At 44.4% G+C, this 60203-nt stretch overlaps 1 protein-coding gene across 2 annotated transcripts; it reads right to left on the reverse strand.

Moving 5' to 3' along the window:
* Nucleotides 1–8856: 8856 nt before the first annotated feature.
* On the reverse strand, nt 8857–39750 carry PDCD4 (programmed cell death 4). 2 transcript variants are annotated; one of them, XM_044298091.1, is made up of 12 exons: nt 39729–39750; nt 29050–29128; nt 24536–24814; nt 21893–21987; nt 20765–20878; nt 15843–16064; nt 13533–13630; nt 12821–12935; nt 11746–11853; nt 11560–11670; nt 11301–11440; nt 8857–9531 (listed from the first exon to the last, which is right to left on the reverse strand). In XM_044298091.1, the coding sequence occupies exons 2-12, from the start codon at nt 29090–29092 to the stop codon at nt 9471–9473; spliced, it is 1386 nt and encodes a 461-aa protein (XP_044154026.1). In that variant the 5' UTR covers nt 29093–29128; nt 39729–39750; the 3' UTR covers nt 8857–9470. The 2 variants fall into 2 exon arrangements, with proteins under 2 accessions (XP_044154026.1, XP_044154025.1); XM_044298090.1 differs by having other exon boundaries at nt 39667–39744.
* Between the last annotated feature and the right edge of the window lie 20453 nt (nt 39751–60203).

The raw sequence follows: 60203 nt of genomic DNA on the forward strand, positions 1-60203 counted from the left end.
ACTATTTTGTGCGTTTTTCACGCAACGCAGGACCCATCAAAGTGAATGGGGCTGCGTGAAAATCGCAAGCATCCGCAAGCGTGGATGCGGTGCGATTTTCACGCACGGTTGCTAGGAGACGATCGAGATGGGGACCCGATCATTATTTTTTTCCCTTATAACATGGTTATAAGGGAAAATAATAGCATTCTTAAAACAGAATGCATAGTACAATAGGGCTTCAGGGGTTAAAAAAATAATTTAACTCACCTTAATCCACTTGTTCGCGCAGCCCGGCTTCTCTTCTGTCTTCATGGTGCTGGATCATGTGATGGACCATGTGATGAGCGCAGTGACCATGTGATGAGCGCAGTGACGTCACCACAGGTCCTTTTCCTCACAGATGAAAAGCTGGGCTGCGCGAACAAATGGATTATTGTGAGTTAAAAATTTTTTTTAACCCCTCCAGCCCTATTGTACTATGCATTCTGTTTTAAGAATGCTATTATTTTCTTATAAGGGAAAATAATACAATCTACACAACACCTAACCTAAACATGCAGATTTTTCTCACGCGCGTGCAAAACGTATTAAAATGTTTTGCACTCGCACGGAAAAATCGCACATTTTCCCACGACGCACCCGCATCTTATCCGGGCCAAAAACATGACGCCCTTGTGAAAGAGGCCTTCCAGTCTCTCTGTATCTCTGATACAACCTGCTGACACTCTAAGCTCAATGGCCACTTCTGTCTGAGAACAGTCTGTTTGAAGCCTCACAATGTCAAGGTACTGTTGATCAATTGTTAGGTGTCGTCTTGGTCTCATGATGTCAAAATGTGAACAGCATGATGAGGAGAACTGTTTAATACCAATTCTAAATAAACCAGGCAACTTATTGGGCGATGAGTCAAACACCTGTTGTGAATTTTGCAGTTAAGCTCCTGGTTAGAGTACAGCAAGTTGTGCAAAAGTACTAAAAACACCGAACTGTTGTACATGTGCATTCAAACGTTTAAAGAAGGTCACATTAAATGCACCTGTAAAGGTCAGAGGGCATTTTAGGTTCATGATGAAATTTTACCCACATGCCAAATATCCCTAACTTTTGGTTAGTAGTGTACATTCCGCGTTTGAAAGTTCGAATAACAAAGCACTTTTTGATATTCAGTTAAATTAATGTGTTGATTTTTTTTAAATGTTGAGGGTAATAGAGGTAGTAGTGCATAGGTATATAAATTATTATTATTTTGTGTCCAAAAGGCTTGAATACACAAGGTCTCTGATTTATATAAGGAAAGTGGGGGATATGATCTCTAATTATTTAAGTAGTGTATGTAATCATGTTTTGGTCCAATTTAAAGTTATTCACAGATTGGGGTCACAATTTCACAATCTTAATTGAAAAATGGGATTCAGACATTTGTCAGTATGCCATAGGTGTAGGTGAATATGGCGGATTTTGTCCATCTTTTTTGGTCCCGTCTAAAAGTGAGCCAATTTTGGCATTTATTGTATAAAAAAGATAGAAGATAATCTAAAAATGCAAGTCCCCTTTACTATTCATTTAAATAGTTTGAAAATCTTAAGAGCTAAAAAAGGAGTTTCTCACAAAAGTGTTGTTCTTAGCGAGACTGGTTATTGCCAGAATTTGGATGTCGACTGAACTGCCATTTATATCAAAGTGGGAAAACTTAACATACAAAGTCAAAAGGATATGAGAAATGTATTATACGCCAATTTGAAACACCACAATAAATGGAGCAAATGTCTGGTCTGATTGGGATCCTGTCACAGACGTTCCCGCGACAGTTGGCAGGAGATCGGTGAGTATGGCAACACATGGTTTGATCTGACATGTTTTCCGTTGGGATCATATGCATATGACGTCTGTGTTGTTTCTGGAGCTCGCCGCACCTTCTTTCCCCAGGTGTGGCTATTATGGTCATTTAACCTCCTCTATTTATTGTCGTTTCTCCCACTATGCTATGCAGTTTATAGCTTCAGTTGGAGTTGTGGATAGCTGGTGTGTGGATCTCGGCTGAGTTCCTGGTGCTGCAATAGCCACTTGAAGTACGTCTTTTCTTTCCCTTTTGTATTTTGTTTGGGTTATTTTGTGTGTTGCTTTTCCCTGTAATTTGTATTAAGGCGGGAGACTCCTGTTCGTCCTTCCTTTTAGAGGAACAGGTTGTCTCAGTTCTGACATTAGTACCAGGGTCCTATAGGGCGAGTTAGGACACTAGGTATTCCTGTGTATGAACTCACCTACCTCTGGGGTCTGTTCATACTGGTAGTTAGTCGGGACTTTGATTAGGGTTTAAGGCTCCATTCACACGTTCTTGGTGTATTGCGGATCCGCAATACACCCGGCTGGCACCCCCCATAGAACTGCCTATTCTTGTCCGCAATTGTGGACAAGAATAAGACATGTTCTATTTTTTGGCGGAGCCACGGCATGGAAATTCGGGGCCGAAGCCTGGAAGTGCAGGGCCGCGCTCCGGAAATGCGGATGCGGAGAGCACAGTGTGCTCTCCACATTCATTCCTGCCCCATTGACAATGAATGGGTCCGCACCCGTTACTAATATTGCGGAACGGATGCGGATCCACTTGCGGACGCGTGAATTGACCCTTACTAGGAGGTGTCCATCTCCTTTCCCTAGTTTCCAGGCCTCATTGCCTCACCCCCTTTCCCTCCTATTTTGGTGTGGTGTTTCCCTCCCACACCCGAACATGACAGATCCTAACTAATGCCTTCTTATTACATTTTTATTTATTTTTTCTCTCCAGTGGGGCAGTCCTTGGGTAAGGGAGGTAGGAGGCCATTCAAAGGGAATAATGGAAAATAAATATATAAAACATTTTTTTGGGTGTAAATTTAATCCATTGGTATTATTTTTTTGTATGAGCACCTGACCCTTCGACAGCATAGGGAATATGGCCTCCTGCTCTCATGTGCATAGCTGGGGGTGAACTTGGTGCCCATGGTGGTACCTTTTATTTGTAACTAGTCTAGACTGTATACCTTCCAAAAGAAACTGGAACTGAGCCTCTTCCAGATCTCCTTTTTGACTTACTATCTTTTCAATTATTTGTACTCCATGATCATGCTCTATAATTGGATAGAGCGAGCCAACATTCAAAGTAGCCATAATCCAATTGGGTTGACCTTCCAGCTGTATTATTTCTGTGGTGTCTTATGACGGGATGTTTCTGACAGAAAGATGAAGAAATTTGTATTGAAGTATTGAAATAGATTAGATGTTAAGTATCACGATCGTGCCACTCATCAGCGGGGCAAACAGCGATTCCTAGGTTCCATTGCAGTTCTTTTATAGCTAAAATCTCAATATTAGAAAGGTTATTAGTTCTATTTTTAGCAATTTTTGAACTATCACCTGCCACTAAATACTATTTTTATTATTACCATTTTTAAAATAGCTGTTATGCGACATTTTGCATATATTGTGGGTATTAAAGAGTACCCGTCATCACAAAATGAAATGCAATATTAAAGCACCATATTTTAGAGCAGGAGAAGCTGAGCTGATCGATATATAGTATTGTGGGAAAAGATTCAGCAAAACTGTAATTTATACATTTATATCTTAGCTTTTTCCACTTCCTATGAAGAGCTATTGGTACAGGGAGGATGGGTTATCAGTGACTGACAGCTCTCTCTGTATGCACACTTATATACACAATGCTATCAGTTGATACCTCCCCCTGTACCAACAGCTCTTCACGGGAAGTGGAAATAGCAGAGATATACCGTAAATGTATAAATATTACAGGCTTTATTGAATCTTTTACCACAAAACTATATATCGGCTCAGCTCCTTCTGCTCTATACAAAGAGGCTTTCAGCGATCATAAAGAATGGGAAGCACATCATCGTCAGAACCCCACAAGTTCTAGCAGCAGCATAGGTGCAATTGGGAATAGCACCCATAAAGATTCTATCATGGATGCCGGCTGACCAAGGGGCGCCTATCCCCACACCACCGCATCTGAATTCCTGGCAGCTGATGCGACTGATGCCGCTTTTCCCATGCGAACAGAGTTTGCACTGGTTTTCACTTTAATGTTCCCTGTTAATTATGGGGCTTGGTCAGCTCCCTTGTTGGTATTAATACCTTTATTATATTTCCCGATGGTCTCCATTAGACCCTCGGAGGCTCCACGAGGCCCAACTCCAGTGAGTTCATCTGCAAATGTTTTCTCTACTGAACTCAGCTAGAGCTCGTTGGAGCTTTCCTCTTATCTATTGCGATTGTTTGTTCTCTGTTTATGGTGTTTCCCCATGTTCCCATCCAGATCTATCGCAAGCAAAGGAACATACGCTACTATTGTCTTTGTTAATTTTGCATCATGTCTGATATCATAGTGTCATCCTTCAATGTCCGTGGTCTAAATGAGCCTAGGAAACGCTCCCAAATAATCTCACTTTTATACAAGGAGAAGGTATCTATTGCCTTTCTCCAAGAAACCCACCTCAAAACAGGCAAGATCCCGAATTTTCCACCACGCAGATTTTCACAGTGGATCCATGCCACTCACTCTGTGGCCAGCAGGGGCGTCAGCATTGCCATCAGAAAGCATACACCGTTTTGCTGCGCTGATGTCATTGCTGACCCGGAAGGCAGATTCTTATTTGTGAAGGGCACAATTGCCGGCTCGCAAGTAACTCTTGCAAACCTATACGCCCCTAACAAGCAACCTGTTCAATGGCTCGTTCGGACCTTAAAGACATTGGCTGATGTGAAACAAGGGATTGTTATCATTGGCAGTGATTTTAATCTCCCCTTAGAACCTGTTCTAGACTCCTCCTCTAGAAGGTTGCATATTTCCCAGAAGCTTCTAGGTCGTCTACGACTTCAACTCCGGGAGCTTGGTGTCTCAGATGCATGGAGGACCCTGAATCCTACGTGTAGAGGTGGTTCTTCCCCACCACACACTTATCTTTAGTGACAGAGGCCACTATAGGCAACATTTAACTTTATCCGACAATGCCCTATTTATTTAAATTTTTTCATCCATGACCTGCCAAAGAGGGAGTGGAACTGGAGACTGAATGAGACCCTGATAGCCAACCCTGACGCCATAGCGCGTATCTCCTCTAGCCTTCAAGAATATTTTCAGATCAATAAACCTGATCAAACCTCACCAGCTATAACCTGGGAAGCTCATAAATCCCGAATCCGGGGCGAGCTCATAGCACTAGGCTCTGCGATAAAAAAGAAGCGTTTAATGGAGATCACCAGCTTACTATCTAAGATTTCTTCATTGGAAGTAGTTCATAAGCAGTCTCTTGCTAAAAACAATGCACTAGACTTAGCCACCCTACGGACTGAACTTAGGAACCTTTTAAACGTTAAGTCAGCAAAGCTTCTCTTTAGAGCCAAATTTAAAACTTATGCGCACGGGGATAAGGGCAATAAGCGGATGTCTGCTCTGATTAAGAAACAATATGCAGATGCCTATATTCATGGGATAAAAGATTCCAAAGGTAGCCTTCTTAAGTTTACGTCGGACATTGCTAGGGAATTCTGAAACTTTTATGATAATCTATATAATATACCCCCCGCCTATTTTCCCCACCCACAGACACTCCAGTCGGCCACGACTCGATTCCTTAGTTCTCTGAAGCTGCCTGCACTGTCTGTGGAGCATTCATCACACTTATTATCACCAGTAACGGAAGAGGAATTGGCTAAAGTGCTTGGCTCTATCCCCTCTGGGAAAAGTCCAGGCCCAGATGGATTCACGATCCAATACTATAAGACCTTCCGAGACATCCTAATATCGCACTTCAGGGGACTATGTGAATACCTAATGAGGGGGTGGCCTTTTGCTACCACAATCCTTAGAGGCCCACGTCACCATTATACATAAGGAGGGCAAGGATCCCCTATCATGTAGTAGTTATCGGCCGATATCCTTGCTCAACACTGATGTTAAGTGGTGGGCGAAGGTGTTGGCCCAGAGACTGCAGAACGTTGTACCTGACTTAATTAATCGTGAGCAGGTGGGGTTCGTCGCGGGGAGGCAGGGCAAGGAAAACACGATCCGACTTCTTCGTTTGATATCCTGGGCCCGTGCCTCTCGTACTCCCCTGGCTCTGCTGAGCACCGACGCAGAGAAGGCCTTTGACAGGGTGAGGTGGCATTTTATGTCGGCCGCCCTGTCGGGCTTTGGCTTCCCATCACAGTTCGTTCAGGCAATCTTTGCTCTTTATTCTTCCTCTTCAGCAAGAATAAAAATTAACGGTACCCTGTCAGCCCCGTTCCAAATAGGTAATGGGACCCGACAGGGTTGCCCCCTTTCACCGGCTCTCTTCGTTATTGTGATGGAGACCCTTCTAGGTATAACACCCAACCAGCAAACCCACACCACGGCTGCCTTTGCAGACGACCTGCTAATCCTCACGACAAATCCCACTGACTCCTTCCCAAAGCTGCTCACCATTTTCTCAGAATTTGGTGACATTTCAAACTTTGAAATAAATTACACCAAATCGGTGGCCATGAATATCACATGCCCCCCTAACCTAGTAACTAAGTTAAAGGCCCTCACCCCATTCTCCTGGGCATCCGAAAGCCTCACATACTTGGGAGTCCGTATCCCTCCAAACCCTAAAAACCTATACTCTCTTAATTACGCCACTCTCCTCCACAAAATCCGCTCAACTTACTTTGCTCAAACTTCCTTTTATATCCTGGTTAGGAAAGAAAAACTTCCTTAAAACGTATGTAGTATCCAAACTCTTATACCTCCTACAGGTCCTCCCAATTTGGTTACCACAGAGGTTCTTCACTGAAACGCGTAGGCTCTTCTCGTCCTTTTTATGGGGAGGTAAACCAGCTAGAATAGCATATCTTACCTTGACTAGAGAAAGACGTTTTGGTGGCTTCGGCCTACCAGACATTCGCCTTTATTACAAAGCGACGCAAATAGATGCCTGTCCCTTGTATGTGCTACCCCCCAAAACCTATGTGCAGAGCTTGAAACCTCTCTCCTTTCAGGTGAAGAAGCCTTAGCACTGTGGGGTATCAGACCTTACGCAAGCTCTCCCTCAAACCTGGTGACCCTGAAAGGGGCTCTGTGTGTTTGGTCTGAGATGTTTAAATCGCGAGCTCTGAAATTCCCCCTTCCAAACACTCCCTTAACTCTAATTCAATCTCATATTCACTCTCCAGTTTCAACTCCCTCTGGTATTTGGGCATGGCTTAAAGGCTTGTCCTTGAAAGATGTTTTGTGTATTGATGGCAGTCTTGACTGGAACAATATACTGTCCCTTCCAAAGCTCAAAAAAGCTCCCTTTTTACATATTTTAGATTTTAAGCGAGACATCAAGAACCTCACTCTTCCTGATCCCCCGAAGGGACCTGCGACCTGGCTAGAGACCTTACTTGAAAAGCTCAACCCCCCCTCCCGCATGGGTTATCACTGATTTATAAATCACTCCTTTCTTGTGTACCTCACAAATTATGCTTTTCTGGGAGAACAAGCTTAATGTCTCTCTCTCAGACCCTGAGAAAGCATTTATACTGGCCCATTCCCATGGTTTCACTAGGTGCATTAATATCCAGGAGAACTCATACAAGCTCTTGACCAGATGGTATAGAACACCCCAGTTCCTAAACAAAATCCACCCTGAGATTCCAGCACAATGTTGGAGATGTAACTCAGATATTGTCTCTCTCTCTCTCCCATCTTTGGTGGTTTTGTCCACTGATCCGCCCTTTCTGGTAAGAAGTGGGTAAACGCCTTAACCAAATTTGCTCTACTAACTTGGTGTTAGATCCCAAGCTAGTTATGCTATGGTGTCCTATTGGAACCTTTGTCCCTGCCAAAAATCACCTGCCAACAATGCTTATTACATTTACTCGCCTATTGATTCCATATTTTTGGAAAAACACCAAACCCCCATCGGTAGATGATTGAGTGGAGAGAGTGGACCAACTATATCGATTTGAACAGTTGGCCCACTGCGAAACTCATACTCGCAAACGCTTCTTAATAACCTGGGGCCCTGGAAGGACTACAGGAAGTTCCCTCCATAAACAAGTAGGTCGTACCCAGCCACTACCTTAGTGGGGCATATTAGTCACCTCCCCTGAGGCCTAATGTCCTATAGCTCCTGATTATAGCCTCAAAGCGTATTTCACTTAATCCCTTGCTACACGTATTCTATCTGGCAAATGGTAACAAACTTTAGGAGCTTCTGCTGTAGACTTAAACGGATCTATAGGTTTTGTAGTCGACTGATGATTTATACGATCCCTGCTACTTGGGCTTAGACATGGATTGCTTATTTACATACAGTAGATGTTGATTGCTCTAGCTTTGTACCTTACAAGGCAAGTTCCTTAACTTTAGTATGTTATAACTAGGTAAGTCAAACTATGACCAAGCAGATCCCCTGGTTATTAGAACACACAATTTTAAGCACAATGCGGTACAACGGGGGTCAATCATCGAGCAGGAAGCAGCAGATCCAGGTTGGCACTAAGGCCACCTGCACACGTTGCGGAATATGTGTGGATTCCTGTTCAGAAAAACTAAAGTATGTTTCAGTGCCAGCAAAGCGAGATCTCATAAATTGACCTGCCAAATTAAATAACATTTCAATTATGTTTGCAGTTTTAGCTGCGGATTTCTCCCTTTTCAATAGAAGGGCGAGATCTGCGGCAAAACCGCATCAAATCTGCAATTAGACATGTAGATTTTGATGCAGAAACACTTTCTTATGTGCGCTCACCTGCACTTGTGTGCAGATGGCCTAATGCTCCGTTTTGTTTTTTCAGTCATCAGAACCAGTCAACCACTACCAGGCACTAAAGTGATCCTTTCACAGACCACAGCTCAGCATTTTGTTGCGTCACTAAACATATTTATTTAGTTTTGCACACATTTGTATATACACAGGTTCTAGCAGAACTTAGCTTGTATGTCCAGTTATTAATTTTTGTAGAAAAATAGATGTTCCAGCCACCATTTACTGTACGTTTTCATGTCAAAATGTTAGTTTTTCTCTGGAAAGGTGAATAAAAATATCCCCCCATTAACCAACCTATTTGCTTAAAAAAAAAAAATAAAGCAAACTATCCCCCCTGGCACAAGTGGATAAATTATTCAGAACAAGTCATTTCTCCCTTTCAACTACCAAAGCAAAATGTGTATGAAGAGCAGCAGTAGCAGCAGCAAACAAAGGGTCACAGGGCGCCGCCCCCTGCGATAACAAGTCTTCAGATTTACCATGAGCGGCTGTTACATGTGATTACAGAACACAAGAGGAAACTGAAAACAAATGGCACTTCCAGACATAGATGACGTTTCACCACTCGTCTCTGTACATCTATCTCCCCCAATTTATGAACTTCTGAAACAGTTTTATTTAGAAAACTATCATAGAAAGGCTTTGTACCCAGAACAATGTATAGAGAGATTATAAACATTAACTGTGCCCGGCCATTGCGCCCCTTGTCCCCTAATAGCTCTCGAATTTCAGACGACCGCCATCTCCTTCACTCACAAATCGTTTTCTTCCTCTGTGATGGGAAGAAAAAGAGAAAGCAGTTACATTTCAATGCTATGCTTTTTTTTGTCCATCCTCTTAAAAAGGGGTTGTCCAGGATTTTGAAATTGATGGCCTATCCTCAGGCAGGGGTTAGCTATTTGGCAGTAGAGACAGAGCTACACAGCTCCATCCACTGTCTAGTAACTGCAAAGCTACTCCCAATTAATTCAGTGCTGCAGTTACCTGCTCCGTCCCCTACACAATGGATGGAACTGTGTAATTCGGGAGCCTGCTTCTGGAGTTACAACAAAATCACTGACCAGTAAAAAAGTGCCGGGTGTCATGAGGATAGATCAAACATTAATAATCTGGACAACACCTTCAATGCTCACCTCTAGTGACAAACAAAAACCATTATAGTTCAGGGGTGTGCACATTGATAGTTTTTGAAAATAGCTAAATTCTGATTCTAAATGGCAGCCCAGAGCCGCCATGGTCCGTGCTGCTCTGTCTCAGACTCCCATGCCCAGCGCCACAGGATATAATACGGTTGTACTGCATACTGGAGGCAGAGCAGGACGCTGTCTCTTACTGCAGACACCCCCATAGCATTATCCCTCCTCCACCAAACTGTACAACTGGCACAATGCAGTCAGGCAGGTAACGTTCTCCTGGCATTCACCAGACAGAGAAGTGCGATTGGTCACTGCACAGAAGACGTCTCCAGTGCTCCAGAGTCTAGTGGTGCTGTACTTTACACCACTCGGACGCTTCATGGCTACAGCGATTACTTTTACTTTTTAATACCACTCACAGGTGATGATGGAATATCTTGAAGGAAAGACATTTAGACATGGACCATGGCGGTCATGGGCTATCATTTAGAGTCAGAATCTACAGTACAAGTTTCTTAGATTTTTTTTTATTATTTCACACTTTACTAAAAAACATTTTTTCTGTAGAACCAAAAAGGTATGTTCAGGTTTTGCCTGGCTACTGCCATCTCCCCCATGCAGGGCAGTAGCGCCCCTCAGTCATTATATAGATTAACAAGCTAGAAGCCCCATAAATGTATGCTCTACATCTGCACTGTTTGCCTTAATTCCTCTTGCATGCCCCTACATGAAGAGATTAACGTTTAACCAAATCTTTACAAGCAGAAGACAAACTAACAGTGCGCGAGGACGCCTGAAAACACTTAAACCGGCAAATAATTATTCATTCACTTCAAAGACACAGATTTAAGGACAGTTTCTGGAACAAGCGTTCATGGGAATAATTGTGCTGCTGATCAGCTAATAAACGAGTACGCGCTTGTTTGTCGACTGATTTGCATCTTTCATTCAAAATGAAAGACACAACATTATCAGCAGCACATCTCCCCATGTAACCAGGCATGTGCTGCCGATAATCGCTAGAACTGAATGGCCAATGCAAAGTGAATGGTGGAGGATCCATTGCTACCGTAAATGTTGTGGTCGTTCTCCCCCCTCAGGGCGACCACAACAATTATGGTAGCAATGGATCTTCCACCATTCACTTTGCATTGCCCTGTGTAATAATAAGCACAATCTAATAGGGCCCTTGCTCATTGTTCCCAATCCAAGTGTCATGGTTCCCACGGCTGCCTCTTCCTCCATTTGGCCATGTTGCTCCTCAATGCTGCAACTATCAGATTGGGCTTTAAAACCACACTTCCTAATGGCACTAGTTGGCCCTGCTAGATTGCCTTCTACTATTTGGCAAGTAGTTCAGATAATGCATTTATTTGGAAATAAGTCATTAAAGAGACATAGTCACCTTGATGGACATTGGTCCCGTATTTGTTTAGAAATTATCCCAGCTTTGAAGCAGTCTTCCACAAAACGCTCCAGAACAGAGTATGCATGGGGTACATCCAAATTAATATCTGGAATTTCTTGGTAAATTCTATCGTAGCCCTATAAAAACAAGCAGAACAATAAAGGCAAACTACTGTTCGCATTTGAATATACACTTTCATGCAAATTCCCAGCACTCACTGCAGACTCCGCCTCCCACCAGCAGAGGGCAGTCTTACCCTTTTCATTTGGTCCAAGGTGATGACTGCTGATTTCCACAGGGATTCCAATAAATTCAGCATCATCCTGTAAGTGTTCTCCCCGCTTGCTTCCAGAACCATCAGTATTGCCTGTGTATGGGTAGATATAAATAAATGGTGCATGCTGTAAAGTGGATTAGTACACACTGTAGAGAAGTGGCTTACCTCATACACAAGCTCGTGGTGAAAATGAGGTACTTCCAGCTCCTGAAGACAGCGTTCAGCTTCTAACACATCCTCAGATAGCAAATACTCCTTTAGCAGCATATCAATCTGATAGGGAGAAAACAGAATGATACAGACAACTCAATATATTGAGCTATGTTACACAGATATCACTCCACTGTGATGCCGCCTGCTCTTTCGCAGCATGATGTTCTCTGTCTTGTCCATAATCTACACCATAAACCACTGACCATAGGGATCCAACTGCTGGAACCTACACTGTTCTTCAGGAACGGGCTTGGATTTTCCCCCAGATAAATAGATAGAAGTGACATAGACCGATGAGCACTTTACAAGGTTTGAGCCACTTCAATTTATTTCAATGCGCAGATAAAGTGGGATTACATACAGCTTCTGCCATTGCCCCCCTCATTTTGTTCAGCTGCAGGCAGGGCTATGCTGCTCTCTTTGACAGTGTGTCGCAGCCAAAGACAGGTTATCCGTTTTATTGGAACTGGGACCCCCATGGACTACACCGAATATGTCAGAGGATTTTGAAATTACAGGAAGCATTGACCATAGGGATCCAACTGCTGGAACCTACATTGTTCTTCAGGAACGGACTTGGATTTAGCCCCAGCTAAATAAATGGGAGTGACAGACAGATGAGTGCTTGAAGAGGTTTAAGCCACTTCCATTCATTTCAATGCACAGATAAAGCACATGCTCGCTCTCCTCAGGAAGTGAGGTAAGAAACACTTGGTTTTTAAGAATGATGGGAGTCTGGTTAGACCCGCGCGATATTTTACGAACCACTGACTGACTGCACTTGTCCATGATTAATCAAATTTACCTCTTAGGCTACTTTCACATCTGCAGCACAGAGATCCGGCCGCCTGATCTGGCAAAAATTTGCCAGATCTCCGTCCGTGCCCTATTATACTTAATGGGGCGGGCAGGCATTGCAGTTGAATCCGGCCGGAACAGCCTGCCGGCATAGCGGCCGTAGATCTGAAAGTAGCCTTACTTTATGATCAACTATTAATACCTGAAGTAAAAAAAGCAAAATATTTACCTCTTTCACCAATTTTTTAACTGGCTGCTGGCCGCCTCCTGTGCCCCAGACACTGTCAATTCTTTTTCCAACTCTAGTCATGCTTAGGAGAACCGCTGCCCGCTTCAATGCTTCTCTATAGAGAAAGGAAAAAAAAATATTATACTCCAGTGTGTACATACATTACATTACTTATCCTGTACTGATCCTAAGTTACATCCTATATTATACTCCAGAGCTGCACTCACTATTCTGCTGGTGCAGTCACTGTGTACATACATTACATTACTTATCCTGTACTGATCCGGAGTTACATCCTGTATTATACTCCAGAGCTGCACTCACTATTCTTCTGGTGCAGTCACTGTGTACATACATTACTTATTCTGTACTGATCCTGAGTTACATCCTATATTACACTCCAGAGCTGCACTCACTATTCTGCTGGTGGAGTCACCTTGTACAGACATCATTTATCCTGTACAGACCTTAAGACACGGCCTATATTTGACGCAAATAAATCTATATACAAGCTGTTAAAGGGGTTGTCAAGGTTCAGAGTTGAACCCGGACATATCCCCCTCTTCACCCAGGCAGAGGGGTGAAGGAGGGGTTATGTCCAGACAACCCCTTTAAATACAAACACACTTTTTAATAAGGAAATGCAATTTGGAATGGCCACTGAACCAGCACTAACAGTCCTAGCCTTGACGATATAATATTTATAATGTACCGAGCATAATCACAGTCCACTGTGCCTTTATAAGCCTCCATATAAGTCTTGCTCAGGATACCATCTCCAACTGCTCTAGCAATAAACTGACCGACCAGCTGCAAAGACAGAGATAAGAATTATTACTCACATACAAAACATGCCATTTTACCAGATTTCTCTACAAAGTATTATGAAGGAGTGAAAATCATATTATCCATGTAATAAGAAACACGAAAAGTGGGATTACATACAGCTTGGAGTCTGCCATTGCCCACCTCATTTTGTTCAGCTGCAGGCAGTGCTATACTCTGCTCTCTTTGACAGTGTGTCGCAGCCAATGTCGCCATGTAACCCAAGACTAACCACCATTGCACAAAGACAGGTCATTTGTTTTAGTAGATCTGGGACCCCCATAGATTACAACAGCTAATATATCAGATGATTTTGAAATTACAGGGACATATTTTTTTCCCCTTTTTTTACAATCACCACTGCCCTCATAGTTGCCTAGTCTAAAAAAATAAAATAAAAAAAATAAATAAAAAAAAAGCAAAAAAAATTCATGGTTAGAAACACTGCACATTTGTGGGTGGTGACTGTCTCTATTTGCGCCCACCCCACGCTGCCCAGAATAAAAATGCTTGTTTGTCCATGAAAATGGGATGTGATGTCGAGAATAAGCAAACCCATGTGGATAAACAAGCATGTTTATTAATAATTTGGTATTCATTAGTGGGTAGCATATATGCCAGTGTAGAAGGACCCCAAGTTCATTTTGTGGGTCTAGGACCACAAAAGAAGTAAGTATCCTATTTACAGGTACATTGTGCAGTGTAGGGTCCCATCTGAGCAAGTTCACCTTTTTATTACTTGTGGGCTTTAACAATTAGATCAAAATGTCCAAAAATAATAATAATACAAATATTACATCTTTGCACACAACTAAAAGTGCGTTTACACAACCAGATGAGCAGCAGATTATCAGGAAGGAAGAAGTGTTCCTTACCGACAGTCGGCTGCTCGCTCAGTTGAGGTGAAGAGCAGTATGTACATGCAGCAATCACCTCCACAGTATGAGGATGTGCGGTTGCTATTGCGATCCCTTGTCCTCATACAGATGGATTGTTCCTGGGTAGCAGATCTCTGTTTAGACAGCACCATCTGCTGCCCAGAAACTATAATTTAGGTGCCTGCAAGAATGAGTTTAACGCAATGAAGGAGCGAAACGCTCGTTCATCAGGTAATCTGCTGCACCTTGGAAGATTGTTGGAACGAGCACTTGCAGGAACATTCGTTCCTGATAATCTGCCTAATTAACTACTCGTGTAAATCCACCTTAAGTGTCTGCTAAACTCCTGCTATGCGCAACAGTAAATGATGTTCACCTGACATTTACATTTTATGGCAGCCTACGTACAATGATTGTACTGATGAAAATGTTAGATGCTTTTTTTTTTTTTAAAAAGACGGTATCTTTCTAAAGAAGGATTTACACTGTACAATTGTTGGGCTGATTATTGGAACCTAATGTTAGTACAGACACTCGTTCCCAATAACCTGCCCCTGTAAAGCCTGCCCCTGTAAAGATGCTGCCGATCACCCAATGTACATGAAAAACACTCATTTCTGGGGTGAAATCATCATTAATGAGGACACCCAAATGATCATTTCTGGACAGCAGAATGTGCTTTGCAAACAGCCATCTGCTGCCCAGAAACAATGAATCTGTATAAGGGCTCATTCAGACGGCGGTCCATAAAAATGCGGATCTGTTTTTTTGCGGACAGTTCAGTCTGTCTGCAAAAAACTGAATGCATACGGAATGTGTTCCGTGTGCATTCCATTTTTTGCGGATCCATAGACTTGGATGGGGCCACAGAGCCGAGTTTTACAGACAAACATAGGACATGCTCTATCTTTGAGGCGCCGCGGAACAGAACGGATGCAAACAGCATACGGTGTGCGGTCCTCATCTTATGCGGTCCAATTGAAATAAATGGGTCCGTACCCGTTTCGAACAAAACATACAGCCATATGAATGAGTCTTAAGGCCGAGCGATGGCAGTAGCCATCACTTGTCCTCTTACAGTGGAGCGAACTACTGCATGTAAATGCAACTCTTTACCTCCACTGACAAGTAGGCAGTTTTCGGGAAGGAGTGGTCCCTTCTCGATAATTGCCTGCTCGGTCAGCACATGTGCCTTTAGTGTAAATGACCTTTAATTATCTGTAATAAGACAATTCTAACAACAACAACTTGGAACATGTGGTACAAAGCATATGATGGATCCCTTGATTTGAAGAAAGACCTGCTATGTGTACACAAACCTGTGGTGCCCTAGGTGTGTCCAGAACTAGTTCAGGCAGCTCTTCCAGCAATTTGTCAAAAGAAATTTCCACATCTCGTGTGCTCAGCAGAGTCCCGCAGAGGTTATGCAGCAGCTTTGATGTCAACTCCCGGTGACTGGCTTTCCCTTCAAGGGCAATAGACACAGCCAGCATGGGAAGTCCACACTTCATCTCTCCAAGATTCAAATCCTTCAACATTTCCTGCAAGCAAAAGTAATTACATCTATTGGTGGTAACTAAAATCACTGAAGAACAATGGGTACAGTGGAAAATCACTCAGGAGTGCACACCAAAGTGAATAAAGTCCATACTGACTAGGGATCAGCAACCATCGGCACTTTAACTTTTGTGAAGCTACAACTCCCAACATGCTTAATTCACTTCTATGGGAGTTCCAAGAACAGAAAAGCAAGTGTGCATGCTGGGAGTCATAGTTTCACCACAGCCAGAGTGCTGAATGTTGCCGATCCCTGCACTAGACTATACAAACAACAGACATGTACAAACAGGCGGCACCTCCAATCTTGGCACAATCATATTTTATTAAATAGAAAAATTACATGAAAGATATTAAAAAGGAGAAAAAAAAATAAAAATAACATTTATAAAGCTGCAAATACATCTGCATTTATCTACATTTGCAGCTCTTTAAGCATCTATTTTTTCAGTTTTTTATATCTTCACATAATTTTTGCATTTAATAAAAGATTATTGTATCATGATTTGGAGGTGCTGTCTATTTGTATAATTGATTGCGTTCTACCGTCTATGCACTGCAATATATCATCTGGCTCTGCAGTACCAATGGGCACAAAATGTAAAACCAAACCAGTCTAATATGCATGTGTGGCACTGAACATCCCCTGAGCTCTAGGGCTACCTATTTGTACTGGTGATCTACAAACTCTAGGGGAGATTTTTTAAGCTTCTATGCCAAAAATCTGATATAGAAAAGTAGAATTGGCACAAATCCTAATTTGGCCAAAATTTGCACTTTACCTCCCTTTAAAAACACCCTTGCCATTTTTGCAGGCGTTGGCGGGGCATGGACTAGACCAGGGATGGGCAAACTGCGGCTCTCCAGCTGTTGTAAAATTACAACTCCCAGTATGCCCAGTCTGTCTACAGCTATCAGCCTACAGCAGGGCATGATGGGATTTGTAGTTTTACAACAGCTGGAGAGCCGCAGTTTGCCCATCACTGGACTAGACCAATGCAGCCCAATTTAACAATATCTACTCCTGGCTTGAGTAGATATGCAGTTATGGTGCAGTCGGCAAAAATGTGCCACAATTATTAAAAAGGTATGTGCCTCTTAATAACTGTGGGCATCTCTCACTGGCGCAGGACTGTCACCCCCCAACTTTCAGTTTTTGACTAATTATATATTTGTTAATGTAAGCAGATTCCATATATGCCCCTCTTACCTCGGGCAGTGCAGTAATTACAGTAAAAAACGTACTTTTATTTATATGTAAATTTCTTCACTACCAGCAAGTTGGGCGGACTTGCTGGTAGCCGCCGCATCCTCTATTTGAAAAAACGCCCCCTCCTCCACTTGATTGACAGGGCCAGCGAGCGCTCTCCTCCTCTCGCTGGCCCTGCCTGCAGCTTCAAATCCTGCGCCTGCGCCGTATCGGTCGTCATTCGGCACAGGCGCTCTGAGAGAAGGACGGCCGCTCCTTCCTCAGTGCGCCTGCGCCGATGACGTCAGCCCTACACCCGGAAGAGAAGACCTCTCTTCCGGGTGTAGGGCTGACGTAATCGGCGCAGGCGCACTGAGGAAGGAGCGGCCAAGTGGCCGTCCTTCTCTCATAGCGTCTGCGCCGAATGACGACCGGTACGGCGCAGGCGCGGGATTAGAGGCTGCAGGCAGGGCCAGCGAGAGGAGGAGAGCCCTCGCTGGCCCTGTCAATCAAGTGGGGGAGGGGGCGTTTTTTCAAACAGAGGATGCGGCGGCTACCAACAAGTCCGCCCAACTTGCTGGTAGTGAAGAAATTTACATATAAATAAAAGTACGTTTTTTACTGTAATTACTGCACTGCCCGAGGTAAGAGGGGCATATATGGAATCTGCTTACATTAACAAATATAATAAGTCAAAAACTGAAAATTGGGGGTTGGGGGGGGGGTGACAGAAGCCCTTTAAGACTGGTGTACATCAGTCTTAGGGCTCATGCACATGAACGTGTGCCGCCCATGCCGTGCATTGGGAACCCCAAATCATGTGGCCAGTGCCAACCGATGCAGACCCATTCAACTTGAATGGGTACGCGATCCGTCCGCACCACAGAAAATAGAGCATTTTTTTGCTGTGTGGAGGCACAGACCAAAATGCCATAGAAGGGCTCTGTAGTGCTTTCGTGGCCTTCTGCTCTGTATCTTGCAAATTAACGGGTCCGCATCTGTGAAAGGGTGCGCACACGGCCAGTCCCATATATTGCAGAGCCGCCGTTTGCACGCCGCAATACGAGCACGGCCAGCACATGTTCGTGTGCATGAGCCCTTAATAAGATCCCTTTGTGCTTTAAAGTAATTCTTTACACTGCAGTCTAAAGGCGGCTTTACACGCGCCGACCAGAAAGCCGATTGTTGGGAAGGAAGCAACAGTCAGCTGCCCATTCAGTGAAGAAGACACATTTACATGCAGCGATCTTCGCAGTATGAGGACCAGGGATCGCTACTGTGATCGCTTGTCCTCATACAGAATCACTGTTTCTGGGCAGCAGATCGCTGTTTAGACCACACGATATGCTGCCTGGAAACAACGATTGATGTGCCTGCACAAACAGGATCACCCAACGAACAAGCGTTTAGCTCGTTCATCGGCGGCAAGTTTAGATGGTCAGATTGTCAGGAACGAGCGTTTGGCAGATTATCGGGAAACAATTGGTTTGTGTAAACCCACCTTTGGTATCAACAATAAATGTGGCAATCTGTACTGTGCATTCTTGTCTTATGGTGTAGGGATGTTCAACAGATATTTGACAAATTTCTGTCCAATCAGACCAATAGTTGGTGTGTATAACAAAAGATCTGTGTGTGTAAACGGCCATATGACCAATAATTGGTCAGATAATCTGTTGGTTTAATACAGCCCTAGGTTGCTAAATATCAGTAAAGAAATGCCTAGAGAAGCTTGCAATCTACTGTCTGCAATGACATTTACAAATATTGGGGGTGAGGGAGAAGAGGACACCTGTGACCTCGGATGTTTGCTTTGTAATCAGACCAGGCAGGAGTGAAACGTCCTGATCACTTTATCAAGCTTGAACACTAATTGTCACCCAGAATGTGACCAGAGCAGCTGGCACAGAAACAGGGCACCTATCAGTACAGAGAAAGTAATGTTCTGTGAAATGCAAGGTCACACCCTACCAGGAATTGTTCACTTTAAGATAAGACGCCTTTCCTTTCCTCTCCTTCATGTAACCTGCTTTTTCAAACAACAAGTTCTGGGAGAGCTTTGTACAGGACTGCCAGGTAGAAGCAGCAAGCAAGCCATGCTAAATAATGCAAAAAAACTTTAAAGAGCCTTAAAGAGGACCTGCTTTCTACGCCAGTCTTCGATAGCCCCTGCGTAGGCCTCATTAGAAGTTATGTGCACCTCCAGCAGTCCGTGTGCCTGGAATTAAAAGTGCGTCTGACTGGAGTAGTTATCACTTCTCTCTCGCCTGCTTCCAGGCGTAAATTTTCTGGGGTCAATCTGCCGGCCCCCACCACTCCCAAGTGGCAAGGACAGCGTAAAAACGTCCATGCAACAAAAGGGGTCTTGCAGTTTTTTTATGCCAAAAACTAGTTTAGTGAAGTTAGCAAATGACCCCCACTAACTATCACTGATTTAACAGTTCTGCTGTCAATTCACAAGCTTAAAGGGCTGACTTCTAAAATCTCCACCCTTCCAGAGAATGAAGGGGCTGTAATGCTGATTCTGTGCAGTATCCCATTCAGTCTCTCCGTATACAGCGGCACCCAGCCACTCACCATGTAAAGGAACTGCAGCACAGAGCCATTCAATTGAATGGGACCAACTGCAGGTTTCTGCATAGCCAATGCTTGGCTCGAGATATCCAGAGATTAGCTGCAGAAGATGGCCAGCTTTAGAAAAAAAACTTGCGTTATTCTCAATGGTGACAGGGTTATTATTTTTTTTCAAAGCTAACCATCTGGCGCCATTGATCTTGAAAGGGACACATCTTGAAATTAGAAATAAGACTCCACTTCTTTTACCAGATACGACCAATGGGCTAGAAAATAACTGTCTAGTATGTCAGCTTGGCTGGACTCGTGAAATGGACAAGAGTGGCGCTGTTTCTGGAAATGACCCCTTTAACTGCAGAAACTTATAGAATTCTTGTTAAATGGGTATCGTACATTGTTTGTTCCTGGTATTCATGAATCGTGAATTGTGACTGCGAGACGTTTTTTATATGAGCCGTATCATCTCCGCAATTCATGTTATGTTTAAACGGTTCTGAACTAAATGTTGAAAGTTAATGTATTAAAAGAGAAATAAGGGGAGTAAACCGCTCCATGGACACAAGTCATACATGTCCTACCATGAGCTGCTCATAGCATACACTGATCAGGTATTAAGCACTGTCAAGGTAATCGGTAATCAGAATATTGTGTGTCCTAGATGCTTATGTTACCTACGGATGGTGGGTAGCCAGGTAAGTATATACATTTTCTTTCATGTTCTTCAATTTTCAGTTGAGGAAAAAACACACAGCTTTCCCAGAAACAGAACAGTGAAATAGCCAACTATAATTGTTGTCTTAGGAGAAAAAGATTCATCAAGGTTGATTATTAGGGAATATCCCCAAGAAACCAGGGTCATGCGGTAATTCATGAACAAAAAAAGAAAGGGTAGTAATCAAAACTAAAGCAAGAGAAACCTACTGCAACTTCATTAGTGTCCCCGTGTTGAAAATACTCCTGCACAATTGGTGTCACAGACTTCTCAAATGACTTTTCATCCAGAGGAAGGACTGTGGTCTCGTAAACACAGTTCTCCTAAAAAAATTCACGCAAGGGGAAAGAAAAAAAAATAATGCACAATCAGCAAACGTGCTCATGAAAACAAACCAGAAGTCTGCCTATTCTTTCAGACTGCTGAACTATTGAACATGAAATAACACAAAGCTCAATCCCTTCAACATGTTCCCTGGCAGAGAGATCTGCAACGTACACAACTATCTGCAAAAACAGTGTTACGTACTGTGTGATCAGGAGACCACAGACCATAACGGACAGATCCGTGTGACTGCAGTTTTCGCTTAACACATTCCTTGTCACTTCATATAAAGAGTTACATGTGTCACATAGGGCTCTGCACTTAACACATATGAATGTGACAATTTTTTTTTTACATTTTTTATAATTAATATTGATTTACATATATTTTGGGCTAAAAACATTTCTTGTAATAGGCTTTTATTTAAGATTTTGCACTATTTGGCTTCTGCAGCTTCTGTGGAAAGCACAGGAGCTGCAAAAATTCATTATATGTGATATATCTGCCAGACTGACTGTCCCTTCTGCACCTCTCTCACTTCTCCAGAGCAATTAAACCCAAATGAAGATGAAGTTTGATTTGGGCAGTACGTCACTGAAGCCATTGCCAACAGCAGGGACAGTACTGTACATGCAACGAAAGGCCTGCAAACCCACGCAGCACAGGAGAGAGTTCAGCGTCAATGCATCACACAGTGACATAGCGTAAGGCTGGTGCCATCAATAAAGACTAGGTTTATGCATACAAGATCATTCTTTTTCTCTGCAAATCTAAGTATTTGTGGCCACAAATGTATACTTGCACATGTAGTTAAGTCCCCTCCCTGTTGCGGTTATTGGTCTAGTACAGGGACCTGGGGGGGTCAGAAACCTCATCTTTCTAATCTTTCTATGGCAGTCCTAGCAGTCTCCAATGAATCACCTGGTCTTGTATTTTTAAGTTGGAGGACTAGAAAGCTACTGGTATATTACAACCTAAAACTAAACAAATGAGATGATAATTAAGGTACCTACTTGATCCTCGTCATAATTTGGGTCCTTGACATCAACAGTTTCTTCATCGTAGACTTGACAAGGAGTTCCCCACACTCCTTTACCACCAGCTCCACCTAAATAAACCAGGAGTGAGAACAACGGTGACATTTACACAACAGGACTTCTGTCAGCAGCTCCAAATCTAATTATTTCTACATCTAATTGCCTGCACAATATGTAGTAGGAGTCTCTTCATTAAAGGAATTGGTGATCCCAGAATATATTTATTTAGTGGCATACTTATGAAAGGTGTGATCTTTATTATATGGGTTGCATCTTTTGAACGACGTGTAAAAGATTTATGGACACACAAAGCTCTTAAAAATAGTTCAGAGCTGAACCTCTAAATATATTTGAAAGTTGGATTACTTATCATACACTGATGAGTCACTGACAATAAAACCCTCTTAAATGGAACATTAATTTCATTCATAATTATAATCATTGGTGGCGCAGTGCACCCAAGCCCCCAAGTATTATAACAGTTGGTGGCATTGGCCACAGGGTCCCCTCCCCTCTTCATTGGTGGTGCAGTGGTAGCTTCTGATCGGAGCCCCAGCAGTGAAATCTTAGGGCTCCGATTGGTTACCATGGCAGCCAGGACACTACTGAAGCCATTCATGGCTGCCATGGTAATCTCCCTGCTGCCGTGTGCATAAAGCACAGGGACAATGTGAGATCCTATGCACCCTAATAGAGCTCTATTAGGGTGCATAGGACAAGGGATGAAAAGACCCAAGGTTCTAGCCCCATAAGGGGGGTAATAGGTATTAAATAAAAAAAAACACACTAAAAACATTAAAATTTTAATCACCCCTTTACCAATTTACATAAAAAAATATATAATAAGAAAATAGGTGTCACCACGTCCAAAAAAGTCCAAACTATTAAAGTATTGAAAAATCTCTCTTATGTAGTGAACACTGTAACAGAATTTATTTATTTTTTTAAAACAGACGATTCTCCATTTTTTTTTGTCTCCTTCTCCCCTAAAAAATAGGGTAGGACTGTTCTATTATGGGCCGCACGTTCCATAAATTGCGGAATGCACACTTTTTTTTGGCATTTAATTTTTCGTGCTATAGAGTATTGCATTACTTTTTTATGGGACCAAAATTGAATAAAAATTTTGGTATTGTGACAACCCTAGTCACGGGGGTATAAATCCTTTAGGTCACAAAGAAATGGCATCTAGGGGATGTAAACCCCCAGAGCCATGAAACCGGCGCTGGATATCAGTCGCTGCACTCTAGGGGGTGCTGCACAGAGAGGCCGGGGCTGAGAAGTCACTGCGCTCTGGGGGCTGCCGTAATATGGCTGTAGTGTACCAAGACCCATATGGGAAGCGCCAGTCTTTAGTAAATGACCCCTAATGTTTTATTTGACCGAAATGCATCTTTATGATGCCAAGGTGCCCTTCCTGACAATGTGCACCTATGATGGGCACACTCTGAACAACCCACTTATCAGGGTTTTCCGCTAGGCTGTCCCGTTTTCTGTGGGAGCGGTGAAGATGGCTGATCGCTGCTATCTCCAGCACTCCCATAGAGAATGAATGGAGCAGCAGGGGGCATGGCCGCTCCATCAGATTTGGTTGGGCGGGGGGGGGGGGGGGCGGCTGTGACCCCATTCTTGATGGGCAACTAAGACATTACTGCATGGGGGCATCAAGGAGACATTATAATGTATTGGGGCAAAAAGGAAACACAAGCACATGTTTTGAGTGTTTTTTTTTTTCTAAATGGGCATTTATTGTGATATATATCGTTAGCGTGATACAATTTTTAATATCGTTATACAAATAGCTGCCTACTATACATACACTGTACCTGTATATGTATAATTGGTACCTGCATACTTGAAAAGCTGTACTTTGAAAGTCAGAGGCGCTGAATGCAAATCAGGTTCTTGTAGTTATAGAGGTGAAGCCACACAGGTGGACAGTCATAGTGTGTATTCCCTAATGACACGCATACTGGCCTGACTGACAGTGATGGGTCACCTGAAGCTGTTCTAGATCTCATGCATGGGATGTTGTATTCTAGTTTTGCTCATGCTCATTAAAGCTAGATGTACTTGTCCCGGCTTCATCAGTACACTGCAAATATACCAGGGCAAGTACACCCAGCTTCACCGTTCATGCACCCGAACTAGAAGACAATGGCAGAGGTGAAATATCCCTGCGCCAAGGATGGCAATAAATTCAGTATGGGTATCATTAGGGAATGCTGACGAGTCTGACGACTCTACACCAGAGGATCTCCATCTCAAATTCAAAGTACATCTTTTCGAGAATGCAGGTGCTGATTAAACAAAGGTATACATTCTAGGCAGCTATTTGCACACACTATAAGGCAGCTAGGAGAGGGGTGGCTGCAATATTGGTAAATGTATGTGTACTGTTCAGTACTACATGTAAAAAAGAGGGGATGACAGGACTGGCTTCTGATAAGTATCATATATAAAGCAGCATTGCAGTTTAAAATAATCATTAAAAGAAATCACATGCGTCGAGGTGCTACTGCATCTTTGTGTTTATTTAGAATTCAAATAAGAATAAGAAATGAATAAATCAGAAAATTACGTAGGAAAGAATTGTAAGAACATGTTAAGCCCACAGACCTTTTTTTGGAAGTCCACGTCCTTTCCCAGTCCGGGATTTCCTATCCATGAGCTTGGTTTTTGGACTAGTGGGTTGTAACCCTCGACCATTTTCACCATTATCACTAACAGAGTCTCCTCTTCCGGAGTCCCGTGAAGAATTTTTGCGAAGTCTTCTCTTGGCTTTGGCATGAAGTCTGGCCTCGTTTATTGTAGATACGGGTACGTTTCCATTCAGTTCATTCTTAATTTGCTCTGCTTCATTGTGTTCTACATCCTTGTCAAACAGGGAGTCATTATCTGGAGTACATAAAGTAATAGTAAAAAAAAAACAAAAAAAAAAAACAAAAAAAAAACACACATCTCTTTAAGGTAATGGCATGTCCAAGATGATTTTCTGAGTACAAGAGTAGGCCCATAAAGTGCTGCCATTCCCATCTGTTATTCCTCTATGGGAATACATGTAATATTACTATACAGAATTCATGTATGGGCACTACTGTTCCAGTCACAATTCTGACACTCTTAACGGTGTTCACCCTGTGAGTTAACTAATGTGTTAATTTTATAGTAATGCTCATTACAGTTGGGGCAGTACCGTAAATGTACTAAATATACACAGCAGTGGCTGTGCCCAAAGCATCAAGTATGGGAATAAACTGGACATAACAGCTGAACTGGCAGCACTAGCGTTAACCTCTTAGATCTAACAGTCAATAGTAATCATGGTGCGAAAGGGTGAAAACAAAAAGGAGGGTGGCCCTGTGTACACGGTGTTCCAGCCTTATGTTTGATGTACACACCGTGAAAACCTCCCTGAGTATACATCAAACATATTCGTGGAGCTCCATTCACCCGACAAAGGCCAAAGAGTGTAGGCAAAGGCATAACCTTTTTTTTTTTTTTTTAAACTGTATAGGAAAGTGCCAAAGACTATACCTCTCTAGTACAGACTCCCATCAGGCGCCACATACATGGAGACATTCCTCTATACACGCAGCATTAAACAAAGCACATCACACACACCAGCATACCTGTTGGATTCGTAATACAAGAACTACAAAAAAAAAAATAATGTATATACAAAAATGTGTATGCCTCCACCTGAAATTCGAGTGATATGAAAAGTACAGTATGCACACGCTTGTATGAGTGCCATAATATGGCTCACAATATAAGTGTTGCATATTGTATAGAGCTTAAAAAGTTGTCAAACTATGCAATATATGGTCTTGAGAGGTCACAGCTGTAGGGAAGTAGTTAATGTTTGTAGATATGCAGCACATCAATGGATGAGACATATGTAGATCAATATTTCTTACAACCCCTCACATCACTGCAGCTGTGTTGCCCAGGTCTACATGTAGTACCTTGTGTTCTAGCTTTGGTAAATTGATTACCAATATGATGACAGCTCACTTTCTGCTGCTGAAAATGTAAGTGTAAACTCCAAGAAACGTAGATTAGAGCCACCATAAAAGTTGCACAAAGTCACATATAAATAACAAACTGAAGGCGTTGTGCAATAAGACAACGGTTCTAAACCGCACATTATAGGAGGGGGAAAAAAAAAAAAAAAGAAGGACACAGATAAGGAACTGCAAAAGCAGCAGTAACAGTAAAGCAGCCACAGATGTAACCGCGTGTGTTTAAAAAAAATAAAAATAAAATGAGTAATCTCTATTTGAATGCGCAAGTGTTGACAACCAGAGGCCCTACACATTCCGCACTTTAACAATATTTAACAAAGATAACAATATTTGTGTCAGATATCAGTAATACACACATAATGAGTATCTGCACAGATGACATATTATGCAATGCTCTCCCAGTCCTCGTGGTTCTGTTCAAACAGCTTCCTGTAGTTTACAGACAGAACCATTATTAGTCTGTAGGATGAGCTGGGATCCTGTATCCTGGACGCCAGTGTAAACAGAACATTAAGGTCCCATGCACATGACCGTATCCCTTCTGCGGTCCACAAATCACAGATCTTCAAAATATGGATAGCGTCTGTGTGCATTCCGCAATTCTCACAATCCTATCACTTGGCTATTCTTGTTTTAACACAGACAATAATAGGTCATGTTCTATAATTTACGGAATGGACACACAGACACTGATGACATTTGTGTACTGTCCATTTTTTTCCCCAAACCTGTAGAAATGCAGATCAGATGCAAAATATAATCATATGCATAAGCCCTAAATTGACTTCTCTTAACGGGCTTCTCCAGGACATGAAAAATGATGACCTATCCTATGGATATGCCATCAATAACAGATTGGTGGGGATCCATAGCTCAAAAGCAAATTGAAGAGACTGCAGCTCTCCTGCCAGCACCACGTTCCCTTCATTGTTTACAGGAACAGCTTTATATTTTTGGTAGTGGCAGTGCCTGGTACTGCAGCTCCACTCGATGGTCTGAGCTGCTGTGTGTTTTAAAGGGGTATTTCCATAACAGACAATGGGGGCATATCGCTAGGACCTGCACCTAGACCGAGAACAGAGCGGGGAAAGGTGGTGGAGGGCGCACTGCCCATGCGCAGCCGCCCTCCATTCACTTCTATGGGGCCGCTAAAAATAGCCAAGCTTTTTCTGTCGGCCCCATTGAAATGAATAGGAGTAGTGGTCGCTTGTGTGGCTCCCATTCACTTGCATGGGGAGAGAGCTTGGTGGTGGCCGGACCCCGGGAAACTGGGAAATAGGTGCGGGTCCCACCTAACGATATGACCACATTTGTCTGTGATGGGAATATGCCTTTTATAGCAAGTACAGCCACGGTGCCTGGTAAACAAGGAAGGGGAACTGGTGCTCTTCAATCAGCTGAGGTGGACCACCATTGATTGCATATTGATGCCCTAACCTAAGGCCCCTTTCACACGGTCGAGTATTCCGCGCGGGTGCAATGTGTGATGTGAACGCATTGCACCCGCACTGAATCTGGACCCATTAAATTCTATGGGGCTGTGCACATGAGCTGTGATTTTCACGCATCACTTGTGCATTGTGTGAAAATCGCAACATGCTCTATAGTCTGCGTTTTTCACGCAGGCACAATAGAAGTGAATGGGGCCGCGTGAAAATCGCAAGCATGTGCGGATGCGGTGTGATTTTCACGGATGGTTGCTAGGCGACGATCGGGCTGGGGACCCGATCTGTATTATTTTCCCTTATAACATGGTTATAAGGGAAAATAATAGCATTCTGAATACAGAATGCAAAGTAAAATAGTGATGGAGGGGTTAAAAATAATCTTGATCACTTGATCGCGTAGTTGCGGATCTCTGTCTTCTTCTGTAATGTTGAGCTGCCGGCTAAGGACCTGTGGTGACGTCACATCACATGGTCCCTCACCATGGTGATGAACCATGTGATGAGGACAGTGACATCACCACAGGTCTTTTGCCAGGTCCTGAAGATAAAACAGAGACCGGCAGCTATGGATCAGGTAAGTTTAAAAAAAAAAAACTCCATCCCTAATTTACTTTGCATTCTGTATTAAGAATGCCATTATTTTCCCTTATAACCATGTTATAAGGGAAAATAATAAGGTTATAAGGGAAAATAATAAAAATCTACACAACACCTAACCCAAACCCAAACTTCAGTGATGAAGTCCGGGTTTGGGTACCAAAGATGGCGCTTTTTCTCACGCGCGTGCAAAACGCATTAAAACCCTTTGCACTCGCGCGGAAAAATCACGCATTTTACCGCAACGCACCCGCATCTTATCGGGCCCTCATACGCCACGCTCGTGTGAAAGAGACCTAAGGGTAAGTAGTCAGTTATCTAGTCCTGAACAACCCATGCCCACATCCAACGATCAAAGTTAAAAAAAGTTTATTGAAGAGCACAAGATGTGAAGTGTCTAAGTTCCGAGCCCAAGCTCTGATCTTGGGGAAAGTCACAGCTCCTTACTGAAGGCTAATAGTAATTCATTCATAACGTCTAGTAGAAATAATAAAGAAATGGCACAACAAAGAGACATAAGAAGAGATGCTCCAGAATTGTTATTACGTGGGGAATGCATGAAGCTATTAAAACAGGAATGTCAGGAGAGGTGAAAGGTCCTCTTTAAGGCTACTTTCACACCATAGTTTTTTGCGGATCCGTCATGGATCTGCAAAAACACTTCCGTTACAATAATACAACCGCATGCATCAGTCATAAACGGATCCGGTTGTATTAGGTCATCTATAGCCATGACGTATCCGTCTTGAACACCATTGAAAGTCAATGGGGGACGGATCCATTTTCTATTGTGCCAGAGAAAATCGATCCAGAGCGGAATGGAGACTGATCGGAGGCAAACTGAAGCATTCTGAGCGGATCCTTTTCCATTCAGAATGCATTAGCCAAACTGATCCGTTTTGGACCACTTTTGAGAGCCCTGAACGGATCTCACAAACAAAGCCAAAATGCGAGTGTGAAAGTAGACTTAACTGGGGTTACCAAGCCAGCCCAGTCAACATAACCAATTATAAATGGAGCTTCCATGAGCACTGGTTGATTTCTACCAGGAAACACTTACCTATTAGATTAGCATTAATTTCACTTGGGTGCTCTATTTCCATAGTTACTTATTCTAACTTCACCAACAATGGATCCCCCTAGACGAAACAAACATTCATGATTAGATAAATAAAAGAACATAATGCAAAAGTAGAAATCAACTGATACAACAGGTTACCATCATAACTCCATACATCATTCACTTGGCATCGCAGCAAGGCTACTTTCACATAGTGTTTGCTGTATGCCCTGGGAAAGCTCTTGGCATACAGGTTGTACATATCCATAGGCTTGTACTAATATTGTGTTTTTTGGCCTCTATACGTCAACTTTTTTTTGTTTTGCTATGCAATATGGTTAAATGCAGAGGCATTCATTTAAAAAAAAATATATTTTCTAGTTTTTAGTAGCAGAAAACTTCTACGACTGAAAATCAATTTTATTCATTTGCATGAGGGCTGCAGAAATCCATGCGTCTGCTGCCAAACATGTACCCTTAGGCTAGTTTCACACAGGCGTTGCGGAAAAAGAAGCTGGTGCGTTGCGGGAACATGCGCGATTTTTTCGCGCGAGTGCAAAACATTGTAATGCGTTTTGCACGCGCGTGAGAAAAATCGGCATGTTTGGTACCGAAACCCGAACTTCTTCACAAGTTTAGGTTTGGGTTCGATGTTGTGTAGACTATTATTTTCCCTTATAACATGGTTATAAGGGAAAATAATAGCATTCTTAATACAGACTGCATAGTACAATAGGGCTGGAGGGGTTAAAAAAATAAATAAATACATTTTTAACTCACCTTAATCCACTTGCTTACGCAGCCCGGCTTCTCTTCTGTCTTCATCTTTGAGGAATAGGACCTTTGAGGACATCACTGCGCTCATCACATGATCCATCACCATGGTGATGGATCATGTGATGGACCATGTGATGAGCACAGTGACAGTCATCAAAGGTCCTTTTCCGGTGCACAGCAAAGAAGAAGACAGAAGAGAAGCCGGGCTGCGCGAGCAAATGGATTAAGGGGATTTAAATTATTATTTATTATATTTTTTTAACCCCTCCAGCCCTATAGTACTATGCATTCTGTATTAGGAATGCTAATATTTTCCCTTATAACCAGTTATAAGGGAAAATAATGATCGGGTCTCCATCCTGATCGTCTCCTAGCAACCGTGCGTGAAAATCGCACCGCTTCCGCACTTGCTTGCGATTTTCACGCAGCCCTATTCACTTCTATGGGGCCTCGTGAAAAACGCAGAATATAGAGCATGCTGCGATTTTCATGCAACGCACAAGTGATGCGTGAAAATCACTGCTCATGTGCACAGCCCCATAGAATTTAATGAGTCCGGATTATGTGCGGGTGCAATGCGTTCACGTCACGCATTGCACCCGCGTGGAATACTCGCTCGTGTGAAAGGGGCCTTACTCATGTCTCCAGGACCTCTAACGTGCTGCACCTGTACTCTGAACACACTTCATTACTCGAACATCTAATATTCACACTTTCTATTGCAACCCTTGATTTTTACAGATTTCCTGTTAATTCCTCTTCTAACCCCAGCTATTGTACCCCCTGCTCGCCATTTTCCAATGTGCTCCACTTGTACATCTCAAAGATCTTTTACACCTGTATTACCTGTTAATTGTATAGTGCAAGTTGTTACAGACACAGCAATACCAAATGTGTGAAGGGGATTTTATTTTTGCATTTTTTTTTACTTGGAGATACTAAAAGAGGACCTCTCCCCGCTCCTGACATGCCCATTTTAATAGCTTCATACATTCCCCATGTAATAACGATTCTGGGTCATCTATTCTTATGGCTCTATGTTGTGCCATTCCTCTATTATTTCTTTATTTCTACTAGAAGTTATGAATGAATTGCGAGCAGTCGGCAGTAAGGGTACAGAGGGGTGTTAACCAGATGGGGGGGGGGGGGGGGTGTACCTGCACAGACACACTCTATCCAATCAGTGCTGCCATTTTCAGACTGTGCAGGGACACACACCCAACTTGTTAACCCCCCCCCCCTTACTGCCGACTGCTAGCAATTCATTCATAACTTCTAGTAGGAATAATAGAGGAATGGTATAACACAGAGCCATAAGAATAGATGCTCCAGAATTGTTATTACGTGAGGAATGTATGAAGCTATTAAAACAGGAAAGTCAGGAGCGGGGGGAGGTCCTCTTTAACAAAACATTATTTCATCCTTATTTTTACCATTTATTAGTCCCACATGGTATTTTTGTACACAATTTTTTTCTTTTTTGATTATTTTTATATATGCTCGTTGTGACATGATTTGTGGACCGCGCCGTTATTGTGCACTCTGCATTGTTGGGATGTTTCTATTCCCTTCAATAGTATACAGCAATATTATTTTTAATACATTTGTGATTTTGTATGAATAAAATTATGCGATATTGTTATTTTTTGGCTCGCTCTCTTTCTTTTTGTGGCTTCTGCTGATCCGTGCTGTTACAGCAGGAGCCATGTTGTCATATCAGAGCCAAGCTCCTGCTCTCTGCTGCATGGGAGACCCAGGCAGAGCTTAACCCAGGCCACTTTAAAAAGGTGTCGGCCTAGAATAAGCATTAATGACTGCTGTAAAAACATTTATTGGCAGTCATTAAGGGGTTAGACATCAAATATGAAAATTGTTCTGTGTAAAGTCAGCTTAAAGGGCCCTTTATATGGGCTGAGAATCCGAGAGATTGTCCCTAACAAACGTTCATACGAATGCTCGTTAGCAATTATCTGGCAATGTAAAGGTGCCGCCAATTACCCGATAAACGCGCAAAACGCTTGTTCGTCGGTAACGGAATAGTTTGTGTAGGCACCTAAATCATCGTTTGCTGGCAGCAGATAGTGCCGTGTAAACACACTCTGCTGCCGGCAAAAAGCTAGTCAGTATAGGGATGAGCGATGCATTCGTGATCACTGCTCCCCATACTGCGGAGGAGTGCGCTGCATGTAAATTGGTCTTCCCCACTGACACGCAGGCGACTGTCGGGAAAGAACGATTGCTTCCCAACAATCACCTGCTGCATTGTCCCGTCTAAAGGGACCTTTAGGGCCTATTTACACGGCCGTATATTTCTGTCCACATCTGTTCCGCAATTTTCATTTTAATGGGGGCGCGAAAGAGATGGACAGCACACTGTGTGCAGTCTGCATCTGTACTTCTGTTCCATAACCCCGCAGAAAATATAGAATGTGTCCTATTCTTGTCTGTAATTGCGTTGCATTTCTACACAGGAGAAAGATGATCCGATCCGCAAAATGCGTCCAGTATCCGTGTATTGAGAATCTGCAATTTGCAGACTGCAAAAATGGATACAGTAGTGTGAATGAGCCCATCAGCTTAGTCTGCAGTTTGACGCCAAAGCTAGGTACAGAGGAAATACTGAGTCGCTACTTTTTCAACACACTCCTGGCTTTGGCTTCAAAAACTGCATTTAAGAACCTGGATGTGGAAATCCAGCTATAGACAAATAACCAAACTACTTTCCAAGAGGCAGCAAGTGAACTAATTAAGGATCTGGGAGCCCAGTATCACCGTGTCACAGAGGACATCATGGCTTTACGACGGGATTAGCGTCCCACAAGACATACAGCCCATACTGTCAGCAGGGAATTAAAATTTAAGGGCACGTTAAGCCACATTTTGACATAATTATGTATCGTTGGCTGCACATGGCTCAGCTGGACAACATACATGAAATAACCAGAGACTTAATACACAAATAAATGTGTCGATCATCCTCGCCTTCCAATTACTGCAGCAGGCTGCCATGTTAGCGAGGCGTCCCGGCTTCACCGTCTGCTACATAGAGTTGTGGCAGGGTCATACCAGCTCAGAAAAATAATTATCCATAGAAAAATCAGTAAAATCAGCCGTTACTAAATTATCTGTTCCTGGGAAAGTTGGATGATTGATTTGATTTAGGCCTCATGCACACGACTGTATGTATTTTGCAGTCCGTAAAAAATATGGATGACGTCCATGTGCATTCCATATTTTGTGGAACAGAACAGCCGACCCCCAATAGAATAGTCCTATCCTTGTCCATACTGCGGACATTAATAGGACATGTTCTGCCTTTTTGTGGAACGGACATACGGGCATGGAATGCACACGGAGTAACTTCCGTTTTTTTGGGCAGACTCATTGAAATGAATGGTTCCGTATACAGGCCGCAGAAAAAATAAAAAAATTAATGTGGAACAGACACGGAAAGAAAATACATTTGTGTGCATGAGGCCTAAACCTTTTTGGCAGGCAGAGGGGATTATCTCCAAAGAATGCCCTAACGCTCTGGCGCTAACCCAAATTCCCACCACACTTTAACAGACACTTATAGGCACAACTAATCTTAGCTGCTAAAGCTATGATCCCTCTATACTGGAGGAACACTGCCGCTCTATCTATCTCCCACTGGATACAGAAAGTGGCCCAAATCTCTCGAATGGAGGACACCCACTTTCTAGATCTCTGAGCCCCCAAGAAAAGTAAAACAGACCTGGGACCCTTGGTTACAGTTTATGGACAATCCTGAGACCACCTCGGTCATACAGAACATCCCAGGGACCAGACTCTGCTAAACCTTGTTAAGCCCCTTATAATATTTTATAAGCCAACAGCTTATAATATCTTGTACGACTCTGGGCATATAGGCCTTGGGATCACACTATATTTTCCTACTGTTCACCTAATCCCCATTAGTGTTTGGGTGTTCATAACTACATTAAAGGGGCATTCCCATCTCAGACAATGGGTGCATATCGCTAGGATACGCCCCGATTGTCTGTGTGGGACCCACACCTACAACGAGAACGAAGCGGGGAGCGCTGTGGCTGGAGGACTCTGGATTTCCTGGGGTCCGTCCACATGCGGACGTCTGAATGGAGCCTTACAGGGGGGGTGATCAATGACAGAGGTGATCAGGGAGTCTATATGGGTGATCACCCCTCTGTCATTGATCACCCCCCTGTAAGGCTCCATTCAGACGTCCGCATGTGTTTTGCGGATCCGATCCATGTATCAGTGGATCCGTAAAAATCATACGGACCTCTGAATGGAGCCTTACAGGGGGGTGATCAATGACAGGGGGGTGATCAGGTAGTCTATATGGGGTGATCAGTGGTTCATAAGGGGTTAATAAGTGACAGGGGGGGGGGTGTAGTGTAGTGTTTTCTGGTACTTTGCACAGCTACCTGTGTACTCTGGTGGTCGATCCAAACAAAAGGGACACCAGAGGACCAGGTAGCAGGTATATTAGACGCTGTTATCAAAACAGCGTCTAATATACCTGTTAGGGGTTAAAAAAATCACATCTCCAGCCTGCCAGCGAGCGATCGCCGCTGGCAGGCTGGAGATCCACTCGCTTACCTTCCATTCCTGTGAGCGCGCGCGCCTGTGTGCGCGCGTTCACAGGAAATCTCGCGACTCGCGAGATGACGCATATATGCGTGACTGTGCACAGCGCTGCCGCCTCCGGACCGCACATCTGCGTTAGGCGGTCCGGAGGCGGTTAAATATCGCTCATGCACCCCGCTGTGATTAAATCGCAGCACGGCCAGGCTGAAGGAAACGCCCATTAAGAAACCCTGGCGTCTCCTCCTCCCTGTACCGATGCTCGGTATTAGCATACTGAGCCTGAAAAATACAAGAAGGCACAGCGGGGCGTAGGAGCGATAAAAAAAAAAAAAAAAAAAAAACACATTCAGGGTGCCAGCATCAGCGGGGGGTACTCCGCAAGTAAAAGGTATTTATCTACAATAAAATAAAAGTGAAAGGTCCTCTTTAAGCAGTTTTTTCTTAACTTATACGATTGCCAGAAATATGAATGTATTGTTCCTTAAAATCAATAAATGCAATGAAAGCTGGATGATGACGAGATACAAGTCGCTATAAGGGGACATGCATCCAGCTTTCCCAGTGTCCTGAAGGCAAAGATGCCAAAATAGGTAGCGATGAATACCCTGCACATACTGCGTGAGATTACAGAGGCAGTGAGGGGGAATTTGAATGGAGTCGTGTCTATGCACGCGCCCATCTCTGTCAGTCCCATATGTGACCACAGGGAGGAGGAACAGGGGAGCTCAGGACCCCCATTCTAGTATTTGGTGGGAGTTCCAATGGTAAGGACCACATCGATAATACAGTTATTACCCATCTCAACCACTTTAGGCCGCTTCTACACAGTCAGTGTTCGAACAGTTATTTCCATCAGTGATTCTGAGCCAAAAACAGGTGCAAATCCTTCCCCTCTACCTGATCTCTGCGTCGCCTCCACTCCTGGTTTTGGCGCACAATCACTGATGGAAATCACTGACAAAACGCTGATTGTGTGAAAGTTGACTAAAAGCTCATGCACACTAACGTTTTTTTTCCAGTGTACGTTCCATTTTTTGTGGCCCGTATGCAGTACCATTGACTTCAATGGGTCCACTTAAAAAACGGAATATACACCGTGTCCCTATGGCTGTTCGACAAAAAAAAAAATAACGTCCTATTACTGTTCGCATCACGGACAAGGATAGGACTGTTCTATTAGAGGCCGACCATTCCATTCCGCTAAACAAGGAATGCACATGGCCTGTATCTGTGTTTGGTGGATCCGCAATTTGCAGACCCAACAGTTGTGTGAATGAGCCCTTAAAAAAAAGGTATAACCAATAAACGAGAGCAGGCAGAAAGGCTGAATGTAATATTATTTATTATCTATCCACAAAACAGGTGATGAATATCATTATAAATACTGCTTTGGTCACTGGGACCCCGGGCGATCCTGTGCAGTCCACATCACCTCTACCAACACTAGCATTACATTCAGAGACTCAGGGACACCTGTAGATAGGGAATCGGGATAACCCCTTTGAGCAGCGTCGACTGGGCTGTCTAGGGCCCACCAGTTAAAAAAAAATAATTGTGGACCCACCATCCAAATAGTATCTGCTCATACAGCAGCAGAGAGCATGACGCTGCAAGATGATTATGGGGTCTCTCCAGCCTGTTTGAGAAGGCAGGTCTGTGGGAAAGGAAGACACCGACTGTCCTGCCTTTGTACCCATAAGTCATCTCGGCCACATGAACTAGTCTATAATAATAAAACTGGGGAGTCGCTTAAAGGGGTTCTGCAGTTTGTTTTAATTGATGATCTTTCCCCTCCGATCAGCTGTTTGAGAAGGCAGCGGCGCTCCAACACCACCGTGGCCTTCTCACTGTTTAGTGACGTCCCGACTAGTATCAACTGGCCTGGGCGGGGATAAGCTCCATTCAAGTAAACAGAGCTTAGCCGCGCCCAGGCCATTGATACTAGTCGTGACGTCACTGGGCCAGCGGTAAACAGTGAGAAGGCCGCGGCGCTGCCTTCTCAAACAGCTGATCGGCGGGGGTCCCAGGTGTCGAACCCCGGCCGGTCAGATGCTGATGATCTATCAAGAGGATAGATAATCAGTTAAAACAAACTGTACAACCCCTTTAAATATTCCACCCAGTTTTTTTTTTATATGTATTTAGGCTAGTTGAGGTGCTGTACATTGCCTATCAATATGTAGTGCACTAAGTCTACTGTATTATGTGCCACCTGAGCAATGGGTGGAAGACATGGGGCCCACCTTGCTCAGGGGCCTACTGGAGAATTCACCTATGGGCCAGTCCAAAGCTGCCTTTCAGTAAAATATAAAATCGATATTTAAAAAAATAAAATAAAATTATACTAAATAGTGAGATTGAGATTTTGTGTGGGTTCCACAACTAGCAGTCAGTGAATGAATGGCAGGTTATAACTGCGCCCATGTAGGCTCACACCTCCTGTACATGGATCAGCACGTATATCACTAGAAGACATGGTTTTCTCTTGGCTCAGTGAGTAAGAGAAGCATGGCAGAGTCCTGAGGCCACATGGCAGACTTCCAGTACTGATCCAGGCCAGCAAATGTGTCAGAGCAGCGATGTTTACGGGTGACTGTCACAACAGAGGCCTCCTCCACCACAGAGCAGGTCAGGGGCTATGGGGGGACTAAACAATGTACAAGTAATCATCGCTTCTTGTAATCCGGCCATTAAAGGGGTTCTCCGAGAATAAGGACAAGTGCCCGCAGCCTGCCTCACTAAGCTGAAGAGTCATACTTACCTGCTCCCCACTGCTTTGGTCCTACGCGCTGCATCAGGTGCGTCCATGTTGCGGTCCCCGGACTGTTTACATCCGGCAATGCAAGGGCATGATCTCATGCTCCACTGCATCCAACGACTGGCTTCAGCAGTGATTAGGCCACAAGCAGTGTGTCTTTTCTCAGTGGATGTGTCCTTTCTGCTGCCGCTCTACCCCTCACAGATCAGGGGGTGTGTCTTTTCTACCGCAGGTACATCCCTGAAACTGTGAAAGATTCTAACAGTAGACATGGGTGGTAGCAGGATGGAACTGAGCATCTGCGACCACCTTAGTAAATGGACATGCACTTTACTATACAGATTAAACACTAGAGGGTGCCTTTACAACGTAGTGAAGAGAATATCTTAAAACTGGAGCATTTTTGTAACAGAAAATGTATTGCAAAAATAAAAGGTGGCGCAACCCCTTCAAGGCCAGGTTTACATACCACAGCCCCTGCATGTGGCAGAAACCCCATGCATTTGGGGCCACACAATTCTGAGGGTAATGCCTCAGTTACATCCGTAAATTTGTGTGGCCACTGGCTTCCGTGGGCAGACAGAGTTTCAGCCACAGTATGTAAAGCTAGCCATATGCTGCAGAGCTCTAGGAGTACACCCGCGCCCCTGGGGTTATGTTCACAACTGCATCTATAAAACTGCTTAGAATTTACCCTCTCTCCTCATACTGATCATAAACTGATCAATTGCATTCCATTCATAAAGCCTCATAAAACACAACCGTGACCTTACTGTGTCCACAAACCACCGATCCGCAAAATACCAACACCTTCCGTGTGCAATCTGCATTTTTTCACTCCCATTACTAGAAATGACTATTCATATCTGCAATACGGAGAAGAACAGGGCAGGTTTTATCATTTGTGGAACAGACACACGGATGGTCAGGGTTTTTTGCAGACCCATAGAAATGAACGGGTCCATGTGCAGCCTGCAAAAAATATGGAGCGGACATGGATGGAGAATACGGTCGCGTGCACGAGTCCTAACAGGCTTTGCAACACACGGCTGAGTCCATCATAGTAACAGGTACAGGCACGAATACCAGGGCATCACCTTAGTGAAGTACTACTTCTAGGCATTGTTCACTAGCACGTGCAGAGGGCACTGCGCCAGCACTGGTAAATGTGCCACATACATGATGGAAACCAGTACAGAGAGCAGAGACTATCAGCCCTATCATAGACATCGAAAAGATACGATGAGAGAGGCGCTGCGATTACCAGCATGTGCGCAGCCTGCTGGACAGGAAGTACGCGGTGGGGCTTGTAGTCTGCAGGGTGCAGAGTGACACTGGAGATGCTGGGGCTCGTAGTCTGCAAGGCGCAGAGGCCGGGGCTCGTAGTCTGCAAGGCGCAGAGGCCGGGGCTCGTAGTCTGCAAGGCGCAGAGGCCGGGGCTCGTAGTCTGCAAGGCGCAGAGGCCGGGGCTCGTAGTCTGCAAGGCGCAGAGGCCGGGGCTCGTAGTCTGCAAGGCGCAGAGGCCGGGGCTCGTAGTCTGCAAGGTGCACATTTTACCTCCTTACACAGGACATGCTGGGGCTTGCAGATGTTGAGGTTCCTACTCTGTAGGGTGCAGATTTTACCACCTCACATAGGATATGATGGGGCTTGTAGTCTGTAGGGTCTAGATTTTTGCAACCTGCTGCTCTCAGGCGGTTTTAAAACTACACCGCCCAGCATCCACAAGCTATCAGGGCATAATGGGAGTTGTAGTTTCTCAGAAGCTGGGGTGCAGCAGGTCCTCATCCTATGCAGATATACATTACAAACCACCTGAGAGGTCTTTATCAGCACCGTCACGTCCTTCCAAACAGGAGAATGGGGGCAGTTGGTCGCTCACAGAGCTTCCTGATGACTTATCAAAATCCGAGCAAAAGAAAAGCGGTCGTTGCCTATAGCAACCAATCCAGTCATCACAGAATTTTTCATTGTTTGCTGGAAATGTTTGCTGGAATCCAAATGGTTGCTAAGGCAACTTAGACTGGTTTTATAATATAACTCCGCTCCAATTACTGGGGGTCATTCAGTAAAACTGGCGTGCCAGTGGAGCGCTGCGGGCACCGGTCTCCCCAGCAATGGTGCTCAACTGAACGTACAGGGGGTAATGATAAATACAACATGGCTGCGTACATAATCTCCATTGTGACTTTACTAATGACATGCTGGGGGTCGTAGTCATAAAAGAGATGCAAAACAAAAGACACATTACTGGCATTGCATGTCTGATACCTGCTGGGCCTTGTAGTACTACCCCTGCCGAGCTCCCTGGTATAGAGAGTACAGCTGATGTATACAACAGGACATGATAACTCAGTGACACACCCCCCAATAACACGCAGCACGGAACATGGATTCAGAAGCAATGCACTGACAGCGACCATGAAGTACCTCACGGTAACACCCCCCGGTCCTCTCAAGCACCGAACAACCAACCGCTCGTCACCTACCTCACTCGGTCACTGATTCTCCCCCGACTCTGTTTTTGTTTTGATCTTTTTTTCTAACCTACCTCACAAACGTCTGCCCAGTAACAGCATCACGTGTTGGGGCGGAGCCAAGATCTATTGGTCCAAGCTGGAAGGTGTGCGGTGGAATCCACCAATGAGCTGTCGGAAGGTGATATGGGCAGGACGAAGGCGGTGGCTGTTGTTGAGGTGAGGTAAGAAAGGGCGGGATGTGTGACTGCAGAGGGAGGTGCCGCCATCTTGTGTCACACACGACGCCTCCCACCGAGCCGAGCCTCTGGTTGTTGTTTACACGTGTAATGTGTCTCTTGCACCGGAAGACAGTTTTTTTTGTTTTTGTTTTTAGGAACGGCAATTTACTCTTTATTAGTGGCGACATCATAATGGCATTCCCGAAATTTCCATTCATGAGAAGATTTGTAGAAAATATGCCAAAATATGGTACCAAAGTGTAAAAAAATGACTTATAAGGTAAAGTTTATTCTGTCAAATATTTCCACAGTAAAAAAAATAAAAATTACCGAAGATTGTGAGGTTGACATGCCTGTATGTGAGGGCGCTTTTCAGTTTTGTGATAAAAAATAAAAAAAAAGATTTTTTGCCTTGATTAATTCTTGTCTTAACTACCGCAACGCATTACAAATCGGTGTCCCTCTCACTAAACTCTCCCCCCTTTAGTCCGTCCTAAATGCTGCAGCCAGGCTCATCTAGCCATCCAACCGCTACATGGATGCTACTAGCCTGTGCCCGTCACTTCACTGGTTGCCCATCCACCACAGAATACAGTTCAGATTTCTCACCCTCACCCAAAGCTTTCCACAGTGCTGCACCTCCATACATCTCCTCCCTAATCTCCGTCTACCACCCTACTCCTGCTCTCCACAGTGCTGCACCTCCATACATCTCCTCCTTCATCTCCATCTACCACCCTACTCCTGCTCTCCACAGTGCTGCACCTCCATACATCTCCTCCCTCATCTCCGTCTACCACCCTACTCGTGCTCTCCACAGTGCTGCACCTCCATACATCTCCTCCCTCATCTCCATCTACCACCCTACTCCTGCTCTCCACAGTGCTGCACCTCCATACATCTCCTCCCCCATCTCCGTCTACCACCCTACTCGTGCTCTCCACAGTGCTGCACCTCCATACATCTCCTCCCTCATCTCCGTCTACCACCCTACTCGTGCTCTCCACAGTGCTGCACCTCCATACATCTCCTCCCTAATCTCCATCTACCACCCTACTCCTGCTCTCCACAGTGCTGCACCTCCATACATCTCCTCCCTCATCTCCGTCTACCACCCTACTCGTGCTCTCCACAGTGCTGCACCTCCATACATCTCCTCCCTCATCTCCGTCTACCACCCTACTCGTGCTCTCCACAGTGCTGCACCTCCATACATCTCCTCCCTAATCTCCATCTACCACCCTACTCCTGCTCTCCACAGTGCTGCACCTCCATACATCTCCTCCCTCATCTCCGTCTACCACCCTACTCGTGCTCTCCACAGTGCTGCACCTCCATACATCTCCTCCCTCATCTCCGTCTACCACCCTACTCGTGCTCTCCACAGTGCTGCACCTCCATACATCTCCTCCCTCATCTCCATCTACCACCCTACTCCTGCTCTCCACAGTGCTGCACCTCCATACATCTCCTCCCTAATCTCCATCTACCACCCTACTCGTGCTCTCCACAGTGCTGCACCTCCATACATCTCCTCCCTCATCTCCATCTACCACCCTACTCGTGCTCTGCACAGTGCTGCCCCTCCATACATCTCCTCCCTCATCTCCATCTACCACCCTACTCGTGCTCTGCACAGTGCTGCACCTCCATACATACATCTCCTCCCTCATCTCCATCTACCACCCTACTCGTGTTCTCCACAGTGCTGCACCTCCATACATCTCCTCCCTCATCTCCATCTACCACCCTACTTGTGTTGTCCACAGTGCTGCACCTCCATACATCTCCTCCCTAATCTCCATCTACCACCCTACTCCTGCTCTCCACAGTGCTGCCCCTCCATACATCTCCTCCCTCATCTCCATCTACCACCCTACTTGTGTTCTCCACAGTGCTGCACCTCCATACATCTCCTCCCTCATCTCCATCTACCACCCTACTTGTGTTCTCCACAGTGCTGCACCTCCATACATCTCCTCCCTCATCTCCATCTACCACCCTACTCCTGCTCTCCACAGTGCTGCACCTCCATACATCTCCTCCCTCATCTCCGTCTACCACCCTACTCCTGCTCTCCACAGTGCTGCACCTCCATACATCTCCTCCCTCATCTCCATCTACCACCCTACTTGTGTTCTCCACAGTGCTGCACCTCCATACATCTCCTCCCTCATCTCCATCTACCACCCTACTCCTGCTCTCCACAGTGCTGCACCTCCATGCATCTCCTCCCTCATCTCCATCTACCACCCTACTCCTGCTCTCCATAGTGCTGCACCTCCATACATCTCCTCCCTCATCTCCAACTACCACCCTACTCCTGCTCTCCACAGTGCTGCACCTCCATATATCTCCTCCCTCATCTCCATCTACCACCCTACTCCTGCTCTCCATAGTGCTGCACCTCCATACATCTCCCTCATCTCCATCTACCACCCTACTTGTGTTCTCCACAGTGCTGCACCTCCATATATCTCCTCCCTCATCTCCATCTACCACCCTACTCGTGCTCTGCACAGTGCTGCACCTCCATACATCTCTTCCCTCATCTCCATCTACCACCCTACTCGTGCTCTCCACAGTGCTGCACCTCCATATATCTCCTCCCTCATCTCCATCTACCACCCTACTCCTGCTCTCCATAGTGCTGCACCTCCATACATCTCTTCCCTCATCTCCATCTACCACCCTACTGCTCTCCATAGTGCTGCACCTCCATACATCCCCTCCCTCATCTCCATCTACCACCCATCTTTCGGACATTGGGGCATATCGTATCGCTAGCTCAAAATGTGCCCCGGGTGTCCGATAGGTGCAGGTCCTAAAGGTCCCTATCCTTAGAACAGAGCCCGAATAGTGACAGAGGGAGCACCGCGCTGGCTCTGCTACGTCAGTAAGTCCCATAGAAGTGAATGGAGCAGCGGCCGTACTTGCGCTGTTCGGTTCCCATTCATTTCAATAGGACTTCCGAAAATAGCCAAGCGCGCTGCTCGGCTTTTTTAAGCAGTCCCATAGAAATGAATGGAGGGCGGCTGCGCATGCGCTGTGCTCCCTGCAGCACTTTGCTGGCTCCGTTCACTTGAATGGGTCCGCAATCCAGAGCTGCGGGCAGAGTGCTTCTGTGGTGTTTCTGGCCGTGCCTCCGCACCACAAAAAATAGAACAGAACATGTTCTATTTTTTTTGCGGTGCAGACTGATCACGGACCCATTCAAGTTGAATGGGTCTCGATCTGTCCCATCCGCTGCCCGTGCATTGGGGACCGCAAATTGCTGTCCACAATCCACGGAACAGCCGCACAGTGGCCGTTTCCCTGCGGCCTAAGGCTGATATATTAGCAGTGGCTGCCACAGTCAGTGAAATCCTGCCTGCCGTGCCCAATGGCCTCATTATTTTGCGGGTAGATCTCCGGCATTACCCCTCAGCATGGCGCCTGCACTGGCCACCACCGTGGGGCACTGGGTTTCGGCTGCACATGGCCGTCAAAGCCGTAAACCCAGCTGTAGGCCTCTTTCACACGTCCATTTCCGTGATTACATCCGTGTGTCCGTTTTTTGCCCTCCGTGTGTCATCTGTGTTCCACGGATTCTGCTCAGCGCACATAAGATCTGCATGCATTTCCGTGCATATTTAGTTGCGTTTTCTGTACCATGTCCTAATTTCTAACAGCGGTTTTTGGTGCGGATTAGATGCGGTTTTGCCGCAGATCTCACCCTCTATTAGAAAAGAGTGGAATCCACAGCTAAAACCGCAAACACGCAGCAATTGACATGATGTGGATTTAGAAATGCACAATGCAGGTCAATTTCTGCACGGAAAAAATCATCAATTTGTGTAATCTCATACACTTTTCTAATACTGTACTACACTGCGTTTTTTCTGTACTAGAAACTACGCGGAAAAACGCACGTTTTGTGCAACGTGTGCAGGTGGCCTTAGTGTGGCTGCAGGCAGGGCAAATTTAGGCCGAATGCACATGGCCGTGGAACGGCCTGGCATCCTGCTGACAGCAGGAGCGCATGGCGTCATTGGTTGCTATGACGCCGTGCGCTTCATGCTCCCGCTGCACTACAGTAATACAGTGATCTATACGAGTGTATTACTGTAGTGCAGCGGCGGCATGAAGCGCACGGCGTCATAGCAACCAATGACACCGTGCGCTCCTGCTGTCAGCAGGATGCCAGGCTGGGATACCACGGACCGCTCACGTCCATGTTCCACGGCTGTGTGCATTAGGCCTTATCTGCAGAAAATCCATGTGAAATGTGCACCAAAATCATACAAAAAAATTTATATAAATCCACTAATTTTTTGCGGAATGAGAGGACGGTTTTATTGGCACTATTTTGGGGGGCATATGACTTTTTGATCGCTTGCTATTACATTTTTTGTGATGTAAGGTGACAAAAAAACTTTTTTTTGCACCGTTTTTATTTATTTATTATTTATTACCATGTTCATCTGAGGGGTTGGGGGATTTTTTTTAGAGCTTATTTTTTTTATGTTTTAAGTCTACTTTTTTTATTTTATTTATGTTTTACACTATATTATCTTTTTATAAACAAAAAAAAACATTTTAGTATCTCCATAGTCTAAAGGTCATTTTTTTTTTTTAGCCGATTATCTTAGGTAGGGGCTCATTTTTTGCGGGAGGAGAGGATGGTTTTATTGGCACTATTTTGGGGGGCATATGACTTTTTGATCGCTTGCTATTACAATTTTTGTGATGTAAGGTGACCAAAAAAACTTTTTTTTGCACCGTTTTTATTTAATTTTGTTTGACCGTGTTCATCTGAGGGGTTAGGGAGGGGTATTTTTTATAGAGAAGATTATTACGGACACGGCAATACCTAACATGTCTACTTTTTTAAATTTATTTTAGTTTTACTAATATTTTTGAAAAACACATTTTTTTATCTGATTGTCAGTGGCTAAATTGGGATATAAATTTAGTACTCCATGGAAGTGTGGTACTCCCTGAAGCAACAGTCTATGCATAGGCCCGGATGATCAGGGCACGTGTCACACTAATTAGTGGTGTCTTTCCGTATCCCCCTCCTGTGACACACTCTGCACTTTTTTTGGATCCGTCCCTTCTTTCCAGTATGGGGGACCACACCTAGAAAGTGTTGGCCAGGGACAATCCGGGCGCCTCCAGTTCCCGAGGTACTCCGGCCTGCTCTTTCCCGGTCAGAAAAGATCAGGTCCTTGAGGACTGCCTCATAGAACTGAAGGAATGTCCCTGTGTTGTCAGTTCTCCGGGACAGTGCAAAAGAGTTGTACAAGGCAACCTGCACCAAGTAGACCGCAACTTTATTGTACCATTCCCGGGTTTTGTGCATGGCATTATATGGCTTGAGGACTTGATCAGAGAGATCAACTCCTCCCATATACCGATTGTAGTCGACGATACAATCAGGCTTGAGGACCGTTGCCGCGATACCTCGCATAGGGACAGGGGTGATGCCGATACCATGAATTGTGGACAGTACAAGGACATCCCTCTTGTCCTTATATCTGACCAGCAACAGGTTTTCACTGGTAAGGGCACGGGTCTCACCCCTGGGGATAGGAACCTGGAGGGGGTGGGCAGGGAGGCCACGTTGATTTTTCCGCACGGTCCCACAAGCGGACATGGATCTGGCGGCGAGGGACTGGAACAATGGGATACTAGTATAAAAGTTATCCACGTACAGGTGGTAACCCTTATCCAGCAGTGGGTGCATAAGGTCCCACACAAGTTTCCCGTAACACCCAGAGTGGGGGGATATTCTGGGGGTTGAATACGGGAATCTCTCCCCTCGTACACACAAAACTTGTAAGTGTACCCTGAGGTACTCTCACAAAGTTTGTACAGCTTCACGCCATACCTCGCCCTCTTTGAGGGAGCATACTGGCGGAAAATGAGTCTTCCCTTGAATGCAATGAGAGACTCATCAACCGCGACCTCCCTTCCAGGTACATAGGCCTGTACATATTTGGCCCCAAAGTGATCGATGACCGGCCTGATTTTGTACAGGCGGTCATAGGCATGATCACCTTGGGGGGGACATGCTGCATTATCTGAATAATGCAGGCATTTCTGGGTTGGCCTCAAACCGGGTAAGTGTCATGGCCGTACTGTAAAGTGGGGTCTGGTAGAGGACATCCCCACTCCTGTAATGCCTGACACTAGGTTTCTTGACTAGGCCCATGTGCAGCATGAGGCCCCAAAATGTCCTCATCTCGGCTGCACTGACCGGGGTCCAGCCACCGGGCCTAGCCAAAAAGGAGCCCGGGTGTTGAGCAACAAACTGTTGGGCGTACAGGTTTGTTTGCTCCACTATTAGATTTACAAAGTGGTCACTGAAAAAAAGACTAAAATAGTCATATTCAGTGAAGCCCACTGTGGAAATCTGGATTCCTGGTTGGCCTACAAAATCAGGAATCACGGGCTCAAAACGCTCTGGGGTACACCAGACAAGTTCACCGGGAGGGGGCTCCGGTGGATTTAACTGGTGGGCCGGAAAACTAGTACGAGCCCCAGAGCTGCTCGTACTAGGATGGGCAACAGGGTCCCTAGCATGGCAGTCCCCGCCTTGGGGGCTCATCATCATCGCTAGATGACGAGGACGCGGATGACAACAGGAAAGTGGGGTCATCCTCGTCCTCACTAGGACTCTCGGACTCGGAGGCAAGCTGGGCGTATGCCTCCTCAGCTGAGAATATCCGGCAGGCCATAGGTGAGTGTGTGTCTGTGTGCGTGTAAATCTTTATTCGGTGTGCGTGTGTGTGGGGGCACGGGTGTTCACGAACTCACTCTGAACCTAACAGACAAAAAAAAAAGACTAACTCAAAAAAAGGGCAAAAAATGTAAAAAAAAAGAAAATCTAAATCGCTGATCAACCGTCCGAAGTTGATCAGCGGTGGGGTGTGCGATGCGCTAACAGTGGCCGGACGCTAAGAGTGCCGGCCACAGTCAGTGTACGAACGAAAAAAAAAAAAAACTGCCTGCATCCCAAAAAAGTTGAGGGGGGGGGGCCAGGGGGGGGCAGGGGATCTAGAGTCACACAGCTGTGCTGTGGACCCCAGACACCCGATTTAGGGCTCGTTCACACGAACGTTTTTTGCGTTCCGTATACGGGACGTTTATTGCGTTCCGTAAACGGTCCGTATACGGAACCATTCATTTCAATGGGTCCGCAAAAAAAAACGGAATGTACTCCGTGAGCATTCCGTTTCCGTATGTCCGCAATTCCGTTCCGCTAGATTTTAAGTCTTGTCCTATTATTGTCTGCAAATCACGGTCCGTGGCTCCATTCAAGTCAATGGGTCCGCAAAAAAACGGAACACATACGGAAATGCATCTGTATGTCTTCCGTATCCGTTCCGTTTTTTGCGGAACCATCTATTAAAAATGTTATGCCTAGCCCAATTTTTTCTATGTAATTACTGTATACTGTATAGGCCATACGGAAAAACTGAAGCGAAACGGAAACACAACGGAAACAAAAAACGGAACATCGGATCCGGAAAAAACGGCCTGCAAAACACTGAAAAAGCCATACGGTCGTGTGAAAGAGGCCTAAGGGTGATGCAATCACAAACAGTTTTTTTTTTTTTTTTACTTCCACTAACTTTCCCTTTATATCCCTGCCTAACCCAACCTTTCCCTAGCCTTTCCCTAAGTACCTGATTGCACAGATGTGGGGTGCTGGGGCACAGATGGGGTTCTGGGCACAGATGGGATGATGCCTGGACAGATGGGGTTGCTGAAATCCGACGACGTGCAGCGCTCCTCTCTCCTCGGGCTCCCGGACACAAAAGGAGAAAGAGAGGAGCTCTGCTATAATTTGAATGACCCGCCCGCCCAGCCGACCAATGAGAGCGATCCTGAGAGGTGATGTCACCATCACCTCTCAGGATCGCAGGATGGTGATTGGTGGTGTATTATCACACCACCGATCACCATCCTGTTCCGGGTTATCGGGTTCTCAGAGACCCGAATAACCCGGAAACACAGCAAACCGCAGGTCTGAATTGACCTGCGGTTTGCTGCGATCACCTACACGGGGGGGTCACAGGAAATACACAGGGCGTACAGGTACGCCCTGTGTCCTCAAGTACCAGGACATCAGGGCGTACCTGTGTCCGTAACAGGTAAAAAATGTTTACGTTTTTGATGCAGTTTTTTTTAATCGTCTTTTATTTTTTTAACCAATGGGTGTACATTTCAATACAAAGCTGCATTTTCAGCTTGAAGTTTTCGATGGATATGCGCCGAAAAAACTCATTGACTTACATGGAGCTGTTTTTTTTAGTTTCCCACTCATTTCAATGGGAGATTCAGCACTGATTCTGCCCCAAGATAGGGCGCGCGGCTTCTTTTTTTCACGTGTAAAAAAAAAGTGCTGCTTCCCATTGAAATGAATGGGAGGCTGTTTTGAGAAAAATTTTTGGAGCTGTTTTGAGGAAGAAACACTATAAAATCAGCGTCAAAAAACTCTGTGTGAACTGACCCTTAGGGCTTATGTACACAAACGTAATTTATTTCCGTGTCCGTTCCGTTTTATTTGCGGACTGTATGTGGAACCTTTCATTTTAATGGGTCCGCAAAAAAAAACTGAAGTTAGGCTACATGCACACGATTGTTGTTTGTTTCCGTGTCCGTTCCTTTTTTTGCGGTTAGGGTACGGACCCATTCATTTCAATGGGTTCACAAAAAATGCGGACAGCACACCGTGTGCTGTTCGCATCAGTATGTCCATTCCGTAGCCTCGCAAAAAAAATAGAACATGTCCTATTCTTGTCCGTTTTAGGCATTGTTACAATGGATCTACAAAAAAAACGGATGGCATACGGATGGCATCCGTTTTTTTGCAGACCGCAAAACACATACGGTCGTGTGCATGTAGCCTTACTCTGCATTTTGATTCCGTATGTCCGTTCCGCAAAAAAATTTCTAAAGCATTTTTCACGCTTCTGAAGTAAAAGTGTTCCCAACATGCATTGCATCCGGACGGAAAACTTGTTAGTGTGAGAAAAGCCTTATGGTTCCATGGCACACGTGTGTCGTGTTAGGGGCTCATGCACATAAACGGGGCTGCAAATTGCGGTCCCCCATGCACGGGCACCATCCGTGTGGCCTGCACTGACGGACACAGACCCATTCAAACTTGAATAGGTCTGCGATCCGCTTGCACTGCAAAAAAATAAAGCATGTTTTTTTTTTTTTTGTGGTGCAGAGGCACGGAGAGAAACCCAACGAAGAGCTTTGTAGTACTTCCGTGGCCTTCCACTCCATATCTTCTAGATTGCGGACCCATTCAAGTGAATGGGTCTGTATCCGTGTTCCAGTGCGCACATGACCGGTGCCTGTATATTGCAGACCCGCTGTTTTGCATTCCACAGTACGGACACAGCCGGCACATGTTCGTGTGCATGAGCCCTAAGGTTGTAGCCTTTTTTTTATAGGAGAACATTGAGATTGCGGTAATGTTAATTCTGCTGTGATGCGATGGTAACTAAATGTAGCTTTGGAGGTATGAACTCATATTATGGGTTTCTTTATTCAGTATTCTGGCGTACAAATTTCGACGCAAGTGCTGTTTTCTTCAAAAAATGGCCACTTTTCAGCTTCCTTTGCCATCACAGGATAACTATTAGCTGGGACCCCCACTAATCAAAAGAACAGGGTAGTCCGGTAATTAGCAGTTATGCCCTATCCACAGGATAGGGGATAACTATTAGATCGGTTGGGTTCCTACAGCTGGTTCAGTGCGCCGCTATTTCTGGCAGTTCCCATAGAGATGAATGGAGCCAGAAGTGTAGTGTCCCACTACGTAAATGTGGGCACTACTCAAGGGTCAATTGGGTCATGTTGTTCCCCACCTTTTGTGGAACATGGTCATGGTATTTTGTATTGCATTTTAATGTATGTTGTCATGTTATCCCCTGTGTACCAGGCCTGTTAGGGGTGTAGTTCCTCCTCCTAGGCAGTAGAGGGAGAGTATATATAGTCAGGTCCAGTTCAGGGAGAGTTAGTGAAGTTGGAGTGTGTAGTTAGAAGCCAGTGTACACTTTAGCTAGAGAGTAGCTGAAGATCAGCTTCTAACATGCAGCTAGATAGCCCAGGTTTCTAGCTTGCACCCAGGAGAAGAGGTTGCCTCCTGAAGTTCCCTGCATAGTGTCAAGTACAGAGCAGAGCCAGTTTTATCCAGCCAAGTAGAGAGCTGAAGGGCAGAAGGATATTTACAGCAAGAGGATTTATTCCAGAGGAAGGTTTCCCTACCCAAGGATAAAGCCAGCTATAGGGCATACGGGCCTTGGAGAAAGCCAGACAGGATCTGAAGAAAGTACAGCCTGATCTGTGAGTTTTTATTCCCTCTGTGTATCTTGCAAAGACTTTGCCTGCCATTTATATGAAGCCTGCCTGTTGCCAAGATTTTGCATTTGGAACTAACTGAAGCCTGTTTATAGTTGAACTGTTTCAGTAAAAAGGAGTTCTGGTTCACTACAACGGTGTGTACCTCAATTATTCCTACAATAAATCGGTGTGCCACCGTTACTGGCACTGTCGTCACAAACTATAAGGTATCTCGCCACCGGCACACTAAATCTACAACACCCAGGGCACCTCACCTACCACCAGGCCTGGTCCCTATACCCAGAGAATGCCCCAGAGGATCTATGTGCCAGCCTCTCCATCACTGCTGTACGCCTGCCCAGGGTAAATAAAAAATTGTGAGTACCACTAGCAACCCTCGGTCTGTTAACTGTCACATGTCCCCTGTGACCTCATAATTGCTCACCCTGCAGGACTGGCGTATTGCAGAAGTACACCTGCTACACCACTCCTTTCATTTCAGGTGGCTCTCCAGGGTTCAGGGTCCCAGCAATAGGAACCCCACCTATCTAATAGATATCCCCTACCCTGCACATAGGGCAGGGATCAGCAACCTTCGGCAATCCAGCTGCTGTGAAACTACAACTCCCAGCATTCAAACAAGGTTGGCTGTTCTGACAACTCCCATAGCAGTTAATAGAGTGTTCTGGAAGTTGTATTTTCAAAACATCTGGAGTGCTGGAGGTTGTTGATCCCTGACAGGGCATAACTTATACTGTAATACCCCTTTAAGTCAGTGCCATGATATCACATAATCACAGGTGGTTCTAGCAGCATGTCGCTCTGATCAGCCTTCAAAAAGGGGATTGCTCCACAATCTGGTTCTCCATAGAAGCAGTTATAGGTACTTTTTCTTAAAAGCTCTGTGAAGATAGCTAGAGCGGAGAGCTTCTATGAAGAGAGGGCCTGGCACATGTGTGCATTTCACACACAGACCACTGATTTCAATCAGAACCGAGTAATGCAAGACCCTAACCTTTTTTAGAATTGGAGAACCCCTTGAGAAAATTCTTGTTTTGGGAGAACCCTACCAATTCATTTATTTTAAAAGAGAAAAAAGGATAAAAGTAGTAATACACAGTGTGACACGGTGAGAGGTTTGGTCTGGGAAAACAGGAACTTTCCTCCCAGCATGTGCTGCTGGGCTGATTTACAGGCAGGTAAGGTCAAATACCGGACCGGATTTTAAATGCCGGTCCAGGTTTTGGCAGCATTTGGCTGTCCTTAAATAGGCAGCTGGGCTCAGAAGCCATGTCTCTGTGTTGGGATCTGGGAGCCTTGTATCTGCATGAAGGTTTGCTACCTATTTGGCGTGAAAACAGGTTGGTGCTGCTATCAGTTAGGTCTCTTTGTGGCAGAATTGTTGCATGGTGTGAATTACCACCAACACCGCAAGGTGACTTTTTGTTTGAATATGGCTGCTTGTTTTGTCAATTGCCTAAAGTGTGAATGAAACACTCAACTATTTGGTCCAAAGAACTTGTTGCCTCTGTGCTGCATCCGCTAATCCTGTCTACCAGAGTGAGCCCCCACAACAGGTACAATCACTTTACTGTGGAAACTATTTAAACCCCAGATGATAGATCTCTACATTGACCCAGACCTCGCAACCCTAAATAAATTCAGATAAGAGTCATAAGACCCTTTATTAGTTTAAACCTCAGTGTAGAGCTCTTAATTAATCAGCCCCCTAAGGCCACATACATACGACAATATATTTTAAGTGGATATGCATGCAGATTTTGTTTTACCCCTTAGTGTCCACCCATATGCCTTTTTACAGCGTAAGGGGCCTTAGACTGAGGCGCTGTGAAAAAGGCCCAGTCTAAGTGCTGTTCTACCAGCCCAGACCAGCAGGCAATGGCATATAAAGCGCTGACAGAGGGAGCGGACGCAATCTGTCTCCCATCGGCACCCCGCAAATGCGATCAGAGGTGCCGATGTGTTCAAAGGCTCGCTGGTGTCTGATGTAGTCCCCAAGCCGGCTTGAGTAGTTTCGAGTAGGCCGTGCCTTTCTGAGGCAGCCTGCTGGTCAATGTCAGTATAGCAATGACATTAAAATGCAATGCACTATAGGGATAGTGACTTGTATTTTAAAAGCAATCAGAATATTGTCTGTTATAGTCCCCTTGTGGGACTATTAAGTGTTAATAAAACCCCACATTTATTAACCACCTCCTGTCCGCTCGTTGACTATAAACGTCCGGGAGGTGGATATCTATCTCTGAGTGCACGTTTCTGAACGTCCATTCAGAGATCGCAGCTGCTCTTCAATCGTGCAGCTGCAGAGCGGGTTGCCCACAGTCAGTGACAGCAGGGTAACCCACAGAGAAGGCAGGGACGTTGAGCGTTGTGTATACAGATCAGGAAGCGCTATGCTTCTACAGACCTCGATCAGCCCTGCACTGAGGCTGTACAGCATTGTATAGTGCTGTACAGCCTCTCTGGGGGGTGTTACAGGAGAAATCAATAGTGGGGGGGGGAAAAAAACGTGAAGTTAAATGTCCCCCAGAGGTCTTGTATGACCTTATGGGTGACGCAAAGTGTAAAATAAAAAAAAATTGTGTTAAAATAAAAAAAAGGTTTCAAATGTAAAAATAAAATTAAAAAAAAATAGACATATTTGGTATTGCCGCGTCCGTGACGGTCGGCTCTATAAATATATCACATGATCCACCCAGTCCAATAAACACCATAAAAAAATAAAAACTCTGTCAAAAAAAGCTATTTTTGTCACTTTACATCACAAAAAGTGCAACACAAAGTGATCAAAAAGGCGTATGTCCCACAAAATGGTACCAATAAAACCTCATCCCGCAAAAAATGAGCCCCTACATAAGAAAATCGCAAAAAAAATAAAAAAAACTATAGCTCTCAGAACATGGACACATTAAAACATGCTATTATTGTGTTAAAGTAAAATAAATTTAAAAAGTATACATATTAGGTATCGCCGCGTCCATAACAACCAGCTGTATAAAAATATCACGAGACCTAACCCCTCGGGTAAACACCGTAAAAAAATTGTGCAACACCAAGTGATCAAAAAGGCGTATGTCCCATAAAATGGTACCAGTAAAACCGTCACCTCGTCTCGCAAAAAATGAGATCCTAAATAAGACAATCGGTCAAAAAATAAAAAAGCTATGGCTCTCAGGCAATGGAGACACTAAAACATAATTTTTTTTGTTTCAAAAATCCTATTATTGTGTAAAACTTAAATAAATAAGAAAAAGTATACATATTAGGTATCGCCACGTCCGTAACAATCTGCTCTATAAAAATGTCACGTGACCTAACGCTGTAAAAATAAATAAATAAAAACTGCTAAAACAACCAATTTTTTGGTCACCTTGCCCCATAAAGTGTAATAATGAATGATTAAAAAATCATATCTACCCAAAAATGGTACCAATAAAAATGTCAACTCTTCCTGCAATAAAACGAGCCCCTGCACAAGACAATCGGCAGAAAAATAAAAAAAATATGACATTTAGAAAATTTTGCCGCTAGGGTAGTATGCCCCTGGGGTTAGCTTCTAAACAAAGAAAAAACATACGATAGATCTCTATGTGGTAATGCTATAGTTTTGTGGTAAATGCATGGTTTTTTGTAGAGATCCCAGGTTTGAATCCTGGGAGAGACTTACATAAACTTTTTTTTTTTCCTGCAATTTTTTTTTCTCTCTCATGTAACTCATAATAAAAGGCTATACTATAATAAATAATATATAATAATATAATAACTATAAAGGCCTTACTACAGTATATTGAGAAATGTGTTTGTTTTGGCTTAGAAAAATTAAAACTATTACTGGTTTATTCACGGGCACAATATATGATTATAAAGAAACCATTAATATTTATTAGCTTTTTAAGCCTAAAAATATTATTCTCAATATGATAAGTATATAATCTATTATAATGGGTTAAATGTAAAGAAAAAAATATTTGAAGCAAAAAAAAAATATGGAAGTCCCAGGATTCAAACCTAGGATCTCTACATAGCATAACCACTTAGAGATACAGGATTTTTCTATGCTCATAAGCTAACACACATTACTGCTGTCTTTATAATTATATATTCTGCTTGTGAATAAGGCCTCATGTACACGGCCGTGTTCCGTGGCCGAGAGCGGACCGTGGAAACCCGGCCGGGATTCCTCCTGACAGTATGAGCGCACGGCGTCATTGGTTGCTATGACGCCGTGCGCTCCCTGCTGCCGCCACAGTACAGTAATACACTGGTATAGATCATACCAGTGTATTACTGTATTGCGGCGGCAGCAGGGAGCGCACAGCGTCATAGCAACCAATAACGCCATGCGCTCATACTGTCAGGAGGAATCCCGGCCCGGTTTCCACGGTCCGCTCTCGGCCGCGGAACACGGACATGTACATGAGGCCTAAAGCAGTGATATGTAGATCAGCTTTCTGAGCAGATCTCAGTGTGGTAAAGCTATAGTACACACTGTATATGATATGTAGATGCCGGGACACAGCTCTGCCCTCAGCATATGTAGTCCTGTCTATCAAGGGGAGGGGGGAGTGTGCAGAGCACAGGGGGTGTTACAAAGCAGTGCTCAAAGGATTCAGCCCTGCCTCTAGTCTTGGTGCTCAAACTTCTCATTTGCAGCTGGTTAGCATACAGACAAAGGAAAGGTATTCTTTAATTACCATGATGAGCCCTAGCAGACAGTATGTCATGTTTAATAGGGTTGATCCTGGTGAAAGAGCCTCTTTAATGTTCATGCAGTGACTTAAAGGTGTTTATAATTTCAATCTGCTCTTCACAGATCTATCAGTTATAATGCCAGAACTGCATGTTAAAGGCAACATGGAAACAGGTCAGTGACTTTATATAATTTCTCTAGATTTAGGGAAGCTAACTTGACTAAACTGTTTGGCTCTAGTTATGTCTGAGTAATAGGCTACAGTGCTCACGCTCAGATACAGAGACCCAAATTCTTTGTTAAACGGATTATCCCATGAAAAGTTTTACTATTGAGTGGGTAGGGAATTTCAAAGGAAATATTATTGCAACATAAATGCAATAAAAAATAGTTTTTTTTATAATGTATATTACATTTTCCCCTTGCTGAAGGAAATGGGGGGGGGGGGGGTATTATATACTATGGTGCAGTTTGTTTATGGACTCACTGGGGCATAGTGTGAGGGACTATTTTCAATACAGGAAGGAAGACAGGAGAAAGGGTTAGCAAGATCTGATTGCAATGTCTGCAGATGTGAAAGGGGCATCTTAGGGGTATCCGCAATATCCACAACAACAAAGTCTGTACCAAATAGTGTGAATTTTGGTGCGGAAATGCTGTAGATTTTCTGTAGATATGTGTTTATATGTATGCATATGTTCTGTAGAACACTTTGCATTGTAAAAGGTGAAATCTTCAGCAGAAATCCAAGACACAAATTGATTTAAAATTTTATTCACGTCAAGGGATGTGTCGGTCACAAAAAAAAAATGTTACTTACCTCTCTTCACTCCCATCTACTCTTCAGCTCTGGTCTACACACAGGTCGTGACACCAGCCAGGGTCAGGACATTTTTTTCATGCATGATTTTGTTGCGGGAAATGTGCACAGCGTGTAGATGAGAATTGTTAAATGTCTTTCACTTTTTTTGCTACTGTAAATGTAATAGATTTTCTGCTTTCAAATTGTCTGCGGAAAATCTGCATCGTTTACATTGCGTGTTGGTTCCATGACCATTCCCTAAAGGGTGTATTATAGAGTCCGATTTAACAGACGATTATCAGGAAGGAAACGTTCCTTCCCGGCAATCGTCTGGTCCCTAGCGGAGGAGACCGCTGCAATTTCATGCAGAGATCTCCTCCTCAGTATAGGGAGGAGCGATCGTTATACCATCACTCTTCCTTATACTGAATCATTGTTTGCCGGCAGCAGTGATTAGACACTGCGATCTGCCACCTGCAAACAATGATTTTTTAACCGGTCAAAAGATTTGGCATCGGGCAATTGGCGGCAGTATTACACCACCAGATGATCGCTAACGAACGATACTACGATACGATACTACTCTTAAGTGGTTACTGAAAATGCATTTATTTATAATTTAGATCAATAGGAGCAGGATAATCCTTATTGCAGTTGGCTTCCCCTAGTGGTGGCTGCAGACACACAGAATTTTACAGCTAAATTCACAGGTGGTGAAAAATGTCCACTGTGTACATAGTTTTAAATTCAAAGAATGTCGATAGCAAAATCCACACGTGTCATATGCAGTTTTGCTGCAGTTTTCATCCTGTGCATGAGCAATGGGCAGTGTCATGGTTGTACATTGCTTATTATGGTGTGAGCAAGACAAAATAGTTGGTGCCAAAACATCAATTATCGAAATCTGCTCTGCAGTTCCTTAGACCTCATCCGTGAAAACCCGTCCTGCTAAGTGCACGAGCACACAGCATCCTTGGTTGCTATGATGCCGTGCGCTTCGTGCCACCGCCGCTGTACAGTAATACACTTGTATAGATCATACGAGTTTGCATGAAAATACACGCATATGTGAATGAGGCTTTATTATGGTAAGCAGTTACCGGCCAGTGACTTGTAGATAGACAGATGAATAGGACTTGAAAAGTGTATGTGAATCATCATTTGTATACATACAATGTCCCTATGGCAGAGTTGATCCTCAAATGCAAAAGAATTGGGAATATATAATTAGGGACACAATGTTATTGGCCTACATGGTACAGACTCTGTGGAAGTTTTGCTACCAAATATTTAGATTTTTCCAGATGTCTTGTCACAATAGTTTTTAGAGTAAATTGAAATAGAAATAGTGACTTTTAGAAATACCTTTAATTTCGATAAAGCGGTGTGGCAATGTGAACATTTGAGCTGTTGTTTCCCCAGGTTCCAGTCCGGGACTTAGGGCATGCTCATGTCCAGGGATCCTATTTAATCCTGCTACTGGATCCTGGGTGTGTCTCACTCTGGAGAGTGTGCAGACAGAGGCCTGGTGAGGCTCTGTCAGTGTGGTCTCAGCTAGGCAAGGCTGAGGGGCCACGAGGCTATGCAATAGCCTGGACTTTGGGGGACTTGCACACAGAAGGCTGGAGTGGCTCTGTGTGGTCTGAGCTGGGAGGGCTGAGAGACCACTATCCCCCAACAGACACTGGTGTGGGAGCAGCCTGGAGGCTGCTGGAGGTTGGGCTGGGAAAGCTGCACCTCATCACGGGTGTGAACTGTGGTACGCTTTAGGTGAGTCAGGGAAACCTATGTGTTTAGATACGGCCCAGACGGGCAAGGTATTTTATTTTGGCTTTGGGTGTTTTTCTTTATGCCGTGTGCCACAATAAAGCACAGTTTGGCTCCTAAATCCTGGTGTCTGTGAAGAAGTGTGTGATTGCAACCACCGGAAAAGAGCTAATCCCCCACAGCGGGTATAGGTATGTGTATAACAACATTGTGTACTACAATTATACATAAATTTCTTATGAAAGGGGAGTAGCGACCCCCAAAGGAAAAAACATTCAATGGTGACGGGATACACAAAACAACAGGTTCGGGAAAAAGGACCAAGGTCTAGTGGGGGGCAGGGTAGACAAAAACTTACCCTAATTGCCCTATAGACTGCTTAGCCTAGGGTGACCCCCTGATGGTGGAGGCTCCCTGTCCCCGAACCTATTGCTATCCAGTCCCTACACAAACCCTAATCAGGGAAAAGATATTTACAAATATTCACAAAAGATACATAGAGAGTGAATGGTGGTCTAGAAAAATGGACGCCACCAGCCCTCTCTAGACTAATACACGAACCCGACGCGTTTTGCCTGAGACTCGTCAGGCTCATCAGGAGGTTTGTATATTATCAAGATGAAATAAAGCATATATGATAAAGAGACATGATACAAAAAAGATACTTATCTAAAAAGGCCATATGTCAGAAGACGCAGGTTTTTGGGTTGCCAAAGAGAGGAGACAGTGCCCACTAAAGATACCTATGAAAATACATAAATAAGAAACATATCAGTGGGATGCCCATATGCTACAAGAGCTATGCACTCATACCACTGAACACTTGGGCACTGCTAGGATGTACAGAGCTTACTTACATTTAGAGAGAATGGCGGATTTCCCGCAAAAAACAGCTAAGGGCCCAGCTAACTCTGGCGGTGAGGACGCCGGGTATTTAAAGTCTGCGCTCACTCAGGTGACCACATCCGGACGCCGGTAAACCACTTCCGGCCTCCGGACCGCACTCTGGAGCGTACAGGACTTCCTGTCCATGTCACTTCCGGTGTCGTGACACGCATCGTGAGCCGCATAGGGCTCGATGCCGACACCGGAAGTTACTGGTGGAACGCACCGTGCTGAAACGCACCAACGAGGCCAGCAGTTCCCGGTAGCTGCCGGACAGGAAGCACAATGTATATGAGGTAAGATAATAACACATCGGAACCTAGATTCAATATAACAACCGGTTCGATGTGGCATTGGTAAGAGGCCTGGCCTTTGGCTTTTCCTTCTTCCTCGTCTTCTTCTTTTTTAGCCAAAGGCCAGGCCTCTTACCAGTTAAGGGACCGCAACAGGAACAACTGACAGACCAACTACAGGTAATTAACCTTTCAGACCATGACTTGACGCCTACAGAAGGGTCTATCTTTTGTGCCAACGACAAAACATGACACCTTTACGTGGGTGAAAGATTTGAATTTATTCGGTAGAAAGTTGAAATGGCACAAGTTTTTTAAACATTGTAATAAAAAAAGTGCCTTGATTTGGGAATTAACCCAGAGGACTTCCCTGATTTCCAAAATCTCATGGAACTCTTGGAAGAAGGCACAAGAACACCAGGAAAAGGTCCCTTTACGGAACTACGATCTCGAAGTACCAGGCTGCCACCTGTGGTCAACACTGAACATATCGATATTTTCTTGCGCCTGGTTATTCCAGATATTGAACGGATACAGAGTGTAAAAAATCTGGAGAGTAATACAAATCTGATCATCAAACAATCGGATAAAGGTGGCAACCTGGTACTTCTTGACCATCACAGGTACCAACAGATGTGCCTGACCCTATTGAATGATAAAAATTGTTATAAAAAAATCTCCTCTGACCCTACCGAGACTTTTCTTGCAGACTTGTCTAGAATTCTTGGTCAGGGCTTACAACAAGGCATCATCAGTAAAACTGAATTCGATTTCCTTTTTCCCAAAGCCCCTCAAACAGCCACCTTTTACTGTTTACCCAAAATACATAAGGGGTACATCCCCTTAGGGGTCGTCCAATTGTATCCGGTATCGATTCCCTAACACATCACAGTGGAATCTATCTGGACAAGGTACTCCGTGATTTTGTCCTGACTTTACCAACCTTTACTAGGGATACAATGGACTTTCTCTGCAAGATAGAAACCTTAACAGTCAACCCCAATAGTATCCTGGCGAGTATAGACGTGGAATCGCATTACACGTCCATTCCACACGATAGAGGAATTGGAGCTGTAAACTACTTCCTCAACACCAGAGGAACCCATTTTTCCTCACATAATGATTTCATTTTACGGCTGTTGGAATATAACCTAACTTATAATTTTTTCTTGTTCAATGGTTCTTTCTACCACCAGCTCAGGGGGACGGCAATGGGGAACTCATGTGCCCCTACCTATGCCAATCTCCTCCTGGGCTGGTGGGAGGATAAGTACGTCTTCCCAGATCAGCATCTTTGGTGGAACGAGACGATGTCTTTCTGATCTGGGAAGGAAGCCTTCCCGCTTTCCACAAGTTTATTAATACCCTAAACCAAAACGATATCGGGCTGAACTTCACCTTTGAGACCCAGTTGGAACAAATCACGTTCCTGGACATTGTAGTGAAAAAAATCGAGGGGACCCTGAGTAGTTCGGTTTTTCGAAAACCGACAGCCACCAATAGTATCCTTCACTGGGAGAGTC

Source organism: Bufo gargarizans, chromosome 6 (assembly GCF_014858855.1).
Source record: "Bufo gargarizans isolate SCDJY-AF-19 chromosome 6, ASM1485885v1, whole genome shotgun sequence".
Lineage (NCBI taxonomy): Eukaryota > Metazoa > Chordata > Amphibia > Anura > Bufonidae > Bufo > Bufo gargarizans.

What these genes read in the sequence shown, in the direction of transcription:
- PDCD4 (XM_044298091.1), bottom strand. Translation starts at nt 29,092, where the DNA reads ATGGAAATAGAGCACCCAAGTGAAATTAATGCTAATCTAATAG. An exon ending in TTAAAAAATTGGTGAAAGAG is followed by an intron (nt 11,854 to 12,820) that starts GTAAATATTTTG and finishes TCTCCCTATCAG; the next exon opens with ATTGATATGCTGCTAAAGGA. An exon ending in CGGGACCAATGTCCATCAAG is followed by an intron (nt 9,532 to 11,300) that starts GTGACTATGTCT and finishes TTCCCATCACAG; the next exon opens with AGGAAGAAAACGATTTGTGA.